General features: G+C 35.2%; 1 long non-coding RNA gene and 1 pseudogene across 1 annotated transcript; both read left to right on the top strand.

Moving 5' to 3' along the window:
- Positions 1–2,405: 2,405 nt before the first annotated feature.
- On the top strand, positions 2,406–3,552 carry LOC134807400 (uncharacterized; annotated as a pseudogene).
- Positions 3,553–31,057: 27,505 nt separating this feature from the next.
- LOC107967045 (uncharacterized) lies at positions 31,058–49,739 on the top strand. The gene is made up of 4 exons (XR_001707215.4): positions 31,058–31,186; positions 37,899–37,954; positions 40,166–40,238; positions 47,891–49,739. It is a non-coding gene; the product is annotated as an uncharacterized LOC107967045 (long non-coding RNA).
- Positions 49,740–72,089: the final 22,350 nt, after the last annotated feature.

Genomic DNA, 72,089 nt, shown 5'->3' on the forward strand with positions numbered 1-72,089 from the left:
TCAATGCTGTGGATCTTTCAAATAAACAACTTTCGGTTTAATTAATTCTTCCTATTGCTTTTCTCTTTTCCATTTGATTAATTCTCACTCTATTTCTTATTATTTATCTTTTCTGTTTAATTCTGGTTTACTGTGATTTTCCCGCAGTGTCTTAACATAAAAGTTAGATTAAGATATTTCTTCTTATATAATGTAATCCTTTTCATCTATAAATTTATATCTTATCACTGCTTTCATGGCAGCCCCAAAGTTTGGGGTTATTGTACCTCCATTTTTATTCATCTTGATATTTTCTCTAATTTTTGTTTTTTGTTGGCTTATTGGTTATTTAGTAGTGTTTTAATTTTCACATATTTGTGAATTTCCAAATTGTCTTCTTTGTTTATAATTTTGCTCCATTGTTGTTGAGTAAGCTATTTCATTCAATTATTTTAAATTTGTTAAAGTTTTTTGTTTTATATTTAATAGGGTTTCATGTGCATTTGAGAAAAAACTTCTATCTTATTACCGTTAGATTGAGTATCCTACGGATGTCTGTTAGGTATAGATGGTTTATAATTTGTTCTAGTCTCTTACTTCCTTGCTGATCTTCATAGTTGTTCAGTCTATTAATAAAATCATATTTTAATCTCCAATTATTTTCTATTTATTCAATTGTATTCAGTTTGTTTTATTTATTCTAGTGTTTTGTGTTTAGTTATATATACTTAAAAACTGTTACATTGTGTTAAAAATTGTCCTTTTAATTACTATAAAATGTTTTTCTTTATTTCTAACTACATTTGAATTTGTGTGTGTATTGGTCCATTTTCACGCTGCTGCTAAAGTCATACCTGAGACTGGGTTACAAAAGAAACAGGTTTAATGGACTTACAGTTCCAAGTGGCTAGGGAGGCCTCACAATCATGGCAGAAGACGAAAGCCACTTCTTAGATGGTGGTGGCAAGAGAGAGAATGAGAGAGACCGAAAGCAGAAACCCCTTATAAAACAATCAGCTCTCGTGAGAAATATTTACTACCACTAGAAGAGTATGGCAGAAACTGCCCCCATGGTTCAATTATCTCCCACTGTGTCCCTCCTACAACACATGGGAATTATGCGATACAACTCAAGATGAGATTAGAGTGGGGACACAGAGCCAAACCATAGCATTCTGCCCCTGGCCACTCCCAAATCTCATGCCCTCACATTTCAAAACCAATCATGTCTCCCAAAGTCTTAACTCATTTTGGCATTAACTCAAAAGTCCACAACCCAAAGTCTTATCTGAGACAGGGTATGTCCCTTCTGCCTCTGAGCCTGTAAAACGAAAAGCAAGTTAGTTACTTCCTAGATACAATGGGTGTACAGACATTGGGTAAATACAACTGCTCCAAATGGGAGAAATGGCCAAAACAAAGGGGCTACAGGCCTTGTGCAAATACAAAATCCAGCAGGGCCGTCAAATCTTAAAGCTCCAAAATGATCTCCTTTGACTCCATGTCTCACATCTGGGTCACGCTGATGCAAGAGGTAGGCTCCTGTGGCCTTGTGAAGCTCTGACCCTGTGACTTTGCAGGGTACAGCCCCATTCTTGGCTGCTTTTATGGGCTGGCATTGAGTGTCTGCAGCTTTTCCAGGCCCATGATGCAAGCTGTTGATGGATCTATCATTCTGGGGTCTGGAGGGCGGTGGCCCTCTTCTCACAGCTCCGCTAAGCAGCGCCTCAGTAGGGACTCTGTGTTGGGGTTTGGATCCCACATTTCCTTTTGGCGCTGCTCTAACAGAGGTTCTCCATGAGCACTCTGCCCCCATAGCAAATTTCTGCCTAGACATCTGGGCATTTCCATACATCTTCTGAAATCTAGGTGGAAGGTCCTAAACCTCAATTCTTGACGTTTGTGCTCCCTCAGGCTCAACACTAGATGGAAGCTGCCAAGGCTTCGGGCTTGCACCTTTTGAAGCCACAGCCCAAGCTGTATCTTGGCCCCTTTTAGTCATGGCTGGAGTGGTTTGGACACAGGGGACCAAGTCCCCATACTGCACATAGCAGAAGGATTGTCTGTCTCACAGCTTTGCCTAGTGATCCTATGTAAGTCAATACTAGTGGAAGGACAACATAGCACCCAACAGTTTATTAACTGGACTTTAGCACTCAACCCTGAGCACAAAGGCAATGTTGGGCACGCTGGTAAAGGACCACTAGAATCCAGCAGCCCAGACCCCTTTCTTTGCAGTCAAGAAAGGCGGGAAAAGGGGTGCAGGACTGCTACATTGGTGAGCATAACTAATCTGATAAGCGGAGGTCCATGGGTGGTTACGCACCGTGGAAAGGAATAAGCATTAGGACCAGAGAGGATGCTCTAGGACTAATGATCATTAGAAAATGACTAGGGGTGCTGGCATAATTATGTTCTTTTTTCAGATGGGAAACATTCCCCACAAGGCAAAAATGCCCCTAAGATGTATTCTGGAGAACTGGGACCAATTTGACCCTCAGATGCTATGAAAGAAATGACTTATACTCTTCTGCAGTCCCACCTGGCCACAATATCCTCTTCAAGCGGGAGAAACCTGGCCTCCTGAGGGAAGTATACATTATAACACCATCTTACAGCTAGACCTATTTTGTAGAAAGGAGGGCAAATGGAGTGAAGTGCCATATGTGCAAATTTTCTTTTCATTAAGAGACAACTCGCAATTATGTAAAAAGTGTAATTTATGCCCTACAGGAAGCCCTCAGAGTCTATACTTCCCTGCCCCGGTGTTCCCCCAGCTCCTTTCCCAACTAATAAGGACCCCCCTTCAACCCAAACAGTCCAAAAAGAGTTAGACAAAGGGGTAAAAAATGAACCCAAGAGTGCCAATATTCCCCGATTATTCCCCCTCCAAGCGGTGGGAGGAGGAGAATTTGGCCCAGTCAGAGTGCATGTACCTTTTTCCCTCTCAGACTTGAAGCAAATTAAAATAGACCTAGGTAAATTCTCAGATAACCTTGATGGCTATATTGATGTTTTACAAGGGTTAGGGCAATCCTTTGATCTGACATGGAGAGATATAATGTTACTGCTAAATCAGACACTAACCCCAAATGAGAGAAGTGCCGCCATAACTGCAGCCCGAGAGTTTGGTGATCTCTGGTATCTCAGTCAGGTCAATGATAGGATGACAACAGAGGAAGGAGAACAATTCCCCACAGGCCAGCAGGCAGTTCCCAGTGTAGATCCTCAATGGGATACAAAATCAGAACATGGAGATTGGTGCCACAAACATTTGCTAACTGGCATGCTAGAAGGACTAAGGAAAACTAGGAAGAAGCCTTTGAATTATTCAATGATGTCCACTCTAACACAGGGAAAGGAAGAAAATTCTACCGCCTTTCTGGAGACACTAAGGGAGGCATTGAGGAAGCATACCTGTCACCTGTCTCTATTGAAGGGCAACTAATCTTAAAAGATAAGTTTATCACTCAGTCAGCTGCAGACATTAGAAAAAAACTTCAAAACTCCACCTTAGGCCCAGAGCAAAACTTAGAAGCCCTATTGAACTTGGCAACCTCGGCTTTTTTATAATAGAGATCAGAAGGAGCAGGTGGAACAGGGCAAACGGGATTTAAAAAAAAAAAAAAAGGTCACCGCTTTAGTCATGGTCTTCAAGCAAGCAGACTTTGGAGGCTCTGGAAAAGGGAAAGGCTGCCCAAATTGAAGGCCTAATAGGGCTTGCTTCCAGTGCAGTCTACATGGACACTTCAAAAAAGATTGTCTGAATAGAAATAAGCCACCCCCTCATCCATGCCCCTTATGTGAAGGGAATCACTGGGAGGCCCACTTCCCCCAGGGAATGAAGGTCCTCTGAGTCAGAAGCCACTAACCTTTGAGATGATCCAGCAGCAGGACTGAGGGTGCCCAGGGCAAGCGCCAGCCCATGCCATCACCCTCAAAGAGCCCCGGGTATGCTTGACCATTGAAGGCCAGGAGGTTAACTGTCTCCTGGACACTGGCATGGCCTTCTCAGTCTTACTGACCTGTCCTGGACATCTGTCCTCCAGATCTGTCACTATCCGAGGGGTCCTAGGACAGGCAATCACTAGATACTTCTCCCAGACACTAAGTTGTGAGTGGGGAACTTTACTCTTTTCACATGCCTTTCTAATTATGCCTGAAAGCCCCACTCCTTTGTTAGGGAGAGACATGCTAGCAAAAGCAGGGGCCATTATACACTAGAATTAGGAGAAGGAAAAAGGGTAAATATATATACAGACTCCAAGTATGCTTACCTAGTCCTCCATGCCCACTCAGCAATATAGAGAGAAAGGGAATTCCTAACTTCTAAAGAGGTGGCAGTCTTACACTGCTGGGGTCATCAGAAAGGAAAGGAAAGGGAAATAGAAGGGAACCACCAAGCAGATATTGAAGACAAAAGAACTGTAAGGCAGGACGCTCCATTAGAAATGCTTACAGAAGGACCCCTAGTATGGTGTAATCCCCCCTGGGAAACCAAGCCCCAGTACTCAGCAAGAGAAATACAATGGGGAAACTCACGAGGACATAGTTTCCTCCCCTCAGGATGGCTAGCCCATTAAGAAGGAAAAATACTTTCGCCTGCAGCTAACCAACAGAAATTACTTAAAACCCTTCACCAAACCTTTCACTTAGGCATTGATAGCACCCATCAGATGGCCAAAACATTATTTACTGGACTAGGCCTTTTCAAAACTATCAAGCAGATAGTCAGGGCCTGTGAAGTGTGCCAAAGAAATAATCCCCTGCCTTATCGCCAAGCTCCTTCAGGAGAACAAAGAACAGGCCATTACCCAGAAGACTGGCAACTAGATTTTACCCACATGCCCAAATCTCAGGGATTTTAGTATCTACTAGTCTGGGTAGATACTTTCACTGGTTGGGCAGAGGCCTTCCCTTGTAGGACAGAAAAGGCCCAAGAGGTAATAAAGGCACTAATTCGTGAAATAATTCCCAGATTCGTACTTCCCCGAGGCTTACAGAGTGACAATGGCCCCACTTTCAAGGCTGCAGTAACCCAGGGAGTATCCCAGACATTAGGCATACAATATCACTTACACTGCGCCTGGAGGCCACAATCCTCAGGAAAAGTTGAGAAAATAAACCAAACACTCAAGCAACATCTAAAAATGCTAACCCAAGAAACCCACCTTGCATGGCCTGCTCTGTTGCCTATAGCCTTACTAAGAATCCAAAACTATCCCCATAAAGCAGGACTTAGCCCATACAAAATGCTGTATGGATGGCCCTTCCTAACCAATGACCTTGTGCTTGACCGAGAGACAGCCAACTTAGTTGCAGACATCACCTCCTTAGCCAAATATCAACAAGTTCTTAAAACATTGTAGGCAACTTGTCCCCGAGAGGAGGGAAAGGAATTATTCCACCCTGGTGACATATTGTATTAGTCAAGTCCCTTCCCTCTAATTCCCCATCCCTAGACACATCCTGGGAAGGACCCTATCCAGTCATTTTATCTACCCCAACTGTGGTTAAAGGGGCTGGAGTGGAGTCTTGGACACATCACACTTGAGTCAAACCCTGGATACCGCCAAAGGAGCCTGAAAATCCAGGAGACAACACTAGCTATTCCTATGAACCTCTAGAGGATCTGTGCCCGCTCTTCAAGCAACAACCATGAGGAAAGTAACTAGAATCATAGATCCCCATGGCCCTCTCTTGTCATATTTTTCTTTTTACTGTTCTCTTACCCCTTTCACTCTCACTGCACCTCCTCCATGCCACTGTACTACCAGTAGCTCCCCTTACCAAGAGCTTCTATGGAGAATGTGGCTTCCCAGAAATATTGATGCCCCATCGTATGGAGTTTTTCTAAAGGAAACCCCACTTTCACCGCCCACGCCCTTATGCCACGCAACAGCTATAACTCTGCCACTCTTTGCATGCATGCAAATACTTCTTATTGGACAGGAAAAAATAATTAATCTTAGTTGTGCTGGAGGGCTTGGAGCCAGTGTCTGTTGGACTTACTTCACCTATACCGGTATGACTGATGGGGGTTGAGTTCAAGATCAGGTAAGAGAAAAACACGTAGAGGAAGTAATCTCACCGTCTTGGGAACGGCCTGCCACCATCTTAGGAGCTCTAAGAACAAAGACCTGCCGGTAACATTGTAATTGATATAAATTGATTTAGGTCTGCCATTTCACATTTAATTTTCTATATGCTTCCTATCTGTTTATCTCTCTTTTCCTCTTTTACTGCTTTATTTGTATTAATATTTCTAATGTATTAAATTTTTTTGTATTACATTTGAGGTTTTTTGAATGCTTCCCATTGTGCTTATCATATGCTTCTTAGCTTTTTGGAATCTACCTCAGATTTATACTAAATATTAAAAGATGTAGAAATGTTACTCCTGTAGAGCTCTATTGTCTCTTACCTCCTTTTTTGGCAATTATTGTCATACATACTCAATAATACATTGTTGTGCATATTACTGTATATAATTTTATGTCATTTAAATAAATTGATGAGATAAAGCATGTTTAAATAGTGTAGTTTTTGCTTTATTATTAATTGGCACATAGTAATTAGACTTCATGGGGTACAGTGTAACATTTCAATACTGGTATATTTATACAGTGTGTAGTGATCAAATCAGGATAATTAGCATATCCATCACCTCGAACATTTATCATTTCTTTGTGTTAGAAATATTCTAAATCTGTACTTCTAGCTATTTGAAATACACAAAAGGTTATTGTTAGTTATATTCACCCTATAGTGCTATAGAACACCTAGAATGTAATCTTCCTATCTAGCTGTACTTTTTGTTGAACCAACCTTTGCTATCCCCCCTATAGTGTTTTGTATTGACCTTTGTTATTATTATTTCTGCTCCTTTATTCACTTCATCACATCAGGTAGAAATCTTCAGTTAGGTAATATTTTCTACATAATATGAAAAGAAAAGAATGAATATACTTTAGGAGAACGTGAAAGCAACAGGACAAGGTGGCAGAAAGATGCCAAGTAGACTTGGAGGAGCTCCAGCAAACAGGTGGCACTAAAGCACATCAGCCCTCATGAAGAGGTTTTCAGTTTATTCTACAGTTGCTACTCTTGCATCCAAAATGGTACCTATGGTGGTGCAACATTTTTGCATTCTAGTAAAAATTTTTATTTCAAGTTGTATGAGGACACATAAAACGATAAATATTTGAGGGGGTGTGCATCCTAAATACCCTGAATTATTACACATTGCATGTACGTATCAAAATATCACATGTACTCCATAAATATGTTTAATTATTATATATCAACTTTAAAAAATTAAAATAGCAGCGAAGCATTAGGACACTAGCAGAGGAAATACTAAACTGACCCACGAAGAAACTTTCACAGCTAAGGGCCCATGTGTGGACTCACAGAAAACAATTACTGCTGAACATATAACAAAAAATTACCTACAGATTAGGAATATACATGCCTCTAGTACAGAGTACACAAAGGCCACAAATGAGAAGCTACAACATGGAACTCATAGTTAACAAGGAAATCTGCAAAGGACTTCAGAGAACTATGTTAAACTGTTGAGAGGGAGAAATGGAGGAATTAAGCTTGCAATGCAAGAATGCAATAAAACAGTTTGAAGAAAAAAAACAGTCAAAGGGAGTGGGATAGAGAAGAAATGTGTGCAAAGAAATTTTTAAATAATGGTAAAGCTAAAACCACTACCTACTATTTAGTGTGTGTGTGTATATATATATATATATATAATTTAGTGTGTGTGAATATATATATAATCTGCTATAAACAGAATATATGCATATACATTTTATCTGCTATATACTGTTTATATATAGCAGATATAATTTCAGATAGATAGTATTTCAAATTTATCTGCAGAACTCCTCTCTAGAGACATGGCTGTGAGTAAATTCAGGGAGTCATAGCACAGCCTTGGAGCCTGTTCCTGTCTGGATTGGACCTACATTGACCGACTATTACAATAAAAGCCACAGTAAAATCCAGTAGCCTCTGGAAACCACTGAAGCAGGAGGTATTCTAGCACCAGCAAAGGAAACAGGAGACTTGTTAGATCCAGACACTATATTCCAGATATAGATTCCCCCAGTTTTCCCAAGGGCTTCTTAAACATTTCTTATAAACACTGTTTTTGTTAGAAGCACCAAATGTACCATAGACTGGATTTATTTTCTCCTCTTTTCATTTACTGATTGACCTACCTCTCTGAGATTCTCATTTAGCAATGGCTTTGCTTGTGAATGGGGCAGGTCTTTACCTAAATCAAATGCATTACAGCATTGCCATAGAAAAACATAAAATTGTATATAGCCAGAGGTAGAAAGGAAGGATCATCTATAATGGAGTTACAAAAAAATGACACCACTGCAGTAATGTCTAATATAAAATATCTTCTACATTTTGTAAAGAAGTAATAGCCAGCTTTGAACTGTGATTTTGACTAAACCGTCATTCAAGAACAAGAGCAATATGGAGACATTTCCAGGCAAATTAAACCAAGAACATTAAAAAAATTATGAGAGCCTGAGATATTGGAGAACTCAGGAGAGGGGTCCTATAATCTTGAGCTCGTTGAACAATGCAAATAAAGGAGGTAAGATAAATGAAGTCATACAGAATGTGATCTTTCAGTATTCACTTCTTTTTCACTCAGTGTAAGTCTCTGGAAATGCATCCAGATTGTTATTTTCAGATAGTTTTGTTCCTTTTTTATTGCTGAGTTGTTTTCCATGGTAGTATAAATGTACCACACTTCATTCATTCATTCATTCATTCATTCATCTGTTGAAGAACACCTGAGTAGTTTCCCCATTGGGACCATTACAAATAAAACTTCCTTAAACATTAATGTACAGTGTTTTGCATGAACATAAGTTTTTGTTTCTTTGGGATAATGCCCAGGAGTGCAATTGTTAGGTCATATGAAATTTAAACATCTAGATTGTTAAGAAGTGGCCAAAGCGATTTCCAGAGCAGATGTACCATTTTCCATTGCATGTCCCCAAACATCTCAGGATTGTATGAATAATCCAGGTTCTCTGCATCTTTTCCAGCATCTGGTATTGTCACTGTCCTTTTGTAAAAATGTTAGTCATTGTGATAGAGTAATGATATTATATTGTGCTTCTAATTTACATTTCCTAAATGGCTATTGGTTGTTTAATGCATGCTTTTGTCATCTGTATGTCTTTAGTGAAATATCTTTTCATATCTTTTGCCCATTTTCAAATTTATTTATTTTACTATTGAATTTTAAGTGTTATTTATATATTTCAGATTCTTTGCATTCTTTACGGATATGTGTTTCGCAAATACTTCTTATCACATTGTAGCTTGTCTTTTCATCCCCCAAAAGACTCTTTTGCAGACCTAAAGTTATTGTTTTATTTTGTTTTTAATTTTGATCAAGTCCAATTTATCAATATTTCCTTTTATGGATTGTGCTATGGTATCAAGTCTAAGAACTCTTTGCCTAGCCCTAGATTCCAGTTATTTTCTCCTGTGTGTTTTCTACCACTTTTATAGTTTCACTTTTCATTTAAATCAATGATCCATTTTGAGTTAACATTTCTATAAGATGAAAGCCTTAGGCCAAATCTTATCTATAAATGTCCAATTGCTCTAGCACTGTTTGTTTACAAGGCTGTCTTTCCTCCATTGAATTGCTTTTGCACCTTTGTTAAATATCAGGTGGACCTATTTGCAGAGGTCTGTTTCAATGTTCTGTATATTTTTTCATAGATCTCTGTGTACAAAAATCACACTTTTTATTTTTGTAGCTACATGAAAAGTATTGAAATCAGATAGCTGTTGCTTCCTTCCTATTTTATTCTTTGTTTCATAATTGTTTTAGCTATTTTAGTTTTTGCCTTTCCATAGAGATTTTAGAATAATCTTGTCTATATTTGTAAAATATGTTGCTGAGACTTTGATAGAAGTTGTGTTAATCATGTATATCAATCTGAAAAGAAGTGACATCTTTATTATGCTAACTTTCCCAATCTGTGAATATACCTCTTTTATTTACAACTTATATCTCTTTTGGTCGCATTTTGTAATTTTTAAATTATGTCTTTTGCATGTTTTGTTAGATTTATACCTAAATATTTCATTCTTATTAAGAAACTATAAGTGGTATTATATTTTAAATTTTTAGTGGCCATGTGTTTATTGCCAGTATTTAGAAAATAAATTGATTTTTGTAGGTTTAATTTGTATCCTGCAACCTTGCTAAACTCACTAGTACTGGGTGGTTTACTCTTGTGTTCTGTTTTACTATTTATGGATTTGCAGGGATTATCTATGTAGACAGTTTTGTCATCTGAAAATAAACATATTTTTTTCTCTTTCCAAACTGTATGCCATTTATTTCCTGTCTTACTGTACCGTCTAGAAATTCCAACACTATATTTAATAAGAAAGCTAAAGGCAGATATCCTAGCCTTATTTTTAATCATATAAGAAAAGCATTCAGTCTTTCATCATTCGGTATAATTTTAAATATCAGTGTTTAAGATACTCTTTTTCAAGATGAAAAAATCTTTTTAATTCCAGTTTTTCTGAAATATTTATGCTTGTGTGTTGAATTTTGAATACGCTTTTTTGCTTATATTGATATGATGATGAAACTTTTAGTTTGTCAGATTACACTGATTTTTTTGTTTGTTTGTTTGTTTTGAGGTGGAGTCTCCGTCTGTCGCCCAGGCTAGAGTGCAGTGGCGCCATCTTGGCTCACTGCAAGCTTCGCCTTGCGGGTTCACGCCATTCTCCTGCCTCCGCCTCCCGAGTAGCTGGGACTACAGGCACCCGCCACCATGCCCAGCTAATTTTTTGTATTTTTTCGTAGAGATGGGGTTTCACCGTGTTAGCCAGAGATCACACTGATTTTCAAATATTGAACCAGTCTTACATTCCTAAAATATACTTCAGTTGATAATGGCATATCATTATTATATTACTGAATTCTATTTCTTAATAGTTAAGGATTTTTTTCTCTATATTCATAAGTGATATTTGCTTATAGTTTTCTTTTAGTTTTGTCTTTGGTTTTGGTAATAGGTTACTATTAGCTTCAAAAAATGAATTAGAAGTTTTTTTGTGTATTCATTTTCTGGAAGTGATTGTGTAAAATCAATCTTAATTTGTCATTAAATGACAGGTAGAATTCTCAACTGATACCATCTCAGCTTAGAGGTTTCATTTTTGGTAGATTTTAAATTCTAAGTTCAATTTTTTAGAGTTTTAAGGCTACTGAATATCATGTTGGATGACTGTTTTTTTAAGAAATTGATTCATTTCATAAAGTTATCAAATTTATATGATTAAACTTGTTTGTAGTATTCCTTATTCTTTTGACATCTGCAGGGTCTGTATGACTTCCCTCATTTCATTAATTCGCACCTTCTTTCTTTTTAAATTAACAAGTCTAGTAAAAGTTTTGTCAATTATAAATAACTTTACAAATAACCAGATTTTTGTTTGAATAATTTTCTTTATTGCTTTTCTGTTTTCAAATTTATTAATTTCTGCTTTTATTTTTATAATTTCCTTCCTTTTGCTTACTTTGGATTTATTTTTTTTTTCTCTAGGTTTTTGAAGTTGGAGCCTAATTGATGTTTCAAGAGTTTTTCTCCTTTCTAAACATTTAGTGCCATAAATTTATTTATCAGAACTACTTTAGCTGTGTCCTGTAATTTTAAATATGCTGAATGTTAATTTTCCTTCAGTTAAATATAGCTTACACTTACTTTGAGACTTCCTGTTACCTCTCTGGATTACTTAGAAGTGTGTTGTTTAGTAACCAAGTTTTACAGGTTAAATTGTGGTCCCCCTAAGAAAAATATGTCCATGTTCTATTCTTTATCTGTTTATGTGAACTTTTTTGGAAGTAGGGTGTTTGCCGATCTAATCAAGTTAAGATGAAGGTGAGCCATAATCCATTATAACTGGTGTCCTTGTAAGGAGAGGAGTAGAGACAGATACAGACATCCAGAGATGGTTGCTATGTGGACAGGTGGGGAGAGTGAAATGTTGTTTCCAGGAGCCAAGGAATGCCAAGAATTCTAGGTAATCACTGGAAAGAAGTAAGGAAGTGTTTTTTCATAGAGACTTCAGAGGGAGCATGGCCCTACCAGCATCTTGATTTCAGACTTCTAGCTTCCGGAACTATGAGAAAACATTTCAATTGTTTTAATGATACCATAAGAAATAACATACAAAAAAATTATAAATGCTCTTTATTCCTCGTATATCCCTGGAACCCCAGACCAAAAATGCCTTACTCTCTAGAGTCTCATTATTTTTAGATAAGAACACAAGAGGATACTCTTTATAAATGAAGCCTTTCTCCTTCCTTCAGTAGAAATGTTCTATCATTAATTTAAAAACTAGCAAAAATTAATAAAGACTTTTTTCCATAATTTATTATCTGTCCTTTAATTGGAGTGCCTTCTAACTTTTCAAAAGAATTTTTGAAGCCAAGTTACATCACTCAGCTTTTATCAGTGCTCTACTTTTCTGGGAAAATGCTTTAAGGTCTAAATCGATAGATTCAGTAGCACACGTACAGCTCATCATGACCGTCATGCTGCTTGGCTGGATTCAGTCTATCTCTAGACTCAGCTCTCATCAAACTTAACTCACAATGGCATTCTAATTTGCTAATTATTCAGACCAATTTTCAAACCTTGTGATCATACTGATGCTATTTTTCTCATATCCTTTCCTTCATGGAGTGAAATCTTATGAAATGTTCCATGCCTAGCTAAAATGCTAACATTTTGTGAGATCTTTCCAAATTTCCAAGTACATATTAGAAGTTTCTTCTCCCAAGAGCACAATTTGTCAGTTTTATCACAGCAACTATTATGTCTACAGGCAAATCTATCTAACCCAATATATTGCAGTATATTTTTAGGTAGGATAATATCTAATATTTTTTCTTTTTCTTGTAGCAACTAACATAGTTGTTCGCATACAACTGTATGAAACAAACATTTTTCCACCAGGAAAAGGTGGTTTTATGTCACCAAATGATTCATTCAATCTGGAAAATGATACTTTGCTTCTGAAAGAAACTCCTAGAAGTTACTGTTTAGAAAATTTAATTCCAGTCTGATTTTCATGCCCAGGGTAATATAAAAATAGTCACTGTGGTCTACAATAAAAATATGTTTTACTTTTCTCCCTAATGGTATAGTTAGAGAATTATCCCCATGGTATTATTCAATTCTACCTGTGAGCGAGGTACTGTGCTGCGCTCTTTAGTTACAATATTATGAAGACAGATGTGGAGGGAAATGGACAAAGGAATGTTCATGACAATTTAAAAAGTGTTTAATGACAAATTTTTTTAAAGATCTCATTCATTTTAAGGACTGAAATTGATATGTATGTATCATAGTTCCTTTATCTATTCATCCATTAACAAACACAGTTTATTTCTCTATCTTAGCTAATTTGATTAACACTACAAGAACAAATGGTAGATGGCCTTGGGTGATTCCTGATGGAAAATGCTAAAGTTTATACTTGGTATTCCTATATCACCTGTTTTCATGGATGAGTCATTTATGATAATTAAAATAATAAGAATTGGAAAAACAGAAAACTAGAAATAAAGTAGACTTTAATATGAAATTGGGCCTATTTATTAAATATTTACCATGTCCAGACATCACACACAATCTAAAATAGAAGGAAATACTATTATCTGTGAAAACATGGATGAACCTAGAAGACATTATGCTAAGTGAAATAAGCCAGACACAGAAGGACAAATGCTACACGATTCCAGGTATAAGAGATATCTAAAATAGTGTAAATTACAGAAGAAAATGGAACGGTGGTTGCCAGGAGATAGGGGAGGAGAAAATGGCAATATGTTATTCAATTAATATGAAGTTGCAGTTATACAAGATGAATAAGTTTTAGATACCTGCTATATAATATAGTGCTTATAGTTAACAATAGAGTGTTGTGCATTTTAAAATGTGTTGAGGGAAGATCTCATGTTAAACATTGCTATAGTAAAAATACTAAAAACAAAGAAGCACAAGAAAATTTTTAGAGGTGATATATATGTTTGTTATCTTGATTGTGGTGATGATATCATGGATATATGCATTTATCCAATTTCATCAAATTGTATACATTAAATATGTGCAAGTTTTTATATATTAATCATACCACAATAAAGGTACGAGATATATATAAATATATAAATAAAAATATATAAATTATATATAAATATATATTATTTTATATGATATAAATATATTATATATAATATATTATATAAATATAAATCTTTATATATAAATATACATATTATATATAACTATATAATATACAAATACATATAATATATAAATATATATAAAATATATGTAAACATATATGAATATATATTATATATAAATATATCACACCTGGCTAATGTTTTGTATTTTTGTAGAAATGGGGTTTCACCATGTTGCCCAGCCTCGTCTCAAACTCCTGGATTCAAGCAATTCGCCCTCCTCGGCCTCCCAAAGTACTGGGATTACAAGCATGAGCAACTGTGCCCAGCCAATAATTATAAATAAGATTAATAAAATACAATTACAAATATTTAAGGCAGATAACATCATCCTCATTTTATAGAAAATGAAACTAAAGTAATAGTAATAACATCATCAAAAATCCCACTGAATACTAAAAAACACTTTTCAAGTACTTAGCCTCATTTTATTTGCAAGGTTACCTTAAAATGGTTAACCTACATGTTTTGAAGTCACAGAAGTATTTAGTATGTGACAGACTGAGATTCAAACTCAGATTGTTCTGACATACAAACCCTTACTTATAACCACTCTTCTGTAAACACATGAAGTTTTCCTGCATATTCCCGATTTTTTATCAACCAGATTGTAAAAATGTCTCTGTTCCACTAGAGAACAAGAGTTTAGGAATATGTAAATGAAAACTATCAAGGAAACAACCTTATCCTCATCTCTGAAAGTTTATCAACAACCCATTGCTCCAGGCTGCAGAGGATGAGCCAACACCCATCACTGAAGCCCAATTCCTGCTTTACAACATTTCTCTCTACTAAATCCTGGGCAGCAGGGAAAAATGCAATTGGCCTGAAAAGAGTAGAATTGGCCACAAAAATTCCCAAGTGGTGGGGTTACATGGAGAGGAAGAGAATTAGAGTTTCAGGATTCATTGTTTCAAACAAGTATCCCTGCTAGAAAAATGACAGAGGACAACTAAGACAACTGTTTAATCAAGAGAAACTGCGGATAACGTTTCGGCACAGGATGAATGTCAACACTGACAGTGAATGAATAAAGATGAGGTATTACAATGAATAAGAGGGAAAGCTTCCCACGTGCCTACTGTGAGAAGCCTCGAAATAAAATGCTGTCTTCTTCTATATGTGCACTTAAATTATTTCTAGTTGTCAGCAGTGGAAACTTAGAACATGAGAAATTCTCTCCTCCATTTCCCAGTCCAAGTATGCACATGTTTTGATTAAAAATAAACTTTTATTTTGTGCACCTACTCTGTGTCAAGCACTATGAGAGATGAATAGGTGGTAAAAAAATATAACAGGAACACATTTCTACTCACAAAACTACTAAACTGGCAGCCTGGACAGCTGAGAAAAGGATACAGTAAGTATAGGAAAAGTCACATAGATGATGAAATACAATCAGTGCTGTAATGAAGGTCTATATAAATCATCCACAAAACAAACAAGCAAGGAATTAGATGTCATTTTATTAAACTCAAAGTGTTCCCATCTTTATGGAATACTAATACTAACCTAGGCCTCAATGTACTTGGTTTCTTTTATTTTCATGTTTTCCTATTGCTGAGTAAGCTTAAAGCATTAAGTGGTTGGTTATCTGTTTCATGTATGTACATATGTTTTTCCCATAAGGGTCATAAACTAGAAAGAAAAAGGCAATGAGTTCATGTGAAATCAAAGTAAGTTAGGGGATGGGGGACATAAGTGTGATGGGCATCAATAAGCAGTGATTGGTTGATCAGGACCAGAGTGCCTTGGGCTCATTTGGATTGACTGTATTCCAGACAAAGGGTAGTCTGATTCATTTAAAAGTTGAGGGTAGAATTAGATATGGAGGATCGAGGTTCTGAGAAGTCTTTAACAAGCCAAAGAAAAGTGATTAAGTTCTGCAGTTCTGATGAATCACTGGTAAATGTGTCTTATCTTTCAATACAGATACTTGCATTTCAAAATTGGGATGGGACAAGTCAAGGAATAAAGCCCAAAAGTAGAAAGGTAGTGATAGAGGCAGGCAACAGCCAAATGCCTAGGCGGATAGGAAAGGGTCCCCAAAGAACCTCTGACCTGTCCAGGTCTTTGTCCACAGGGAGCTTGCCTAAACATGCCCATGGTGAAAAATTCTGTCCCTTAACACATGGGCAGCAATGGAAATAAATCAATGTGGAGTGGCTCAGACTAAGCCCACATGCACACTGGGGAACTGGGGTGCAGCCACCAGTAATTTGTGCCTTGTGCTCAGGAGGATCCTAGCCTCTTCAGCTCATGTGTGGGAGCCCGGGTATTCAATTGTGAGGTGGAAACCTGTTTGCAGGACCCCTCTCTTTGCTGAGAGCTTTCCTTTTGCTTAATAAATTTCACCTTCCTCACCCTGAAATGTGACTGTATGCCTAATTTTTCCCAATCATGAGACAAGAACCCAGATTTAGCTGAACTAAGGAGCAAAAAATCCTTCATCGGTAGGGTTACAGACACTGATTTAGGCAATGTTGGAAGATATTTTAAAAAATTCTTTACTTGTTTGTATCTCCTCTTTGCCTTCCATCAAACAGTGTTGGCTCATCTACCACACAAACTACACATTATCCTCTTTGCTTGGGCCATCCTCTTATGTGAAGAACTATGTGGTTCTAAGTCCTATTGTGATATGGAATGCTAGGGTGTAGCAATAGTTTTGAATTCAATACAGGTCTTAAAAGTACTTTTTTTTTCTTATTTATTTATTTATTCATTATTATTATACTTTAAGTTTTAGGGTACATGTGCACAACGTGCAGGTTAGTTACATATGTATACATGTGCCATGTTGGTGTGCTGCACCCATTAACTCATCATTTAGCATTAGGTATATCACCTAATGCTACCCCCCCCTCCCCCCACCCCACAAAAAAAAATTACTTTTCATTTGGTAATAGTCTTTTAATTTTCAAACTGTTTTTGAGATAGCCAACAGACGTAGCTATAAGAATCAAGGTGACATTATTTCACATCCTATTTTCCCTAAGTATGATGATATTATCTGTTCAGAAAACTTCCCCCTCACCCTACCTGCCCATTCCCCCACCACAACCAGTGAGAAAAAAGAAAAGAGAGCAACTCTGTCCCTGCACATTACTTGGGTCACCTCGGAAATGACTGTGGTCCCTGACAGGAAGAATTTTACCTTTAGAGAGTAATACCGTCTCTCAATATAATGGCTATAATTTCTGAAGAGGAAGGGGCAAGGCAGAAGAATGAACTTGGTTTTACATTTTGGGAATGGGATAATGTTTGGATTGCAAAACTCAGTTTCAGAAAGAAAGTGGATGATTCTCTAAGAATGGGTTCCTTAAAATATGCTCAGCAGATCTCAGGAGATCTCAGGAGAAGGGATCCTCAGAGTATTTGTTGAAGTCAAACTTTTAATCTCTACTGGGTACAAGGGGTATGGAAGATTTTGCTGCATGACAGGTACACTTTTAATAGGCAAGAATTCTAGTTTTTGAGAATCCAAGACACGTTCATGAGTATGAAAAAAGTTATGAGATATAGCAGGGACTCCTCTTAGAGGTAGACTGGGCCCAGCCAAGCATGGAAATAAAGGAAAATCTTGATTTCCTTCAAGAAAGATTTGAGGCACCTGTGTAGCTTTGAAAAGTAAATAAGAAGCCTGATAAGCAAGAAGGTAATAACCACTTAAAACAATTGCCAAGGAAGTTAGAGACACGAAGTGTTTGTTTCCTTGTAGAAACCAAAGATAACATCGTCACATATGTTCCTGAGTTTTCAGAGACCTGGGCCCCCTCCAAAAGGAAAATGCCATCTGCTGACCCAATGTTCTAAATTTCTTCCTGAGGGAGCTGGAGGAAGTCATATCCATAAGCCAGAACTTAACATTCTTTCTGCTGACTCCAAGTTTTTAGACAAAGCTTTACTTCCTTAACCAATTATCAATCAGAGAATCTTTATATCTTCCTATTACCTGTGAGGTTCTGCTTCAAGATGTCCCATATTTTTAGGTCAAACCCATACATAGCCTCCATGTATTGATTTATAACTTTGCCCATAACCTCTGCCTCCCATCCTTTAAAAATCTTTACATTTAAGCCAACGGGGGGCGGAGGGGGAGAGGTTAGAGTCTCAAGCATTAGCTACTCAATTCTTGCTCGATGCCTGCAAGACATGCCTCACTTTCTCTCAGTGCAAATCTCGATGACAGTGTGTGGTTTTGCTGCATTGAGCAGGCAGGCCCACATTAGGTTCAGTAGCAGTTATAGGTCCTCTCTCTAGGGGAAAAAAAAATGATGTGTTCCTATCTGTAGAAACTATCATGTAAGGATAAAAATGAATATGTAAATATTAACATTGGTTTAACAGTCACAATTTTAAGGTGTAGCTTTATGAGACACAGAAAGTTAAACTAGCTTGTTCTGCTCCAACACACAGTTGGAACAGAGAAGTGCCAGGATTCCACCTAAATCAATTTGGCTAAAGAGATCAAGCTCTCACTCCAATATAATCTATGGCCTTGTTAATAAAATATGCAGGTGGTAATATTTTTCTCAATATAAGGGAAGTGTTTATTATAATTTAGCTGTTTCACCATAGAAGGAACACTTCATTCAAAAGTAAACTCAACATTGGAAGCAGTTCAGTAAGAGTATGTTCTACAGAAGGAGTTGGCAAGCTTTCTCTGTAAAGAGATAGATAGTATTTATTTTATGTTTTACAGACTATCTCTGTCACAACAACTTCACTATGTAGTTACAGTGTAAAAGCAGCCATAGGCAAGCCATAAATGAATGAATGTGCCTATTTCAATGAAACTTTATTTATGGGCACTGAAATTTGAGTTTCATATAATTTTCATGCATCACAACATATCATTCTTCTGATTTCTTCAAACCATTTAAAAATATGAAAGCAATTTTTAGCTAGAGAGACATGCAAAAGTAGACAGCTAAATTTCTAGATTTGTGAATTGATGCTTTCATATTGTCACAGAACCTCTTCTAGAAGCTATGATTCTCATTTTATTTGAACCAAAAGTTAAAAAAAGGAAATTATAGTATGGAATCAGTGAGTAAAGAATTTCAAAACTGTTGTACTGTAAATCTATAAATAATTATATCAGTTGCCAATGAAATATGTTACACATTCTTTCAAAATGTATTCGCTAAAATACCTACTATGAGTCAGGGAATAAAATAGGAAGTTGACATCTGTTGGTAAGTTGAAAAAAATTCGTATTTTCTTGGACTGTAAAGTCTGGTGAGGGGTGTGTGTAGATGGGTACAGACACTAAACCGTGAAGACACACACAAAAAATTACACATAGTGTTAACTTCAACAAAGTAATACTACAAGTTTCAGTTAAGCCAGATAAATATGCTCTGGAGACCTGCTATGTAATATTGTACCAATGGTCGACAAAAATATATTATGTCCTTAAAAATTTGTCATGAGAGGAGATCTCATCTTAAACGTTCTTTCCACATTTAAAGAGAAGAAGAAAAGGCCAAAAAACATAGTGCGTTGGAAAGAGATTGTTCTCTCTGCCTTATGTTTGTTTGTTCATGTTGCCATTCTCAGGTGGCTATGTCAACGTCCATGGTGAGTGTGCTGATAAACCAGCTACTGGGAGAGAGGAAACACTTATCTGCAGTATTTGCAAATTTCCCTGATGTAAATATTCTAACTATAGCTGATTTAAAGCTTCCCAAATGACATCGCTACATGCAGGTTTGAGAAGCAACGTGCATAAATGGCTCTCAGCTGCGGTATGAAACCAGTTCTAACTTACGCAAGCTTTGTCTCAGCTAATCAATTATCTTGGACAATGGCTTTACTTGTCTGGATCACTATTTCCTTATTTGTTAAAAATAAAATGTTATAATAACCCAAGCCATATAATAATATGTCATGCATACCTGACAATTTTGTAGGAATAAAATGCATCTTATGTAAAAACACTTGGTAAAAGTTCTGTACAGTAATAGGGTTATTGTCATTAGTAATAATAGCAAAAACACTTTTAACTTGAGGAGTGGGGGCATCACATAATTCTGGGGTTGTGTTAGCTTTACTAGATATTGGTAATATAATCTTGGGGAATGCACATACATTTTCTTCCAAGTCTGAGTTTGGTTGGATGTTAAATAAGAAACATATAACACATAGGGTTGTGGTACATAAAGGATTTACTGTAGTGCCTGACACATGTGTGCTTAATAAATACTAGCTCTTATTTTTGTAATTTTCCATAAATAACATGCAAATATATCTGGAGTTTAGTTTCTTCATCAGAAAGAAATTAAGTAACCATGCACAGAGGTATTATAAAAAACACAAACACTCCGATAATTTGAAATTGCAATAGTAAAATGGGGAGCAATGAAGAGAATTGGAGTATATTGAGCTCATCTTATTGTGAAATCCAATACTCAAAGCCATTTAGTGTTATGACAACTCACAAGATAAATCCATTTTACAGATGGGAACACTAAGATTATGAAAGTTAGAACAACGCTCAAAGTCATATTTTGTAGGTGGCAAATCTGAGATTCAAAATTTGATTTTTCTTTCTTCAAGGCTTGTATCCATTCTCTATGAAATAAGACTATGTGTTTCTAGGTGGACAGATTCCTCCATTTAAATAATTGTTTCCCCACATGTCAGTTAAAGATTATGGAGCTGTTGTCATCCTGATACTTTTTATTCCTAGCCCTGATGATCATTATGTCTTAACATCCAATTTTTTTGCCCTCATTTCATGTGTCATTCGTTATTGATTGTCTTTTTTTTTTCAAAGCCATCCCAGGGTTTAGATAATCTATGAATACAAATTTGATGGTATATGTTGTGTTCTATTTACCCAGTCCTTAAACTATATCCTCGTGTTCTTGAATAATTATCTCCTGTCCAAGTAAGTCTAGAATCATCCCAGTGGTTTATGTTGTCAAAACTAAAAATTCATTTTAAAAGTATTACTTAATAAAAAATTATCTGACAATTTGTGTGTTCTACGCTTACTTAGTGTACACATACACAGGCATAGAGATAAAAATTTGGAAACAAACTACCAGAAATTCATACTATATATAAGAAAATGTAGGCATGGAAGTAGAAAAGGAGAGGAAAATAGATATGTACTTTAAAAACTGAACAAATGAAACACAGCATAGAGCAAATTTGTATTCATGGATTGTCTGAACACTGAGACAGCTGTTAAAAGACCATCAATAATAAATGACACATGGAATGAGGACAAAAATCAGATATTAAGAGATAATGATCGGGACTATGAATAAAAAGTATCAGGATGACAACAGCTCTACATTCTGTAACTGACGTGGGAGAACAATGACTCATACATTATACAGGTGTAAATTACGTAGAAGGAAGGGTAATGTAAAACACTGAGGAATTTTCATTCTACCTGCCTTTTTTGGACATATCAAAGGCTTTTGAAGACCTTTTTTTCTCTTCTTCTTTAAACAATTTCAAACATATAGAAGTAGTTACAAGAATCATACCAAGAAAGTGTTTTTTTTTTTAACGAATAGCTTAAGTGCTCTCATTACCCCAAAGACTTTAGTGGGGATTTCCTAGTAACAGTGACATTCCCTAAGAGAAATTTGATCGCTCTTTGCTTTAATATCTTATATGTCTTGAAGTTAAAGTTCCTCAGGGGCAGAGATATACATATTTTGCCCACTTATTTATTGATACGTTCAACAAATATTTATTTAGTGTGTGTATGTTGGGGTGGAAATCTGGGGTGCTGGTAATGCATGGTTATTTGATGTGAGTCCTGCTTACATGGCTGTGTGCAGTCGAAGAAGAATTATCAAGCTATATGCTTATTCCATATGGACTTTTCCATATGTATTTAAACACACACAAAATCTGAAAATGTGATGCAGCTACACCTAAAATAAAGCTTATGTGATAGCTGCCCAACAATGTGAATGTATTTAATGCCACTGAGCAATACACTTAAATGTGGCTGCAATGGTAAATTTTATGCTGTGTAAATTTTACAATAGAAAAAAGATAAATTTTATGAGTGTTGTACAAAAGAGAAAGTGAGAGAATAATTTCAGTTATTTCTGTGGGCTTATTGAAAGGATGTGCAGGCTTTTTGAAAGGATGTGTAATAAAGGATATACAGTAATAAATTCAGTTTCTTCCATAGAACTAAACGAGTTCTGTTCATAGGCTTGCCTGCTATTCTCAAATTCTGCATTATGTTTTATCTTAAAAGATAGTCATTTGGTTACTTGAAAAACATCTGGAATCATGAAGATCTGATACAATATATATGTAATATTTGGGGGGTCAAGGTATCTGTTATGTTTATCATACCTTTATTCACAATACCCCTAGATGGAAAGTGCCTCGTGTTATTTTCAAGCAAGGATTTGAGGATATTTCAAAGTTTCTTCAGCAGTTAAGAGTTTAATTATCCTCCTGAATGATACCTACAGAATTCATTGTTTACATGAATCTCCTGCCATTTTTAGATCCAATTTCTCTGGATTTTTCTGCCTTGTAAGACATGAGATTCTGGGCATGTTACTAAACTCTAGTTTCTTCATCCCTCAAAGGGGCAACAAATTTTACCTAATTTATAAAATTATTGTGAAAAGTAATGTAATGCAAGCAGAGTTACTGTATCTGGCATACAATACACATTCCATAATGCTTATTATTATTTATTAAATGTTTTCCATGTATTTTCTATATATCCATGATTGTACCAAATCATCAAGATACAGTGACAAAATAGTCATGGTTGTGGCCCAAACAGGGATTATAAACAGTAAGTTTTCTATTGTAATCTAGGAGAACTACAGGAACAATGCAAATATATAAGAAGGAAATTCAACTTCAAAGTGTGAAGGGGTGCTATCAATAAAATTTCTGTGAAGAAAGTTGGTTAAAAAGTATGAATACAAAGTAGTTAATTCTGAATTCATTGTTTTGCATTGAGAAATGCATGTTGATTACAACATGAATTTATATATCTCATAAATATATTGCCAATTATAACAATTATGAAAGTTTTACTCTTTAATTTATTACAAAGTTATTTTTTTCCTTAGAGATTTTGTATATTTGAATTATTTGCCATTTGGAAGAAAGTTCCAGTAGTCCTTCTACAATTCATTTTTTTCTTTCTCCTGCTTTCTTGTTTATCAACTATTTTACTGGGTTTTTGAAACCATTCTTTTAAACATGATGATTTCCCTGTTTCCCGTAAAAACATCATTATCTAAAACAGAAACCAGGACATGCGTTAGTGAAAAATATCCAATATTTTATGCAAGTATTAGCTATCCAGAAACTAATCTTAACGCATTTTTGCCTGAGGTTGCAATTTTTTGAATTTTTGCAGCCAGACCTTGGCAATGACCTTGAGTAGTAGGATATAAATAACTCCCACATGCTTAGCATTCCAATAATGGAACAATAAGCATAAATTGGTTTAAAGAAGCTGGTGTCAGCTATTAACTCCAGGTTGCTTAAACAGCAGCCACCTAGTACATCAGGTACTTTTATCTGTTCAAAGTCAGCCATCAGGACCAACTCGATTCAAATAAAATAATCGAATATTGTCTAAAAACTCACAACTCCCTTTCTCTCCAAAAAGTTTATCAAATCTCTTTCAACATCCAGAATTCTTTAGCCAAAGCATATTTCTTATTTCAATCTCCTTTAGTCGTTACTGTTACCATTCCTTTGTTACTTCTTATTTGTTTGCTCTTTGAAACATACCTCTCAGGCATGGCTACCTCTCTGTTTTTTCTATTTTTGTGGAATAGAATGTTAATAAATCTAATTTTTTAAAATGCACATGGTAAACTAAAATAAGAAAAGAACAAATTGATTTTTCTCTCTGGCCCCTTTGACCCAGATGTCTGTCCATGGTTTTTCGAGCCTAACTTAAAGAGCCCTGAGCAGCTACCTCCCCTCCACCTGTGGCTTATGGGAAATAAATGCTGGGCTGATACTGACATACCAGAGTTTTGAATTTTGCTCTGTTTTTCACCGAGGTTATGACCCATCACTCAGAAGCTGATAAAAATTCACCCATCCACTAAGCCAGACAAGTTAACATTAGGAGACATGTTTTTCTGCTACAAGTATGGTAATTGTGAAAAGCACCTGCTGAACAGCAGATCAAAAGCTGAGATACCAATAATTATTTTTTTTTTTGCCCAGATATTAAGTAGCTGCTTTATTATGAGAGTGTTTTTCTGCTCTGAAACTTTATACGTAGAAATTGTTATTATTTCAATAGGACTGTAAAGGTGATTTTATATACAGCCAATATTTTATATTTTTTCAGCATTACTGAGTAAAATGGACAAATAAAATTTATATATATTTGAGGTGTACAATGTGATGCATTGGTATACGTATATGTTGTGAAATGATTTCTACAATCAAGCTAGTTAACATATTTATCATTTCACGTAATTACCTTTTCTTATTCTTTGTTGTAAGAGTACTTAGAATCCACTCTCTTAGCAAATTTCAAGTATATAATGCATTACTATTAACTGTAGTCACCATGCTGTACATTGGGTCTTCAGAACTTATTCATCTTATAACTGACAGTTTGTACCTTTTGACAAGCATCTGCCCATTTCCCCCACCCTGGGCCCTGGTAACATTCTATGAGGTCTGACATAAAAACAGACACACAGGCCAACGGAACAAAATAGAAGACTCAGAAATAAACTCACATGTATATAATCAATTAATCTTTGACAAAGGCACCAAGAATATATAATGGGAAAAGAATAGTCTCTTTAACAAATTGTATTAGAAAAACTGAATATTCATATGCGAAAAAGTAAAACAGAATCCTTATGTCATACACAAAAATCAACTCAGCCAGGCTCAGTGGCTCACGCCTGTAATCTCAGCACTTTGGGAGGCCGAGGCGGGCGGATCACAAGGTCAGGAGATCAAGACCATCCTGGCTGACACGGTGAAACCCGTCTCTACTAAAAATACAAAAAATTAGCCAGGCATGGTGGCGGGCGTGCCTGTGGTCCCAGCTACTCGGGAGGCTGAGGCAGAAGAATGGTGTGAACCCAGAGGCGGAGCTTGCAGTGAGCTGAGATTGTGCCACTGCACTCCAGCCTGGGTGACAGAGTGAGACTCCGTCTCAAAAAAAAAAAAAAAAAAAATCAACTCAAATGGATCGAGACTGAAACCTGAAATCACAAAATTCCTAGAAGAAAATATGGGAGAAATGTTCCATGACAACTGTCTTGGCAATGAATTTTTAGATACAACATCAAAAGCACAGGCAACAAAATAAAAAATAAGTAGGACTACATCAAACTAAAAAGTTTCTACACAACAAAGGAATGAGGCAATACAAAAGGCAACCTAGAGAATGGGAGAAAATACTTGTAAACTATACATGCAATAAGGGGTTACTATTCAAAATATGTAAGAAACTTACACAACTCAGTAACACAAATAAAAACAAATAGCCTGATTTAAAAAATAAGCAAAGAGCCTGAATACACATATTCCAAAGAAGACATACAAATAGCCAACAGGTATATTAAAATGTGCTCATTATCACTGATCATCAGGTAAATGCAAATCCAATACAAGGTGAGCTATCACCTCATACCTGTTAGAATGGCTATTACCAAAATGTCAAAAGGTACCAAGTGTTGGTGAAGATGTGAATGAAAAAGGGAACACTGTTGGTGGGAACAACCATATAGGAACAACCATATGGAAAACAGTATAGAAGTTCTTTAAGAAATTAAAAAAAAAAAACTACCATATGATCCAGTAATCCCATTTCTGCGTATAAATCCAAAGGACATTAAATCCACATCCCAAAGAGATCTGCACTCCCTTGTCCATTGCAGCATTACTCATAATAGCCAAGATATGGCAACAACCTAAGTGTTGATGGATGAATAATACAGAAAATATGATACACGTGCATATATATGAATAATATTCAGCCAAAAAAAGAAGGAAATCCTGCCATTTGCAACAACACGCAGAAACATGAAGGACATTATGCCAAATGAAATAAGCCAGACAAAGAGACAAATACTACATGAGCACAATTACATGTAAAATCTATAAAAGTCTAACTCATAAAAGTAATTTTTATAAATAATCTAAAGCTACCTACAGCAGGATCTAAGTGTAGGAAGTCTTGATCAGAAAAAATTCATCAATAATTTCAATTGTATGTATTCTCAGGAGATAGGCAACAAATGCTATCTTCAGGAAGAAATCAAGAAAAAAAAATAAAAAACATTGCTGTGGGCTCAGGCTTCTGGAACCAGCCACAGTCTAAGGGATAAATCACCTTTATGGTCTGGAATGTGGTCATCATCACTCATATGTATCCCTCTTCAATTGTCCCTAATATTAATGGGTTAGGTACAAAGCCTGTGTCTCTAATAACAGTTACAGAATATTGTAAGAAATGCTCATAGGATTTTGAGGCCAGATTTCTCAAAGTTTAATTAATGTAAATAAAAACTACTGGAATATCTGCTGTAAACGCAGCATCCCAGACACCATTCTCAGATTGCTGATTCAGAGACAGAGTTTATGCTATGACCCATAAGACCTTGCAACTATCTAGTCTCCGCTTGTCTCTTCCACCTCAAGTTGCACCAGACACTCTCCTTCTCTTTCTGTACCAGCCACTCTCGTCTTTCTTTTTGCCCAAAATGCTATTGTATGTGCTGTTCTTTGTTTCTGAAAATACCTTACTTTTGTTTCTTGCTTTACCTAGCAAAGTTTTAATTCTATTCTATGTATTAGGTAAAACTTTGACTTCTAAGGGTAGTAGTCAGTGACCTTCTGGGATTAATTAAATATTTCAATTAGAGTTCTCACACCATGTAGCTTACTCTCTGTAGTAATCGTATGTATGTTTATATACTTAATATCTGACTTCTCTTTTAGAATGTAAGCTCCCTGAGAGAAAGAAGTTTATCTTCTCCGTGTTTTTTTAACCAGTGCCTACAAAAGAGCATAAAACATAGTAAATGTTCAATATATATTAGTGTGACAATTTTTATCATTTTCTTATAGACTCCCTGAGAGTAGTCTATAAATAAAACTGAGAAATATTGATGTCAGACAGTAGTTATCTACCTCACTCCTCAAAAAACAACCAACAAGGAAAAACCCACTATACGTTAGCAAATAATTCTCTTTCCTGAGCAAATTTAGACTCGTGGACAGTTATATAATACAAGTACAACATGTCTGACCTGAATATGTTACATAAAATAAATTTAGAAATTTGTCACCCAACATTCTGTATTATTCTGTATCATATGTTCTTGTTTTACAAGTCAAACAACACTATACACTGTTTCCCCTCCAGTTTATTTTTCATTGGATATTTTTATCAATCATCTCTTCATTTTACTTAAAAAACAAAGCTATTGTGATTTTTAATAGAATAATCCATGTGCTCTGGAATCTCCATATGACTTTAACGGTACTATCAGCATCTTCAGGGCTCCTCACATAAGCATCTTAACTGTGCCAAGATGAGACAGTATGTCAGCTTCCATAAGCAGTATTTTATTTATTTATAAATATTTACTCCCTAAACAAGACTTTATTCCTCTGTTATTACTGAATTACTAAAGAGGATCACTTGTTCAAAAGGCATAATATTTAATTGTTTTAGAAGGACTTTCAGTATTTGATAGTTTTATAGGTAGGGCATTTTATCAGCGTATAGAGACCAAGGAATATCTACAGCAAAACCTCAGACTCATCCAATGCTGGCTACATAATTCAGAGGACCTAGTACAAAATAAAAATGTGGGACCACTTTTCCACTGTTCAAAAAGCAGTGGAAAAGTGCCATTCGATCAGGAACTGCCTTTCTTCATGGTCTGTCTCTCAATGTATCATGGTGTTTTTATTTGCTATTTAATATTTCAAAAAGAATTAAATTGTAAATTATTAGCATAATTTTTTACCATTCATCTAAATTTTGCAGGGCCAGTTTTAAATGCCAATGCTCGGAATATTTAACCTGCATGTGGAATCAGTAAAACTACACAATTCCTATTTTGTGTCTTGCCAGGGGACAAGAACTGTCCAAAGCAACAAACACAGTCACACTCAGTTCAGACACTCAGACACCAGAGGGCTTTGCTCTGCCACAAGACTGAGGGCTCTGGGTCAACCATTCAGCCACCTGCCAGACTTTTTGTCATGTCCTGACTGGGGAAGCCATGTGTCTCTCTTATCAATGGACCCAATACCGTAACTCATGATAGGTGGGTATCCTTCAAAGTTTTTTATACCTCTGTGCCAGGAGATACTCAATACCTAAATCAGGGATGGAAGAGAAACTCACCACCACCAACAGGCAGCCTCAGGCTGGTCACCTACCATATATGCCTTGGTGCTTTCAACGCAGGGCAAAGATGTCCCTCTCCATGTCCAGCCTGAGATATGGTGTGACACAGGCATCAAACCTGACACCTCTCAAGTTTACTTCAAGGACCCTACTAGGAGCAGAAGGTGGCAGGGCTCACCTTGGCTCCGGGTGCTAAAGTGTGGGGCTGTGAGCAGCCCAGAACTCATTCAAACAGATACAGATGTAGGTAGAACAATATGGGAGCTCAATCTCCAAGCCTCCTATTCATGGTTCACTGACCTGTCAAATTTCACTTTCAAAACATAAATTCAAACAAATTACTAACAATTACAAAACGACAACTGCAGAGCATTAAAACCCCAAGTGCAAGGTCCTTAGGGTGAGTCACTGTGTAAACAACTGACAGTAAACCATCTCAACAAAACACAGCTATGAAGCCATCCCTGCCTCTTTCAGATGCTAAAGACTATATGTCACAAGATAACAGGAATGCAGAAACAGATCTTCAGGATAAAGTACAAATATTGTCATGACAAGACGATATATTGTGTTTTTCTTAGTAATGTTGCTGGCATGATACCATTCATCTGCATAGTTTTTACATTGTTTGGAAGGTGACTTAAACTGGGTAAAAAGAAATAAAAAGTTGAATATTGTTGTAACAGGAAAAAAGTTGGTGGTGATGGTCTGTAAAGGTCTTGGTTAATAATTTACTACTCAGAGGAAGATTGGAAATATCACAGAGCTTATTTTTCTATGTGGCTTTTGAATGCAAAAGGACAACAAAATTTTCAAAATTACTGGCATTCAACTTGGTGTCTGTCTTCTTTAAGCCACTCCTGGGTCCCAAAGAGGTACAATTATTATCACAGATCAGGATCTGTAAGACTATGATTATACAGTATCAGACTTGAAAATTCAGTTACACAAGCTTAAGGGGATCTAAAGAAGATCAGAGAGTTCTTAAATTACTCCCTACAATCTACAGTTCAAATATTTTTTTTAAAATGGCTTTGGTCATATTAGTGATCAGGAATAATTTTCCAGTTAATTGTGCAAGTGACATAGAGTTCAATAATGCTTCCACCTAAAATGAAAACATTTGGGACCAGCCTGGGGACTTTCTATGACGTAAGAAGAAGAAGAAGAAGAAGAAGCATTAGAAGAAAAAAAAAAAGTAGTTTAATTTCTCAACAATTGAAACAATTCTCAAAGAAAATCCTAATGTTACTTAAATATGCTATTCTAGTCACACTATAGAAAAATAAATGACCTCATGCTTACATCATTTTGATTTTTCTTTTATTTTTGGAGGACATTAATGTAATTTCATAGTCTATTATTTCCAAGTTCAATGTCAAGGACAGTGCCTCTATAAGGGAGAAATGTGTTCAAAGGCTCTGAAAAAGGATATAGACTTTTTTTTTTTTTTTAACTTGGAGGGGAGAAAGAAAGGATACAGAATTCTTGGACTTACATTTTTGGGATACTTATGTATTTATCAAAATGTTTCTAAGGAAAATTTACTTATTTTGAGCCACACACATAATCCCATGAGTTGTTGCCCTTAGTAGAAATATAATGGGAACATAACCGTCCTACCTGTTTTGGCCTACTTAATAAACCTCCACAGGAATATTTTTATGTTTAATATCTTTCTTATGTAAGTTTCAGCATGTCTTTTAAACTTAGAATACGCATTTAGAATTTGTTTTAACATAAAAAAGTTAGATGACTTCTTATTCTAAATAAAATGGATAAAAATATTTTGCCTTGATGTGTGTATACGTTTTATGTGCTTATGCATGCATTCACAGTTATGTGCATGAAATGTTCAGATATCAAATTTATCTTTTTTATTGGGTACAACATAAATGAAAGATTAAGCTCAAATTTTTATGACGATATGGAGAACATAATACAGATTTTTGTTTTGATATTAAAATATAAGACAATGTATAATTGCAATAGTTTGCTAATATTAAAAATTAAGAATTGATAATGATTAACTCCTCAATAATACATGGATGGCATACAAACACAGTGAGATTTAAGGAAAGCATATATCTCATGTTTTGGAAAATAAGAATATGTAATTTTAAACTGCAAGAGGCATTTATGTAAAATGACTATATTGAGTGCTTTTGGAGGAAATCTACTTGAATTTATTCAATAATCATCATTTCATAAATTAGAAGTGAACTTTATAATCATCTGAACAAATTCACATGCATTTCACATAAGAGAAGTGAAGTTAAAGAATTAAGTGGCTCATTTATTGGATCACTGTTCATTAGTAACATAGCAACAGAGATAACTCTGGTCTTCTAAATTCTAGATTCCAGGGATCTTTCTCTAACATAATATGTTTTTCAAATAACAATATCCCCATTTTTTTCTTCATCATAGTAAATGGAAACAGGGGCCGTTCAACCCAACATTTTTTTTTTTTTCAGGAAAGACATCTAAACTTTACTGAGTACCTGGTATGTTCATATTTTTTTCTGTTTAAACTTTTTAAAAAATTACAAATAATTGTAAATTCATATGCAGTTATAGAGTCCCATATACTGCAGAACAGTTTACTTCACTGATAACATCTTTTTAAACTGTAATACAATATTGCAGCCAACATATTAGCATTGATACAGTCAAGCTGGAGAACATTTCCATCACAAGATACCTCATATTGCCCTGATAAAGCCACATCCACCACCCTTTCCTACCTCATTCCTGACCTTTCGTCAACCTCAAAGATGTTCTTCACTTCAATAATTTTGTCATTTAAAAAATTCCGTATACATAAAGTATCTGGATTTTGGGGGTTGGCTTTTTTTCACTCAGCTTAATTCCTTGAAGTTTCATCCAGATTTTTACATGTTTAAATAGTTCATATATTTTACTGCTAAGCAGTATTTCATGGTGTGGATGTACTACAGTTTGTTTAACTATTTACCCATTGAAGGACATCTGTGTTATTTCCAGTTTATAGCTATTACAAATACATTTCCTACAAACAATTTCATGTTTGTGTTTGTGTAAACAGAAGTTTTAATTTTTCTCAAATAACCAAGAGTGAATTTCAAAGTAACACAGAAGCTCCATGCTTAGTTTTATAAGAAACTAGTAACTGCTATTTTCTAGTAGTTCTAAGAAACTGAAACTACTATTTTACATTTCCAGCAAAATGTATGAGGGATACACTTTCTCCATATTCTCACCAGCATTTGATATAATCACTATTTTTTTATTGGTGCATAACAGAATTTTTGGTATATGTTATAAGGCATTCACATAATTTGTAAAAAATCAACTCAGTGTACTTGGAATATCCATCACTTTAAATATTTGTCTTTCCTTATTCTGCTATGTGTGTGAGAGAGTCTTAATATAATTTTAACTTGATTTCCACTGATTGTAATATAATATATAGGTGTTTTGTATGTACACTATACATATATGTTATAAATATATAATGTGTATTATAGAGTGTGTATTGTATAGCTGGCATATATTATATAGCTGGTATAGTATATATTACATATATACTCAGACATGTATAAACATAACATGATATGTATATGTACATGTGTATAATGTATATTTTATAGTGTACTAGTTTTCTATTGCTACTGTAACAGGTGCCACAACATTAGTTTCTTAGAATAAAAAAATTTTAATTTTTTATTTGTATAAATTTAAGTGTTACAAGTGCAGTTTTGCTACATGGATACTTTCCACAATCATGAATTCTGAGCTTTTAGGGTATCCATCACCTGAATAATATACATTGCAACCGCCACCAATTTCTCATTCTTCTCCTTCCTCCCACCCTCTCACCCTTCTGAGTTGCCAATGTCAATTATTCCACACTCTATGCCCATGTGTACACATTATTTAGCTCCCACTTGTAAGTGAGAACATGTGATACTGGACTTTGTGTTTCTGAGTTATTTCATTTAAGATAATGGCCTCCAGTTTTATCTACATGGTTGCAAAAGACATGATTTCATTCATTTTTTATGGCTAAGTACTCTTTCATTGTACATATACACTACATTTTCTTTATCCAATCATCTATTGAAGGAACTTAGGTTTCTTCGCTATTGTGAATAGTGCTGTGATAAGCATACAAGTGCAGATATGTTTTTAATATAATGATTTAAAAAATTTCAGGTGGGCACGGTGGCTCATGCCCTGTAACCCCAGTACTTTGGGAGGCCGAGACGGGTGGATCATGAGGTCAGGAGTTCGAGACCAGCCTGACCAGCATGGTAGAACCCCATCTGTTCTAAAAATACAAAAATTATCCAGGCATGGTGGCGTGCACCTGTAATCCCAGCTACTAGGGAGGCTGAGGTAGGAGAATCGCTTGACCCTGGAAGCGGAGTTTGCAGCAAGCCAAGATCACGCCACTGCACTCCAGCCTGGGCAACCATCTCCAAAACATAAATAAATAAAAATAAAAATAAATAAAAAATATTTAGAGACAGGTTCTCATTATGTCACCCAGGCTACTCTTGAACTCCTGGTCTCAAGTTATCCTCCCACTGCGCCTCTCAAAGCACTGGGATTACAGGCATGAACCACCATGCCTGGCCTGATTTCTTTCCCTTTGGATAGATACCCAGTAGTGGCGTTACTGTAGCTAATGGTAATTCTATTTTTAGTTATTTTTAAAATCTCCATACTGTTTCCCATAGAGGTTGTGCTAATTTACACTCCTACCAACAGTGTATTAATGTTTCCTTTTCTCTGCATCCTTGCCAACATCTGATATTTTTGGACTTTTTAAATAATAGCCACTCTGACTGGTGGAAGATGATATCTCATTATGTGCATCCCTCTGATGATTGGTGATGTTGAACATTTTTCCATATGCTTATTGACCATTTGTGTGTCTTCTTTTGAAAACTGTCTTACATTTCTAGATATTAGCAGTCCTAGAATCAAGGTGTCAGCAGAACTGTTTTCTTCTGGAGAATCTGGGAAGAATCTCTTTCCTCTCTTATCCATCTTTTAAGGACCTCCCCACATGTCACCTTTCCCTTTTGCTATTGTCATCACATCACTGTCTCTCTGACATTGCCTGTAAGGTGTTCCTCTTTTAAGGACACTTGTGACCACATTGGCTCTACCTAGGTAATTCAGGACGGTTCCCTTCTCTCAAGAGTTTTACATAAGTTACATCTGCAAAGTACCTTTTACCCTGCAAGGTAACATTCACAGGCTCTGGAGGATAGGCCATGAACATCTTTGCTGGGACGTTATTCTACCTACCATATAAAGTACAATATATGTGACATATATTACATGTAATGCATTTTTATCTACAGACACAAATCCTTGTTACATAGAAACCTATGCACATTTACAGAATATTACCTGTCTTCTTCACTATTATATCCCCATCTCTAGAATAGTGCCACACTTACTCAAAGCTTAGCCCATTCAAATATTTGATAAAGGATGAATGATGCCATTTCTCTTCCATAACTGAGGGAAAACACTTGCTAGCAATCTTCCCTCACTAAAAAAGGGATTTTACAAAGCTTGCTTAGTGGCAAATAATAATTATGATTGGAACATTAATTATGATTAAATCTATTGCAAGCATCTGTCAGCTAAATGTAGGGGTGTGAAGAAAAATGTCTTGATTGTGCTTAGAGGTTTAGTTTACAAAGGAAAGGAGAGGTAACATGGAGGATTACTGCCATAGAATTAATTTCAATCACTGAGGAATAACGGTTGCAAAAGTAGACAGTAGTAGTGACTCTGGACCCACTGAGTGAGTGTTGTCATTGATGACAAGACAACACTGCTGGATTAGACATATCTCTTGGGTCTTAAGTACCTAAAATGTCATCAGAAGGGATGGAAGAGAATGAAAGAGATTTCTGACATTATTATTAAGATCTAACATTCTAGAGCCAATCATGCATTACACCTAAACAAAGAAGATAGGGATTGGGTAAACTGCCAAAGAACACAAAATTCATTGATGATAAAACCAGGATGTGAACTTGGGTAAGTATTAACCCCAAAATATATATTTCACTCTTCCTATAAATATTAACTCAAACAAATTTTATCCTATTAGAATACTTTTATAAGGTGACTTACATACAATTTTACTATTTACCATCTTTTTCGTGCGGTAAAAATGGTTTGGAAACATTGCTCTCTGCTATACTTCCCTGCATCGCAACCATAGTTCTCATCTATTTCTTAACAATTCACCTCTTATTGTACTTTCAAGTCACCCTCAAAACATGTACTCTCTCTTCTCACTAGATTGCCTTTTGCAAACTGAAGGGTATGATGCACATGATAAAAGGAAGACATTATAGGTACATTAGAAGAAAATATTTTTTTGAAAATCTGTTTCCAAGAAAGTCAGGGAGCCAACAGTTTTTGTCGCTCGCAGCGAAACAGATGTGTTATGAGCGAACAGATATTTTGGAAATCTGTTTCCAAGAAAGTCAGGGAGCGAACAGTTAGTGTCTAGCTACAGAAGGGCAAGTCTATAACACAAATTTTATTTAATAAGACTAGCAAAATCTGTGGTCATACAAGGTATGAAAGCAGTTTTATTATAAACTATTGATTGTTTATGTTTAGAGAGTGGTAATCTCAAGAAGCTATTGACCTGACCTTGTTTGCCTGCTTACAAATATTCATTTATTATTCACTTGGCCTGTGTAAGCTTTTAAAAAATTATTAGTATAACTTTATAAAGTAGATATCATAGTTTCAACAATACAGAGGTAGAAACACAAACCGAGTGGTTACTTGACTGGAACCTCATCATTCAGGTTTCCAGCTCAGAAGGCATCTCCTTGAAAATGTCTTTCCCAATTGTCTCATACATCAGTGCCAACACTTCCGTCAATCTCCCATGCAAGTCTTTTACTTTCTTTTTATAGTCTGCCTCTACCATAAGAATGCAAGCTTCTTGAGAATACAAAACGTATTTTTCTTGTTTACTTCTGTATCATCAGATTCAAGGACAATACTTGACACATAATATGCATTCAGTCATTATTTTCAAATGATCAAACAAATAGCTTGAACAACAGTTTACTCAAAGTCAAACAATAAGTAAGTAGCAGAACCAGGCTGCATATAAACTCAGTTCTTCTGGAGACAAAGCCCCCCATCTTTATTCTCTATATCATGACCTCCTAACTAACTCCAGGTTATGGGTCTTGCCTCATCCTAAATCATACTGTCCAAATATTAAATCGTTTTGTCTGTGTAGGACAAGCCCAGCCTTTCAGGTATGAGGAATTACTGCAAATTTTCATATTTAAAGTAGAGGCACATCATATGGGTAGATTGAGCTTGGGCAAGAAAGACAAGTTCTCTGTAAACCCTGTTAATTGCAACCCAGGTTAGACAGTACCAAACTAACAAGGGGACACATGCCTCTTCAGTGGCACACTAAACTATGATGATCCTTGAATCTCCTGGGATAGAGCTGGGTTCAACTAGTGGAAAACATGGCCTCCAACAAAAACTTAGGGAGGACTTTTGAGACTTTATTTGATACAAGCTTGACATCATCTTAAAGTTTATGATGTTCATAACATAGTTCACACAAGGACATCTTGAACTACTAAAGGTTTACACATTCTTGAACTGTTTAAACCTTTTTACAGTTCAAGAATGTATTGAATTTAAAATACTATTGACATGTTACAGTCTGCAGATAACATTTGGAAAACTGAATTTGTTCTGTCATACAAGCATGCATGCAAATATTTATTAAGGAACAATTATTTTCCAGGCAGTACTTCAGCTCTGGAAAAGATATACAGTAGGAAGTACCACATTTCAAAAGGAATATTGATTATTAACATGAAAGATGAATTTCATTGACCAAAACAATTTCCTGCTCCACAAGGGAAGAAACATACATATGTTTTGATTGCTGTTTTCACTTTTCAAAGTTTCAAGATAGAATATATATTTCTGATACATGATACACTGATTTTGACAATAATTAGCCTCACAACGCTATTAGGAAGACTGCCAAGTCTTTTTAGTACTCCAATTTGTTGACTTGAAATTCATTAATTAAGAGAAATGGGAAGATGAATCAGATTGCCCATATCTATTTTCTAGGTTCAGATCTTCCACTGAATTTACTGTTACTCATTCAACTTTAACAAAATCCCCTACTTCATGGACTACATGATTCCATCTGCATGACAACCTGATAATCCCTAACCTCTTTTTTCATATTATATTACTTCATACTCCAATTCACATCTGATCTTCCAAATATAATAATACATTTCCAGTTTGAGTTCCAAACCTCAAGGTCTTTCTTGTTTTCAATTTTCATTCCCACAGCCAATCAACACATTGCTATCGATTTGGAAATTGAGATGCTCTGACATCTCAGTTCCTTCTTTTTTCCAGCGTTCACTTTTAATGCCTTAATTATGTTTTTAGTCATACCATGCATTAAATTTTGCATACTCTCAATACATTCCCACATGAATGTTGAATTAGCTTTGTAGAACAGGTGTAAACATTTTCTTGTTTTACATCACCTCCAAGAAATAAAAGCTTTATTGTTACAAGGCTTTCAAGGTCCTTTGTGATCCAACCCATGGCTCCAACTTAACTCTGTAGTTCCATACTCTGTTCCTTTTCTGTGACTCCCCAACCTTGTAATCTGAGCTTTACCCCAACCATACACTCAAGGTTTTCCTTAATACAACATGTATTTTTACTTTCTTCCTACTTATTTCTCTTAATGTGACACACCATTCTTTCAAGTCACTTCAGACTCAATTTTACTACTCAAAACCAAGCCGTAATAGTGCTTTCCTGATGCAACTTAGCATGAACTGCATAGGAAGAGCACTTTCATGACACTCTGTACATTTGTCTATTATAACAGTTTCAATGCTTTATTATAAAGGTGACTTCCCTTTGTTTCTCTCACTAAGCCAAAAGGTCATTGAGGGTATATATGCCAGGTGTTATTTGTGATTCCACAAAAACATAAGAGAAAACCTAGGACACGTAAAACACTCAACAAATATCAAATGAGTAAATTAGATTATTCTCATTCTCATTCAAATATCCACCCTCTCCAGCAAATTAAAAATTTTAATTTAATATTTATTCAGAAAAGAAAATAAACACAGTGCTCATTCTCTGTGCTTAATATTCCCTTCTCAGCTTTATTCATGTTTCAAAGAGAAAGTCTCCATTGCGGGTACATTTTCACTACAGACGTAAGTATAAAGCAACTCTGAAACTTAACTTCGTAAGAGGCATATAATAGGCATGTGGTTTCATAAAAAGTTACCATTCCACAATAAGTCATTGCAAGAAAATAAAAGTAAAAAAAAGAAAATCTGGCTATAGGAAAGTGAGATGAATCAGATTAATGATAGAATCATATTATATGCCATAAAGGCTTTACTGTGTTATGAAATGTAAAGGGTAATTCAACATTGTAAATTGACAAGGATAAAATATCAAAGAAACTCAGAAAAGTTTTAATCTCTAAGTATAAATTTACTTTCATATAGGGAATTTCATGCATATATCTCCAAAGAGATATCTAAGTGACTAAGCTGTTTAGATGTCCTAGGCATATAGTGTTTGGATGTTGGAGGCAAGAAGCAGCTGCTCTATCAGTTTTGACAGGAGCATGATTTTTCACCCCTTCATATAAAAACATGGCCCTATTAGTCACCTGCATACAATTCCTCTTTTTCTCCATTAACAACAAATATATAAATACAAATACCTTAGGTAGTAAGGAAGGCTTTTCAAAATGTGTTCCCATCACCGTTGGGAGGAAACTCTCTAAGGCACTTCTATAGTCTTCTGATAGAGTCTGTTCACAAAGATATTACATAGCAAACAGCCTTGAAAACTAGAGATGGTGTTTCCCTCAAGGTCAGAATATAGACATGTTCCCTTTCCAGGATAATAAAGGTAATGCCTCTCTGTTGGCAAAAGTTTGGGAGATTTTCTTTTTGTTAGATTGGGGCTTTCCTGAGTTCAAGCTCCTCAGCTGTGTCATAGTTCTACTGTATGCATTATTCACCTGGGCCTGCTTCATATCATCTCTACGGGACTTGGGAATAAAGGAAATTGATAGGAACACGAAGCTCATACTGCATGCTGAGTTGTGAATATTAAGCTGCTGAAATCCATTGGCTCACTGTTTCCTTACTGGAAAAATACATGGAAGCTTCGGTGCTGATGTAGCAGCTGTAGTCAGCAAGGCTGCTTAAGAACTCTTGGACCACTAGATAACTTTTCCCCCCTGGATTCATTTCCTGATGATCTCTACCTCACAGTCTAATTTGAAGTTTTGGTAACATGCTGTGGTTATACACTTTTTTTCTGTTTCACCTGCTTAGCCTTGGTTAACTTCCCCAAAGAGTAAGTTTTATCATATGGTCTACTCCCAGTGAAGATTTTCCCTGACATTTCCAGACACCAGGATTTACTTAAGTCATCGGATTACATTGTCTCTTTTAGAAAATCTTCATTTTATATATTATTTTATTATTTGCATTTAGGTATCATGTATATATCAAAACTATTGAGCAACTGTTATGTGACAATCGTAATAGTCACTAGATAGAGATGGGTTGATAAAAAGTACAGATATGGTACATGATCTCTGGAATCTTACTATTTGGAAAGACAATTACAAGTGAGCAATGAAAATAACATTTATGATCAATTCATAAGGTAAATAAAGGAATGTATGTCAGGTAGACCAAACTGAGTATAAGGCCCACTCTTGAAAGTCTTCTCTGTGGAAAGGATGTTTCGTTTGAAGTCTGAAGAGAAAGTAACAGTAATTCATAGAAAGACCAGATAGACAGCCACTCACTGTAGCTCACTGTTTAACAAAGCATGGTATCTAGTTGAAACAGTAAGTATCTGATGAATTACTACTTCTCATAAAAAAAAAAGAAATTCTTCCATCTGCACCTATCTGATAGCAAACCACTTGTGGTGTCTGCTTACTAGACATAAAGAACATGAATCTCGCTCGCCTGCAAGATGGATCATCCATCTTGTCCTCTGTCTCATATGATTTTTTGAAAATTTTCCCACTGAGAAGTAGCTTTCTTCTGTCAATCTCTTGAGGAAAATTTATCAAAAACTACTGAATATAATTGAAATACAGTCACAGAAAGTGCGTGAGGAATTATCTAGCCTAGTGTCAAATGATTTTATTTGGTTACAACCTGGCCCATGCCTGAAATGTTTTAAAGTACCATTCAGTAAATCTAGAACCAAAAATATATATAATCTTCTAGAACAAAAAAATTTTATTATTCTCATTTGCAAAAATGACGTGGAAGACATGTTCATATTACTTGAAGATATTGTGCAGTGTATGAAGAGTAGTCATTTTGGAATATAATAAATAACCAGATAAACTGTAATGTAATCGTTAATTTCCTTTTCAGAACAATGGTTTTTACTGCATTTCAGTCTTCAATTAGACAAAGCTGTCATGTCTTAACTTTGCTGAAGACAAAGGTATGTACCATATGCTACAGAATTGAAAAATTACCCATCTCTCACTTCCTAGCTTTCTTCGGCAAGTCTAATTCATTAAATTTAAGGTAAATACAAGCACAGAAAAATGGCAGTATGTAAACGTTTTATTTCTCTAATTCAGCCAAAATTCTTCTTTTTTTTTATTTTGACACTATTTTCTCTAAATGTAACATGTTTTCCATAAATGAAATATCAAGCAAAAATGAAATGCCTGACTCTGTACTTCTGTATGTTTCTGAATTTTTCTGCTTTGTATAAGACACATCACTGAGGTCCAAATGACATCAACACATTCCCTTAGGGCAACACAGAAAAGGGAATACATTACAAAAAAGGCAATTTAAGTCTCAACTTCAAGCATCTTTTGATTTTATTAGCAGCAAGTCATTCAGTGGACACACCAGTGTCCAGCACTCTCTTGGTATTTGCCACCAGGAATTTGTTCCAAATATCAAAATCTGTGGATGCTCAAGTACCTCATATACAATGTCATAGTGTTTGCATATAATCTATGCATATTCTCTGTATACTTTAAATCATCTCTAGATTACTTATAATACCTAATACTATGTAAATGCTATATAAATTTACAATGTAAATGCTATGCTGTATTTTTTATTTGTATTATTTTTGTTGCCTTTTTATCCCAAATATTTTCCATCTGCAGTTGGTTGAATCCATGGATGTAGAACTCAAGAATACAAAGGGCTTACTGTATTGTGTATCATAAACAATGAGGCTAGGGAGCCATCTTCTAGTAAAGGGTTGCTCTGATAATGCGAGGTTTGCTAGAGACCAAAGATAAAGTAAGAATGGAGTCAAACTGATGAGACCATAGGTTTAATGTTTATTGTATGCTCTTTTTCTTCAGTTGTGCACTTATGTGCAAGACATTTCTGACTTACCCAGAAAATGCAACCCTTGGTTTGGACAGGACCTCCTATATTATGCTAAAAGGAATTACCTGAATATCTTCTCAGAACCCACAGGCACATGCTTTGATGGAAGGTTATTTTTTCCATGAATGGGAGGGTGGGGGAATGGTTTCAGGATGATTTAAGTGCATTACATTTATTGCACACTTTATGTTTATTATTACATTGTAATAGGTATTGATCCGAGAGTGAGATCTCCTCCCTGCTTGGCCACTGCCCAAGCCAGCAAGTTCCACCCAGCTAGGATGTGCGTGCACAGATGGGGTCACCAACTTGCTGTCCGGGTGCTTCCTGGGGAAACACCGGCTTGCACCTGCCCACAGAGTTCAGACAGAAATGGGACGCTGGGCTGTAAGCTCCAGCAGGCATTGCCCACCTGGCTTCCAGTGGTGAGGGTGGGTGAGGTCACCCACTCTGCTATCTGGGTGTTGCCTGGGACAACAGGAGGCTGTGGTTGCTGACTGAGTTTAGACAGAGTGCGACCACTGGGTCAGAATCTCCAGCAGTCACTGAACATCAGGCTACCAGTGGCAGGTGTGTGTGAGGTTACTCACCCTGCCATCTGGGTGTTTTCCAAGACTATAGGGGACCTGTGACCACTGGCTGGGTTCAGATAGAAGCTGGATGTTTGGGCCAAAAGCTGGCACTGAGCCTTGTCTAGTGAGGGGGTTGGAGCAATCTTAATGCTCCCAGTTATCGTGACTGTGGCCTCTACTGGGGCTATCATACTGGTGCTGGTCTGTTCTGGGGTCCAAGGTTTGCAGAAGTCCCCTTGGACTTGAGAGTTACCTCCAAAATATGTCCAAGGGGCTCTCTGCCTCAGTGTGGACATGCAGTGACAGAGTGTGAGGGAGGAGGAGGATTCTCTTTTTCCCAGTCTTGCACAGGTCACTGAGGAGACTGTGAATGCCCCTGAAGGCTCTCACTCATTCACCCTTTCCCATATTGAGGAGCTTCTCCTGGCTCCGTGTTTATCCCAGATAAGCCTTGGTGCCCTGCTTCACTCCTGCCTGCTGTCCATGTCCCCTTGTTGCCTGGATAGACGCTGATGTGGTTTCTTAGATGATCAGCGTTTAGGGTCTGTTTACTCTCCCCTTTGCTTCCTCTCTGTGAGAGCACATGAGCTGCTTTTAGTCTACCATCTTGACCCCACCCCCTCTTAAGAATATTTTTAATTACACACACACACACAGAATTAAATGAGATAAAAAAAAATACTGTAAATACTGCTACATTTTCTTCAAGTTCTATTTTTTGGGATTAAACATGACTAGATAATTCACATCTTTTAAAATATATTATAATTGGTTTAAAAACATTTTCTATTTCATTAACTATTCTTTAGCAGAATCTTCACATCTTAAAGGAGTCGCTGTCACAGAGATAAAGAATGTTAAGATGCTGAACAATAACCTAGACTTAAAGAGGTTCAATCACCATAATAAGTAAAACTGCAGATAATATAATGGTTTGTTCCAATAATTATAATTATCATTTGGATTTTATTTACTATGGGTTGTGTATGATGCTAGGGGCTTCACAAATTTATCTCTAATCTTCACAGAAAATCTACTGGCTAAGTGAATAAGAAATTTAAAAATCTGTTAATCAAGGCTCAGAAAATTTAAGTAATTTATCAACTATGAGCCAGTTGGTGATGGCAAAATAAGGTCCATAATTGTATTTCATCATTATTACACAGATTGTTGGGGATAGACAAATATATCAGCACAAATTGAATGCCATTTTGGAATACAGAACTCAGCATGTTCATCATCCTGTTTATAAGAAACAAATTTCTGCTTTTTATATAGGTTATATTACAGCACTTAGTTATTAAAAAAAACTTATATAAACTCATCTATTTCCTGGTTCTGTTTAATACTCAACCTACGACTGAAACTGATGTATTACTTTCTCTTCCCTATTTTGCCAACCTATTTGAAAATGCATGTTGAAATTTATTAAATAGCAATTTTGATTATTGTGGGCCAAGTGGAGATTGAACTGTCTGGAGACTGAAGACAAACCTGTATGTCCGTGACTTAGGAGAGTTGTTTTAACTTGCTCAAAGCTAATCTGCAAAAAGCAATAATCTCCTAGAAACTATCAGAGAAAATGTCCTGTAAAATAATTGGTTATGCCCTTGATAATTTGTATTGGGCAGTGTATATTGTGAAGCAAATAATAAAGATGATTTGTCAGACATACATACTAAATTCAAATGAAGGTGGTAAGAAATCCAATTCTATTTTCTTCCAAATTCCTAAAGCAAAACTCATGATTAAATCATTTTATTATTATCTAAGATAATTTTTGAATTTCTTTCAAAATACAGAAATGATAGTAAAGAAAATGTTTTCAGAAAAAAATTAACATTGGCTGTGAGAACTAAATATTGATGTCTATTTATAATTCTTTTATTTGAATTCATAGAATTGATTTTGTAATGAAATGATAAAAATAGAGATCATTAATATTGTCATTTTAAAGGGAAATTTATATTTTGTGATCTAATCATGAAAATATGATGTTTCCAATCTAAATTAAAGTATTAAAAACAAAAGTTTTACTCTTCTATTCTCATTATGAAATCAGTTTGGTTCAGAAAATACTGCTGAATAATCATTAATGTGCTCCCAAAATTGTAGCTATGAGAATAGTGTGAAAAATCTGATATATTTTAATATAAATCTCTCCTATTGAGAGTGCTGAGCTGTAACTACCAAAAGATATCTGAGATTTTTAGCAGAAGAAATCATTTTAGCTTTTTAGGTCAATAAAAAGTTAGAAGAGGGAGAGAAATTTCCCCAAAGGTAAAACTGAAAGCAAATGGACTCTTCTCTATTGAATATTCATTTATAATACTGGGGAAGAGAGTATTAAAATGTCTGAAGAAAACAATTATCCCGTCGGGCTCTTGGAGTCCAGTCTCCAGAGTTCGAGAGCAATAGTTCCTACTGCACTTCCCAGAGACGGTTTTCTGACAAAGACAACTTGACTCTAATTTTTATTCATATATTTAATAGATTTATTAGCCATCTATCAAATGTCATGTTCTATAACCAATAAAGTAAGAATTGAAAAGTAAAATCTAGGCCCTAGCCTCATGAAAGGCTCATAGTCCAATGGACAAGATAGCTATATAATACCAATCATGTGGAAGTGCTATCATATAAGATTATGAACAGAATATAAAAGACTGGCACAAAAAAAAGGAGTGAGTAGTTCTTCTGGTAGTAGAGAAAGCAAAGTGGCATGTGTCTAGCACACATTTATGACAGCTTCAGTTAGTCATCAGAGAGTTCTCTGAGTCAGACAGGCTATCACTGACAACCATACATCACTTGATTTCTTTCTGCATGGAAAAAATCTCTCTTCACTCTGAACCCAGGTAATTCTGCAGGAGTAATTAAATTTCTTGGATTTGTTCTTCAGACTGGAAAAATCCAATAGGTAGTTTTAAAATCATTTGGAAACTACTTTGGTGAGATAATCAAATTGTTTCACAGAAATAATCTCATCAATAGTCATGTAATCTCTTTGAGGTAGACTAAAAAAAAAAAATCCTATTTTAAAAGTAACAAGAAATTAAATGACCCACCTGGAGACACTCTGCCTGTGGAGTTAGCTCTGTGCACGAGCAACTGCCCAATGACTTCATGAGAGGGTGGAGTCTGAAGAACCCTCAGAGTTTACACCGGTTATATAATTTACACTTATTAGTATACAATGGGGCTAGGATAAATTTCAATAGAAAAGCTCTTTTTTTCAAGATAGTTTATTCTTATTTTCCTGTCACCTTCCTCACTTAACTGTCGGGTTCAGCAAACAAATATATCAAGATAACATTAAATACCAATAAAACAACCATAGAATCTGAAGAGAAATGTTCATGTTGAAATTTAGTTTTTATACTAATTTCATCCTCCACTACATTAAAATATAATGATATTAAAAATGTATTTCCTGGGGTAGTGGGGATACTCTGAGGGGCTTGCTACTGTGTGGGTAGAGGATAGCCATAGTACAGCCAGGGAAGCTGCCCAAGGAACAGAAGCTGAAGCTGTAGAATGATCATGGGCGAGAGGTTTTAGAATCTGCTCATGTTTGCCTAATACATGTAGCAGCCACAGCAAATGAAATTCTTTAAATCTTAGTATTAACAGGTATTGATTCATTTACCATTATTGATGAAAATCAGGTCAGCACAGAAGGTGGTGGATACATTACTTTTTCCTTCAAACGAGCAGTATCACAAGAACTGAGCTTGAGTTACCATGGAATTCTTATAATTAAAGATGCCTCTACAACCTTTGTGGAAAAGTCCAGAAAACCTTCCAAACAGTGATCTTTTGTTTTCCTGTATTTTCACCACTGTGGTTGCAATTTGGCTTCCTGAAAGTACATTACGATGCTTCCTGATGTCCTCAGGAATTCTCAAATCCCTCTTTTAAACTTTAAGACATATGGACCAGTTGGCCATAGAAGGATCATTTTAAAAGAATACACAATAATAGAATTTCACCCAGATAGTGTATTCAAGATCTGTGACTGGATAAATTGTTTTCTGAGCTGAGAGAATATTTCAGTCTTATATTTTAGATCATATGTTAAAAAAACCATAGCCATACCCCAAAGATTGTGATCATAGCTAAATATTTAGTACAGTAGAGTAGTAAAACAAATGGGTGAATATCTAAAATGTATGAAGTAAAAGAGCACTTCAGAGATTTGATTATACAAAAGATTCTAAATAATACAAATAGGACTTCAGAAGATGAAAAGAATTCTGAAGAAACTATTAAAATATGAACATGGCAATAAATAAATAAATAAATAAATATGAACATGGCAAGAAACTATTAAAATATGAACATGGCAATAAATACTACTTAGATACCAAACAATATTTAAGGTATATTTAATAATAATTTCTGAATAAATATCAGCAAACAGACTTCATCCTTTGGGGTTTTGGCTTATGCCTCAAAGGAATTTGTGGCCAAGGAAGGTCAAGGAAATTTACCTATTCAAGAACAATTTCTGACACAATTGCCAACTGGAAAAAATATATAAATACACAAAATATTTACTGTGTGAAAGCAAATGAATATGTTTCCCCTGTGAATAAATCATGCCAACAAAATGCTGCAGTCCATAGACCAGGTGACCAATGACATTGCAAAGAAAGAATTAAAATTACTCTGTAGCAATTCTTCATTTCTTAGAGTCTGAAGATGTGAATCCTTTACTGAAGAATATGGTTTGGATACAATTAACGGGAATAAAATCTTTTCCAGCATGGGCACTGCAGATAATGAAATAGTATTGTACTTAATATTATGGACTAGTGATAGATTTTATATGCAACAATATAGATGTCCATGGATATCTAACTATCAAGTTGAAGAAAATTTAGGAAAGTGAAAGTCTTGTTTTACTGGTTTCCTTCAGGAATATAGATTCTCTATTCACAGATTTTGTAAAAATGGAGCTGTTGAGAAACACACTATTGATTCCTGAGAGGAGTTGCTACTCAAAAGATTATCGAAATAGTCACTAAACAATTAGTAATTGTTAATAACATATTTATCTTGGCATGTCACAAACTTCAGCAACTTCTCAGTTGTGGAATAACAGTGTGTTAATGAATCAAACTGTAATTGCTCCAGGTAGTGCTCTAGTCTATAAAATTCTGCTAAGAGAGAGCTGTTAAATTATTTCCTTATTAACATTTTTCTCACTTGTAAAAATAAAATCTATTTCAGATGATTCTGTTATCTAGTAATACTGAAAGGACTGGCACTGTCCTGTCATTTTTAATTATGTCTCTATCAATATTTTGGGTGAAAACCTGAAGCCTGCTTTCCCAGGAAGGAAATTCAATTGTGGGGCAAAAAAAAAAAAAAAAAACATTTTTCCCCCCATTTAATCACTATGTATTTGCTTGAGTTCCTGGATCTGATCATCACTAGATTTCCATCTTATACTTCTGCCTGTTTCTTCAAAGTGTCCTTGGCTAGTTCCTCCTCATATCCTTGATATCTAAAATTTGGAGTGGCCCAGAGCTTAATTCCTGGACACTTTTCTCTCTTTTAGGTACATTAATACCTTTGATGGTATAATCCAACTGCTTGGAGTATCACCCTTAAGCTAATAAATGCAGATGTGTACTTTAAGCCCATTCCTCCTCCCTGGATTCTACACATGCTATACAACTACCTAGTTTTCGTGATTTTGTACTGTGTCAACTTGGCTAAGCTGGGATATGATTTCCCATAATTCTCTTCCCCGTGCACTGCCAAGTTATGGTTGATCACACAAAAAAATTGAGATTCGGAAACAAAGCAGGGGTCGTTAAGCAGGGAATGTTGATGCAGGGTGCCAGAGGCTGCTGCAGTTCACACACATTTTCACTAATCTGCTGGCTCACCTTGCTAATGAGGAAGGTCACAGTATTCAGTCTCTCTGGCTGCCATTGCATGTTCTCTTTCAGCTTCTCTGGTTTAGGGCCAAGTACACTGTGTATCTGTGGCAAAACAATTCGGCTTCTTCAGCAGGCCAGTCCTTATCATTGAGTGTAGAGGGAATAAGAGAAAAAGTTTCACTTTGCCATGGTAGGTTATTCTGTATTGTTTTTGTGGATTCATTTTCTATTGCTAACTCTGTGTTCACTGTCTTTCTTCTTTCCAGCTGCCAGTCCTGCTGTCTAAGAGTGATTTCAAGATCACCACCAGATGCAAACATAATAGCCTTCCAAAGAAATCTTCACCAGTTCCAACGATTTTGGAAGGTCTAATCTGTAATAAGCCCCTTCTACCATATCCTTCCTAGTGGTCCTGCTTCCTTGATTAAATCCTAATGGATGTGCTACATGTTACTCGATGCCTACTTGGCCTCTCAAATGTAGCACATTCACAACTGAATTCCTGATATTACTTCTACCACAAACTTGCTCTTCTCATGTTCTCCAGCACATTAAAAGCAACGTTTTTCTTCCTTTTATTCAAACCAAACATCTTGGAGTCATCCTTGATGCCTCTCTTTCACCCGCATTCATATTATTTATTTTAGTAACATCTTTAAAATATATTATTCCATCCTCTACCTGGCACTTTACTCTGGCCTAAGTAAGTCATGTCTCACTGGCATAATTACATTAGTTTTGCTATGTGTCTTCTTGTTTCTGATCCTGCTCCTAAATCTATTACCCATTCACCTGACAGACTGAGTCTGTTACAAAATAAATAAGGTAATGTCACTTCTTTGTTCAGGAATTTTCAAGGTTTTCAATCTCAGTTGGAGTAAAAGGTTAAGTTCTCATGCTGATTCAAAAGACCCTACTTCATCTGGTGCCACCATTATCTTTTCTTATTGTCTCTCCTCCTCTTCCTCCTCCTTCTCTCTCTCTCTCTCTCTCTCTCTCTCTCTCTGTCTCTCTCTCTCTCTCTCTCTCTCTCTGTCTCTCTCTCTCTGGATCACCTGTTCTATCAACATTGACCTCCTCCTCAAACCAGGGATTCTCCTGCCTCCAGATGTTCATGCTTGCTTTTTCCTCTGCTAGATGTGCTTTTCTACAGGAAATCACATGACTTGTCTTTCCCCTTCTTCCAGACTTGTTTTTTTAATCCTTCCAGACTTGTTTTTTTAATCCTTCCAGAAAACCAGCTTTAAAATGACAACCCTACTCATTCACAAAATATCTTCCTTTCTTGCTACAGACTTTTGTCCTTAGCACTTAGTTCTCATTATAATACTATATATATGTTTTATTTATTTATTTTTGTATGTCATCTACTAGACTATTAATTTGATTAGGGTAATTATATTGGCTGTTCTATCCAACAGATCCAATAGTGTAACCCAAATCCACGGTGCCATGTCTTGCAAATGGCAGGCTCTTAATAAATATTTGTTGGATAAGGGAAGGAATGCCAATGTGAAAATTAATACAGTGGCTAAAATCAAAAGGAGTAAAACCTTAGAAATTTCATATGGTTCAGTGTGACAGATAAAATGGCATAGGTCTAGTACAGGAACTAGGCTACAATAGCAGCCATTAGTTCAGGACCTAATGAATGTAACATGAGTGGCCTAATGAAATTAACCCTCCCAAATCAAGTCTCTCCTCAGGCCTCTCTATTCCCTGAGACACAACAATATTGAAATCTGGGAAACTAAGAATTGTACAGTGTCTTCCAAGTGTTCAAGTGAAAGGAAGAGTCACATTTGTCTCACCTTAAATCAAAAGCTAGAAATGGGCTGAGCATGGTGGTCCATACCTGTAATTACAGCATTTTGGGATACTAAAGCAGGAGTATCACTTGAGGCCAAAAGTTTGATATCAGCCTGGGCAATATAGCCAGACTCTGTCTTTAGAAAACAAACAAAAAATAGCTGGCATGGTGATGCACGCCTTTCATCCTAGCTACTCTAGAGTCTGAGGTTGGAGGATCACTTGACCACAGGAGGTCAAGGCTGCAGTGAGCCAAGACTTTGCCACTGCACTCTGGCCTGGGTGAAAAAGCAAGACACTGTCTCTAAATAAATAATAATTAAATAAAAAAGTAAATTTTTAAAAAGCTAGAAATGATTAAGATATGTTAAAAGTTAAGATTGGCTGAAAACTAGACCTCTTGCACCAAACAGTTAGCAAAGTTATAAATGCAAAATAAAAGTTTTTGATGGAAATTAAATGTATAATTTCAATAAACACATGAATGCTAAGAAAGCCAGACAGCTTACACCAATATGGGGAAAGTTTGAGTGGTGTACATAGAAGATTAAACCATCTACAACCTTCCATTAAGCCAAAGCGTAATCCAAACCAAGGCCCTAACTCTTGTCAATTCTAAGGAGGCTGAGAAAGGTGAGGAAGCTACAGAAGATATGAAAGCTAGCAGAGATAGGCTCATAAAGTTTAAGAAAATAGGCCATCTCCATGACATAAAAGTGCAAGGTGAAGCATCAAGTGCTGATGTAGAAACTGCAGCAAGTTATCCAGAAGAACTTGCTAAAATAATAACGAAAGCAGCTATGCCTAGCAGATTTTCAGTGTAAATGAAACAGCCTTTTATTGGAAGAAGATGTCATCTAGGACTTTCATAGCTACAGAGAAAAATCCAATGTCCGGCTTCAAATCTTCAAAGGACTGGCTAACTCACTTATTAGGGGCTAAGGCACCTGATTACTTTAAGTTAAGCCAATGCTCGCTTGTCATTTCAGAAATCTTAGGGCCCTTAAGAATTATGCTAAATCTGCCCTGCTCGTGCTCTAGAAATGAAACAACAAAGCCTGGATAATTGCATGTCTGTTTATAGCATGGTTTACTCCATATTTTAAGCCCAGTATTGAGACCTACTGCTCAAAAAAGATTTGTTTTTAAATTTTACTGCTAATTGGCAATGCACCTGGTCACCCAAGAGTTCTGACAGAGATATACAAGGAGATTAATGTCGTTTTCTTGCTCCTAAAACAACATCCATTCTACTGCCTATGGATCAAGGAGTAATTTTGGCTTTCAAGTCTTATTATTTAAGAAATACATTTCATAAAACTGTAGTTTCCATAGATAGTGATTCCACTGATGGATCTGGGCAAAGTAAGCTAAAAACCTTCTAGAAAGGATTCACCATTCCAAACTTTATTAAGAACATTCCTGATTCATGAGAGACGGTCAAAATATCAACATTAGCAGGGGTTTGGAAGAAATTGATTCCAACCCTTGTGGATGACTTTGCAGGGTTCAAGATTTCAGTAACTTCAGGAGGAAGTTACTGCAATGTGGTAGAAATAGCAAAAGAATTATAACTGAAAGTGAGCCTGAAGATGTGATTGAAATGCTGCAATATCATGATAAAATTTTAATGAATGAGAAGTTGTTTCTTACGAATGAGCAGAGAAAGTTGTTTCTTGAGATAGAAGTTATTCTTTGTGAAGATGTAGTGAAAGCTGTTGAAATGACAACAAAGGCTTTAGAATATTACATAAACTTAGTTGGTAAAGCAGTGGTAGGATTCGAGAGGATTGACTTTGTATTAGTCTGTTCTTGCACTGCTATAAAGAGATACCTGAGGCTGGGTACTTTATAAAGGAAAGAGTTTCATTGGCTCATGGTCCCACAGGCTGTACAGGAGGCATAGTGGCTTCTGCTTCTGAGGAGGCCTTAGGAAGTTTCCAGTCATGGCGAAAGGCAAAGATGAGCAAGTCATCTGTCATGACTGGAACAGGAGGAAAGTTGGGAGAGATGCCACACACTTTTAAACAATCAGATCTTATGACAACTCTCTCATTATCACCAGAACGGCACCCTGGGAAAAATCTACCCGTCTGTTCCAATCACCTCTCACCAGGCCCCACCTCCAACTTTGGGAATTAAAACTGAACATGAGATTTGGGTTGGGGACATTCAAAAAGCTTTGCTGTTTGCTATCAAACAGCATCATGTGCAACAGAGAAATATTTTGTGAAAGAAGAGTAAATAAATGCAGAAAACTTAATTGTGGTCTTACTTTAAGAAATAGCCACAGCCACCTCAACCTTCAGCAACAACCACCTTGATCAGTCAGCAGCCGTCAATATCAAGCCAAGACTCTCTAGCAGCAAAAAGATTATGCCTCACTGAAGGCTTAGATGATCTTCAGCTTTTCTAGCAATAGTTGAGGTATATAAATTTCTTAGGCATAATGTTAATGCACACTTAACATTACGGAGTCAAGTGTTAGCAACGTAACTTTTCTGCTATTAGTCTGTTCTCATACTACTATAAAGAAATACCTGTGAGGTATGTCTTTACCTTAGCAACTCTGTGAAATCAGCTTTTCGTATCTCCCTTGTTTACTCCATAATGGTCTATAGTATGGTGTAAATATAATTTTTATATGCACTGGGAAACAAAAAAAAATGTGTGACTTACCATATTGCAATAGTCAATTCATTCTGGTGGTCTGGAACCAAACTCACCATATCTCCTAAGTATGCCTGTGTCGAAGCCAGTTCTCATTTTTCCTTTGTAATTCACTGTGAAGTAATTGTCTACTGAGCAAATGTTACTATTTTATATTAAACAAAATTCTACAGCTTGTCTCTTCCATGAGTAAAAAGAAATGTAAAGAAGTTATCTCTTTTGGCCTTCAGTGTACAATGATTATTATAATGTCTTATTCTCAGAAAAAATATTTGAACAATAACAGACTAATACTCAACCTACATCTTTTTCATTATTTATTTTTAGCCCACCTTAATAATAGAATGTTGCTATTGTTGATGAAAAAAGCCAAACTCAGAAAATATTTGAAAAGGTTTATGCTGAGCCAAATTTGAGGATCATGGCCCTTGACACAGACTCAGGAGGTCCTGAGAACATGTGCCCAAGGTGGTTGGGCTACAGTTTGGTTTTATAAATTTTAGAGAGACAGAAATTACAGGCAAAGACATAAATCCATGCGTATAAAATATACATTGGTTTGGTCAGGAAAGGTGGGACATCTTGAGTAGTGGGGCTCCCAGCCAGGTCATGAGTGAATTAAAATATTTTCTGATTGACAATTGGTTGAAAGAGTTAAGCTATGCCTGAAGAATTGAAGTCAGTATAAATACTTGAGTTAAGATAAGGCAAGTTCTGGAAGCCAAGATTCTTGTTATTTAGATGAAGCCTCCAGGTAACAGGCTTTAGATCAAATAGATGATTAATATCTCTTATCAGGCCTAAAAATGTGTCAGACTCTCTGGAAAAGGAAGTTCTGGATAGAATATTAAATTGATAAGGAATGAAGATTCTCTACAGAGTGTAAACTTCTTCCTCAAGGGACAGCTTTGCAGGGCCATTTCAAAATATGCAAAATAAAATATATCTGAGGATAAAATATTCAGATTTCCTTCAGGGCTACCATCTGTCATGTGATACTATACTAAACTCAGGTTGGAATTTGCTATCATCTTATTGCTACAAAGAGTCTGTTTTGTCAGTCTTATGATCTCTATTTTAATGTTAATACTGGCCAGCTGTGCCTAAATTCCAAAAGGAGGAGAGTATAAGAGGCTATATACAACCTCTCTTCCTGTCATGACCTGAACTAGTTTTTGGGTTTTCTTTCAGATCCCCTTGGCCAATAGGGAGGATCCATTCAGTCAGCTGGGGGGCTTAGAATTTTATTTTTGTTTTACAGCATTATATCCAGTCTATGTCTACTAGGGGAGAAAAAGCCTTCAAGTAAGATAAAAATAAGACAAAACAAAACATCCACTCCACTTAATGAGGTATCAGACAGGAGGAAAAGTATCCTTGTAATTTGGGGAGGCACTTCTAGATGGGAGGTTAAACTGATAATGGAAAAGAGATGCTAACTGAATGAGCAGCTAAAAAAAAAAGCAACATATTGATTTCCTCTGATGTGGTCAGACAAGTGTTTATTTTTGTTTTATTTTTCCTTAGCAACTCTGTGTGGTCGGCTTTTTCTATCACCATTGTTTACTTGAATAAATTAAATATAATAAAGTTATACAAGCTAGAATGCATTATTTAATTATACTTACCTGGTCTCAAAAATAATTTAATAATTTTAAGATCTTACAACTAATAAGCAAATTTGGAACATGTATCTGTCTGATGTCAAGCTTTTGCCCTGTCAACAAAATTATCCCATGATTCCTTAGGCAGATGAATGTATTAATAACTAGACAAATTGTTTTTATGAATTCTTTTTTTCTCTACCTAAAATAGTTTAAGGTTATTGGATTGAATTAAGATTAGGATACTAAAGCTGATTTTATCTATCCTCCAAGAGTAATTTAAATTTATATAGGTCATTAAAAAGTTGTTTTCACATCTAAGAAAAGTCATCACAATTCTAAGATGACTCAAGTACTTCTTTAAAAACTCTTGACTTCATAAGGAAACATGTCTCCTCAGCATTATAATTCCTTCAGTGGTCATTTTTGTAGCTTGTACACTGGAGACTGTTTCATTAATACTTTGGTGAGAATTTTTCTTTTCTTTTCTTTTCTTTTCTTTCTTTTTGCTAGACAGAGGACAGAGTCTTGCTCTGTAGCCCAAGCTGGAGTGCAGGGGTGCAATCTCGGCTCACTGCAACCTCCACCTTCTGGGTCCCAGGTCAAGCAATTATCCTGCCTCAGCCTCACGAGTAGCTGGGATTACAGGTGCGTGCCACCATGCCCAGCTAATTTTTGTATTTTTAGGAGAGACGGGGTTTCACTATGTTGACCAGGCTGGCCTTGAACTCCTGACCTCGTGATCCGCCCGCCTCAGCCTCCCAAAGTGCTGGGATTACAGGCGTAAGCCACTGCGCCCAGCCTTAATGAGAATTTTACACCTGACTTGGTTCAGCCACTCCCAATGAAACCAACTTTGCAAAAATAACTAAAACAATTATTGCAGTGAAAGACACCTTACCTAAATGACTCCATCTTGCTTCTAACCTGCAAGCTGTCCTCCTTCATTCCTGAGCTTAGGCTGAACTAACTTTAGGAGAACATAGTTAATAGTTGTGCTTTGAAACAAAGATGATAACTGCCCTTTCCCAAAACAAACCCTCTTCGTATGTAGGGACTAGACTGCCTTTGCAGGACTAACAAATTAGCCACAAGATTAGAACTTCCGGTTTAGGAGTCATGCAGCTGGAGGTTGCAAGATTCTAAACCTCCCCAAATTGCTCCTGGGGATAACATCACTATTGTAAAACGTAAGATCAGTGCTTGAGATATTTTGCAGACCCTGCACTGAATGGATCAGCTGGCACAACCCAGATTGATAAACTGGCTTATCTGGTCTTGTGTTCCCCACTCAGGAAGCAATGAAGCACAAAAGGACAGCTTTGACTCCTTAAGATTACATCTTTGAGACAACCAATGAGAACTCCTGACTCACTGGCCCCCTACCCACCAAATTATTCTTAAAAACTCCGATCTCCGAAGTCTCATAGAGACTGATTTGAGTAATAATAGAACTCCAGTCTCCCGCATAGCCGGCTCTGCATGAATTACTTTTTCTCTATTGCAATTCTCCTGTCCTGATAAATCGACTTTTTCTAGACAACAGGAAAGGTAAACTCATTGGACGTTTACACAAAGATATTGCAAAGTCAAATCTGAAAGAAAGTCATCTTCTCTCAAGTTTTAGCTACCATGTTCCAAGGTTGTCAGGCATTTAAAAAAAATTAAATGTCTTTCTTTACACTTACAAGTTCATATTCTTGCTTTGTATCTATGTTTTAAAAATAAACCAAAGCTTCAAATTCCTTCTTTAAATTTAAAATAGAGAGTCTGTTAGAATCTTCCTGTCAACTGGAGTCTTCTAAATATGAGAATATTTATCATATGGAAAATTATCGGTACAATTATAGCTACTCCTAACATATTAAATATGACTTTGACTATCAACACACCGAATATAGGCTTTTATATGCTAAAAGGTTCTAATGCATCGGTTATATAATAGCTGTAAAAATAGAACGTACTACTCTAACACGTGTCCATCTCATAAGATAAAACATTACTCTTAAGTTTAGCATTCACTGTTGATTAGTGTTATAGCTGTGGATATTTGGCAAAATAGTGGTTTAAGAATATAGACTTTCAGGCCAGGTATGGTGGCTCACACTTGTAATCTCAGCACTTTGGGAGGCCGAGGTGGGTGGATCACGAGGTCAGGAGTTTGAGACCAGCCTGACCAACATGGTGAAACTCTGTCTCTACTAAAAATGCAAAAATCAGCAGGGTGTGGTGGTGCACTCCTGTAATCCCAGCTACTCAGGAGGCTGAGGCAGGAGAATCGCTTGAACCCGGGAAGCGGAGGTTGCTGTGAGCCGAGATCACACCACTGCGCTCCAGTCTGGGTGACAGATCAAGACCCCAACTCAAAAAAATTTATATTATATATATTTTATATAATATATATATAATATATATTATATACGATATATATTTTATTTATCATATATACGTATATATTATATACAATACATATTTTATAATATATATTATATATACGATACATATTTTATAATATATATTATATATACGATACATATTTTATAATATATTATATATGATATATATTTTATAATATATATTATATATATGATATATGTTTTATATTATATATGATATATATTTTATAATATATATTATATATTTTATAATATATATTATATATTTTATAATATAGAAATATAAATGTAATATAAATATTATAAAATATATTATTATATATTATAAAATATATTATACATAATTATAATATACTTGATAATATATTATATTTTTATAATATATAATATACAATATATTATGTATTATATTTCTATGATATATATTATTTATATAAATATATATTATATTATTTATATAGAATGTATATTATATATGTATATATTTATATGTTATGTATATAATACATATTTTTATATATTTATATATTATGTATATAATATATATTTTATATATTTATATATTATGTATATATTTTTTATATATTTATATATTATACTTTTTATATATTTTATATTTTTATTATATATAAAATGATATATATTTATATATATTATATATTTATTATATATATTTATATTATATATTATATATACATATATATTTATTATAGATATCTATTACATATTATATATAATAGATATCTATTACATATTATATATAATAGATATCTATTACATATTATATATAATAGATATCTATTACATATTATATATAATAGATATCTATTACATATTATATATAATAGATATCTATTACATATTATATATAATAGATATCTATTATATATTATATATAATAGATATCTATTATATAATGTACTATATATTTATTATATATTATATATAATAGATATCTATTATATATTATATATAATAGATATCTATTATATAATATACTATATATTTATTATATATTATATACTATATATTTATTATATATTATATACTATATATTTATTACATATTATATACTATATATTTATGATATATTATATACTATATATTTATTATATATTGTATATAATATATATTTATTATATATTAAATAAATATATATTATATATTATTAAATTATATATAATTATTATCTATAAAAAATTTTATATATTTATATATTATTATTATTTATACATATTATAATATATATAGAGAGAGAGACAGACAGACAGACAGAGACACTTTCAAATTCTCATTGTATGGTAGTAAAAACTGACCTGTGTGATAAAATGAGGTAAATTTCAAGCTGCTTCATGGACCACTTTTGCCAGCATCTGTTATTTTCTGTCTTTGTGATAATAGCCATTTCAACTGCATATGATGATATCTCATTTTGGCTTTCATTTGCATTTCTCTGATGATTACTGATGTCGAGGATTGTTTTGTGTACTTATTAGCTATTTGTATGTCTTTTTTTTTTGAGAAATGTCTATCTGGATCCTTTTTCCTTTTTTTAATCAGATTATTTGTTTCCTTGCTATTGAGTTGTGTTTATTTTATATATTTTATGTTAAACCCTTATCAGATGTATGTTTTACAAATATTATCAAATATTTATAGGTTGTCTCTCTTCACTGTGTTCATTCTGCTGTGCAGCTTTTTAGTATGATATAATCCCATTTGTCTATTTTTGCTTTTTTGTCCCAACAGCATTTATTGAAGAGACTGTGTTTTCATTGTGTATTCTTGACATCTTTGTTGAAAAATCAGTTGATCATAAATGCACTGATTTATTCCTGAGACTCTAATTCTGTTCCATTGGTTTATGTGTTTGTTTTTATGCTGTTACTATGTTGTTCTGATTATTACGCTTTTTAAATGTATTATAATTTCAGGTTTTTTGATGGCTTTAGCTTTGTTCTTTTTGCTCAAGATTGCTTTGGCTATTTAGGTTCTTTGGAGATCCCCCTAATAATTTTTTGATATTTTAAAATTTGTATGAAAAAAGTCATTGGAATTTTGAAAGGAATTGCATTGCAGTTGAATATCATTTTAGGTAGTATGAACATCTTAACAATATTAATTCTTCCAATCTGCGAGGATATCTTTCCATTTATTTGTGCCTTCTTCCATTTGTTTCATCAATGGTTCAAAGTTTTATATGTACGGGTCTTTCACCTCCTTGGTTAAATATATTCTAAGGTTTTTTTCTGTAGCTATTGTAAACATGATTGTTTTCATGATTTCATTTTTGGATAGTTCACTGTTAGTATATAGAAATGCTAATTATATTTATATGTTGATTTTGTATCCTTCAACTTTACTTCTCTTTTAGTTCTAATCATTTTTTGGTGGAGTCCATATATGGGTGTGTGTGTGTGTGTGTATATGTGTGTGTGTGTGTGTGTGATTATGTCATCTGCAAATTGAGACAATTTAACTTCTTCCATTACAGTTTGGATATCTTTATTTCTCTTGCCTAATTGCTCCATCTGAGACTTCATATAGTACTTTGTTGATTAGAAGTGGCAAAAGGGAATCCTGGTTTTTACCCTGATCTTAGAGGAAAAAAATTCAAATTTTTATCTTTGAATATCTTAGCTGTGGGTTTGTCATATGGCCTTTAATTGTGTTGAGGTACATTCCTTCTATACATTATTTGTTGAGAGTGTTTAATCACGACAGAATGTTGAATTTTGTTAATAACAGATGCAGAAAAAATATTTAACAAAATGTTAGTTCATTTTGTTAATATGATCACATTTATTGATGTATAAAACCTGAATCATTTAAAAATCAATAAATGTGACAGACCATATGAATCATCTTTGCAGTTCTGGAATAACTTCCACTTGATCCTGGTGAGTGATCCATTTAATGTGCTCTTGAATTCAATTTGCTGGAATTTTGTTGAGAATTTTTCACACCCATGTGTATGAAGGATATTGGCCTATAATTTTCTTTTCTTGTAGTGTTCTTGTCTGGCTTTTGATTTCAGGATAATACTGGCCCTATAAAATAAGCTTTAAAATGCTTATTCTTTTCCAGTTTTTGGAAGAGTTTGAGAAGGATTTGTATTAGCTTTATTGTTTAAATGTTCAGTAGAATTCAGCAGTGAAGCTATCAGGTCCTGGGCTTGTCTTTGATGGGAGACCTTTTATTACTGATTCAATCACCTTAACCATTATTAGTATGTTTATATTTCCTATTCCTTCATGATTTATTCTTGGTAGTTTTTTAGGTGTCTAAGAATGTATCCATTTATTCTTCTAGGTTTCTCAATTTGTTGGCCTGTAATTGTCCATAGTAGTCTCTTATGACCATTTGTATTTCTTTTATATGAGTTGTAATGTCTCCTGTTGCATATCTGATTTTATTTGAGTATTCTTTTTGATTAGGCAGATGGAGGTTTGTTAATTTTATCTTTTCAAAAAACAAACTCAGTTTTGTTGACCATTTTTAGTGTTTTTCTAGTATATTATTCTTTTTCCAGGTCCTTAAGGTATAAAATTAGGTTATTTGTAACATTTTCTTTCATTTTTGATATAGTCATTTATTGCTATAAACTTCACTTTTATAACTACTTTTGTTGCTTGCTATAATAAATTTTGGTATGTTTTGTTTTACTTTAATTTTTCTCAATATTTCTTTTAAATTCTTGATTTCTTTTTTGACCCATTCATTTTTCAGGAGTATGTTTAATTTGTATGTTTTGTACGTTTTCTGAAATCCTCCTGTTACAGATTTCTACTTTCATATCATCATGGTCAGAAAAGATACTTTATCTCAATCTTCTTAAACATGTTAAAACTATTTTTGTAGCACAATCCCATTTGCGCTTGAGAAAAACATGCATTTTATAGCTGTTGAGTAAAATATTCTGTATGCCTCTTAGGTCTGTTTGATCTGAAGTGTAGTTTAAGTTGAATATTTCCTCATTGATTTTCTATCTGGATAATCTTTCTATTGCTAAAGGTAAGTTGTTGTGTTCCCTACTAGTATTAATTATTGTGTCAAAAGCCTATCTCTCTATTCATATCTATTAATATTTGCTTTATATATTTAGGTGCTTCAATGCTGGATGCATATTTTTAATTGTTATATCCTCTTGATGAACTTTCTCATTACGTGACTGTCTCTTTTTACAATTTTTGACTTACAGTATAATTTTTCTGATATAAAGATAGCTATCTCTCCTCTACTTTGGTTTCTAATTGTATGGAATATATTTTCCCATCCCTTAACTTTCAGTCTATGTGTGTTTTTAAAGATGATGTGACCCTCTTATAGATTTCTAGTTGGATCCTGTTTTTAATGCATTCATTCACTCTATGTCTTTTGATTGAACAATTAAGTCTATTTATATTTAAGGTAATTTTTGCTAGGTAAGCACTTACCTTTGCCATTTTAATTACTGTCTGGTTGTTTTGTAGGTTCTTTGTTCCTTTATCTCTCTCTTACTTTCTTCCTGTGTGATCAAATAATTTTCTCCAGTAGCATGCTTTGATTCCTTACTTTTAATCTTTATGTGCCCACTATATGTCCTTGCTTTGTGGTTACCATATGGCTTAAATCAGACATTGTAGAGCTATTTCAGTAATTTGAGGATCCAGCATCCCAACTTTTGGGAAAGTGTTCCCCCAAAGTATTTCTGATGTGACTTAAGTTTCATGTGATTTATGTACTTTTATTTCTGTTCTCGCCTCAGCTAAACCTTGTAGGGCCACCACTGTGGCCACTTGGTTTTACAGTCCATTGCCAGCATCAACTGTGAAAGGATCCATAACTACAATGAGCCAGGATGTTATGTCCCTAGGAGAAGAAGCAGCCTTAAACCATTATTTACACTAAATTGGGATATAAATATTCCAGATCACTCACATCTTGGTGGCTTTTTTTTTCTGTTGTAGAATTAAGCTTCATTTGCTTTCATTGTTTACATAAACACATGTCATTTATTGGTTATTATTCTTTCCTTATCTCATTTTGGAGTTTTCTCTGCCTCCCTTATACTACTTGCACTCAAAGCTTTCTCAGTGTCTGTTTCTGGGAGAACCCTAAATAAGATACATATTTGGCTAGGTGATCTCAATGGCCATATCCAGAACTCTTTGTAATTGGCCTAAATATCTCAAGATAATATGTCTGATAACCACAGGCTGTAAGTTTTTATCAGTCTGTCTGACTTAAAATAATCATCTACAAATGTTTTTCTGCATTAAATTAATTTTCCTAGAGAACTATACCAATAGATGTTTGAAAACAAAAAGTAATGAAGCCTGTAATCTTCATATTTGGAAAAGACAATGGAAATTTAGAATTTAACCAAGCATCCTAGTTGTGTGTCCGCTGCCTTCTTGATTGGCCAACTGCTGCTTTTTGTCTCCTCCATGGCACTTGCCTTCAGTAACTTAACCTCTCAGTACTGTTCTCTGTCCTCTTCTTTTAGTTTGAACAATACTTATAAAATATTAATTCCTTAAATTCTTGAGTTTCACCTGCAATGCTGATAATGAAAAGCTCTCTACCTTTAATAATACTGTCAATTTTAAGATTTTGCTTAACACTGATAAAAATTTTATATATATTTTCATTTCATATTTATGTAAAAAATGTTATTGTATTTCATTTTGCATATTAGGTAACAGGCTCAAATTAATTAAGTAGCATTTCCTCAAATCACCTGGCCATAAGTGATAGAGTCAGGTTTCAAACTGAAGCATATATAATTCTAAAACCTAGAGTATTTATTATATTACACCTCTTCTCCCTAAAAGTGAATATGCTCATGCACATATAAACAGAGTTAAGAACAACATGTAACACTTCATTGTAAGTACCTGTATCTTTGTAAGTTTTTATGAGTACACCCACTGAAGGAATGTCCCAGTTTTCTCTGTCAAAAATTCATTTTTTATGAATTATGTTTAAATGGGCCACTTATTTAACTTCTGTAGATCTCAAAACAATAAAACAAAATGGAGGGTAAAATATTACCCAATTAATGCTATTGTTCTAAAGATCCAATGAAATAGTAAACCTAAAGGACTTGACATGGTTACTAAAGCACAATATATCATCCAAACTAGAAAAGTTTATTTACAATGTGAATAAAATATTTTTTAATGGTAAAATCACAGAGGCTTTGAAAAGACAGGGAGAGTGAGCTATAAAGTTAGGTAATTCTATTTCTAGAATATGGAATAATAATCTCCTATTTTCCTTGTTTAAGAAAATTTAAACTTTCTTGGAGATATTTTCAGAAATTCTTTCATGAATGCCTTTGATGGATAGGTCATATGCTGATTCTGTGGGAACAACATTCCCTTGGGATACACAAGCCCTCAGAGAATAGTGTATTATAAATAAATTGAAATGTTTGAGCCAATTAAAGTTAGAAACAAATAGTATTCATGACGTTGCATGAAACAAAGGAGTGTTTTTAAGGCTAGATCTACTCCATACTTTTGCTAAAAATCATTTTGGTTCTAGTGGCAAATGCAGAAAGAATTATTAACAGTTCTTTGGTGATGCATTTGACACTGAAACCATAACCATAGAAAAGTGTAAATAAGGTAAAAATATCCACTTACAAAATTGTTCTTCCAGGGTAGAGTTTGGGGAAGTATTTAAGAAAATCAAACTTGACCTCAAATAGAAAATGGTTTAGAGAAGGCATTGCATTTTTTATCTTATGCTTTGGAAACATCACAACTGTGCCGTTCATAAATTTACTTACATTTTGCATCTGTCTAAAATTTCAGAGCTCTGTCCTGTCAGATTCTACTCATTCTCCCAAGATGAACACTGAATTGGGGATAACTATCATCTGGAAAGCAAATGACACATTACTTTTCCCAGAGTCACTGCTAGATTGAAGGTGAATGTAACATGGGTAGGTTGAACAGGCAAGCATTTCATCTCCGACTATTCAGTGCCCGTGATTGAATTGTTGTCTTTCATCTCATCCATTCGGCATATTTTGATTGTAAAATAAGGTCACAGATCTGGTTGTTTTTTTTTTTTTTTTGTAACTCAACTGAATTAAGTTAGTGTGTTGCGAATATCGCAGTGTAGTACAATGTGATCTCAGGTCAAGAACCCCAGCTCTGTTTATTATATAAGAGAGGAGGATGCTTCCAAGCTCCTTCACAAAGATTCCCTAAGAAATACTTGCTGGGAAGTCTGCAATGTGGAGAGAGTTTCCAGTCTTATTACTCTCAGAGCTTTAAGTGTGTATATGGAGAAGAATGGATGAGTAAAGTTAAGAGTTGTTCTCTCATTCCTAGATAACCACACTAAGCAAATAATTTACTTCCTTCTACTAGAAAAGAGGAGGGGGTGGGATAGGGAGAGAATAAGGTATGGAGAAGTAAAACAAAAAGGAAGAGATAGGGTGCTCTGAGGTAGAATCAAGGCATCCCAAAGCTGCATAAATCCCCTCCTCAATTCCATGGTTTCTAGCATTGTTGTATATTAGCTAAATTAATTAGACACTGAGAGATTAATTATCAAAGGAACAATGAACAGCAATGACCAGACCATATAGAAATATAGAACACTGACCTACAACCTGCAGCAGGAAACAACCCAAAAAGCCAAACCACAACCTTTGAAGAAATCTACCCCAAATGAACAAAACTTAGTAACTGTCAACTTCCCTAATTTTTTCCCCTGCTACTAACTTAGAACTAAGCAAATATGCTCCCCTAAACAAGTATATATCATTGCTGCATCCAGTTAGCCAGGCTCCCAATTTCACCATGCAAAAAACCTCTCATGGGTGCATACATGAAGCCTTCCTTTTTTTCCACTATAAACTTTTGCAATTCCCCTGCCTGCCTTTGAGCTTCTGCTGAGTGATGGTGGCTGACACCTTTGCTAATCAAACTCTGAATAAATATCCTTTGCTATCATTTACTCCTACATTTGGGAGGTATCTATTTCTGCAACTTTCATTTGGGTGATATTCATTTCATTTGTATAGTACCTTTGCTGAAAAGTGTCCTTGATCATAGCTATCAACACAATTTTACCAGGGACTAAGCTTCACTGTAAAAGAACATGAAATTTTATTAATTCTTTTGGAAACAAACAAAAACAAAGTTTTGCAAAGTTTTACTTTGGGATTTGATGTCCAACTGCCAGTTACCACGATAATTCTTTAATACTCAAGACCTGTCTGGAAGATAAATATTACTTACAGCATTTTATGGAACTGAGGAATGCTAAGTAACTTTACTATGATTGGCTTATGTTTTAGAAAGTTGATATTTGGCAGAGCTAATATTTGAACACACTTCTAATTGACTCAAGAGAGCCCAGGGTTAAATTACTTAAGAAGGCAATATAGCACAGTGATTAGGAGATAAATTCTGCAGGCCTGGATTGAATTTACTAGCTGTAGATACTTGCACAAGTCAATCCCCCTCTTTTCACCTCAGTTTTCTTATCTGTAAAGTGAGAATAAAATAATTTCTACCATATAGGAATGTTGTGCTAATTAACTTATCATATTTAAAGCACTTAGAATAGTGTGAGAATGTAGAAACTACTCAGTATTGGCAACTGTGAAGAAGAGGGAGGAGAAATCTGAAGAGGAGAGTGAGTAGAGGCACAGGAAATAATATTCTGCTTTTATTGTCTTCTCGTGGGTTAAGTTTTTACCTCTTGGTACTAGGTGTACCTTAAACACATAAAAAAAATGAATAGCATTTTTTAAACATCTGAGAAACAAGGTTATATTCATGGTGGGAAAGCTAGAGGCATTCTAATAATCCTTACTTTTGATTTGTGTTTTATGCACTGGTCCTAATGCTTCCACTATCCTTGATTACTGTAATCAGCTTCTTTCCTATGGAACAAGTGTTGTAAGGTCTATTACAAAAGCTGAAGATGCATCTTCTTCAACTCTCTTCCAGATCTAGGGAATTTCTTTATTTTTTCCTAGGGGAGTGCTGATGGGATTTGGGACATTACCCAGCACAGGTACAATAGTTCTTCATATTCTTAAACAGTTCGTTAAAAGGGTAAAAGAAAGGCTGTGCTTTTTATCCTCGTTTTCCAAACTGATTCCCCCATATGTATTCTGCTACCTTGCACACCAGCTAGGTGAAAATTTAGAGGCATATACTCTAACACGCTGTTGTGGTTCAGATTCTGTGAAAATTAAATTACATTTCTTAATTTGGAGTAAGAATATTTGAGCTTCAAAGAAATAATCAAAGAAAATAATTTGATTTTTCAAAATGTATTTCAAAACCCCTCTGTACTTCAGAGTATCAGTGTGAAGAAACAATAACAAAAATATTCTTTATATTGTTATTTCGTGTCATATTTAGGAAATCTGCCATTTTATCTTCCTGTTTGTTTTAATATCATGTCAGAAAACCCTCAGAGGTTTTCCTTCTCAAGTAACGAAAGCTTTAAAATGTCTTTAAAGAAACAAATGAAAAATGTATAATTCAGAAGCATGCTTTAATTATTAATCCAAAACCCTCCTAGTGTCTTGCCAGCAGATGTTTTAAGAGAACTTAGTCAATAAATTTGCTCATAATACCACGTGTTTCATAGATTTTCTGTGATAAGTTCTGACAACAGTTTTTACCTTGGCAACTGAAAATTAGAACAGTAGTGAACAATTATTTCTATCTCAAGTGATCAAAATTGAAGTAAACTATGAGTAGACAGGAAGCCACCTCACTGTATATAGAGGCTTCCTGGAAAAGGGAAGGAATTAGAGAATTAAGTTTTGGTAATGCTGCTTGCTTGCTTTGTGACTTTAAAGGAAATATTTAAACTTCCCCCATTTTAAATGAGAAAAAGTAATAATTAACTTGAAATATTGTTTTTATAATTATAGGATATAAAGAACACATCATACTCATATGGTATATGCCAAACATGTCATCTAAGCACATTACAGCCATTCTCATATTATCATCTTCATTATCAACTTTGATTCTTAGAATGTCCATCTGCCTTGGGTGGACACATCTAATTATAACTACTAAGACAAGTCTGATTCTAGCGTGAAAGGAAAATAAAATCTTGGGATCCCAAGCTCACTATGCCTAAAGGAAAAGTTAAGCCTGTAAACTGAGGCACACACCCAAAAAACTTGCCTTTCTTTTTGTTCTCAAACAGATATCTCCCCAGGTAGACTCCCTCACCCTGACAATGTAAATTACCAGTTTATCTAGCCGGGTGTGGTGGCTCACGCCTGTAATCGCAGCACTTTGGGAGGCTGAGGCAGGCGGATCACAAAGTCAGGAGTTCAAGACCAGCCTGGCCAACATGGTGAAACCCCATATCTACAAAAAATACAAAAATTAGCTGGGTGTGGTGGCACGTGCCTGTAGTCCCAGCTACTTGGGAGGCTCAGGCAGGAGAATTGCTTGAACCTGGGAGGTGGAGGTTGCAGTGAGCCAATACCATGCCATTGCACTGCAGCCTGGGCAACAGAGTGAGACTCCGTCTCAAAATAAATAAATAAATAACAAGTTTATCTTCATGGCTATGAGACAAGAGGAGACTAGAAATCATCCCACTGTCCACCCCAAGATGAATAAGATGAATACATATTTGCTTTCTTCCTCTACTCTGTTTACATTATCTTAGGTGAAATGCAGATTTAGAGAGCACAAGATGAACACATAATTGACTGTTCCTCTACCCCCTCCTCTTCACATGCAACATGTGGATTCAGGGAATGCTGACCAAAGCCTCAAAAGAATGTAATCACTTGCCTCATTTGTCTACCCCTACTTGCTTTTTTTTTCCTACTTCCCCTCCTTCCCACATGCATTTTTCCCTTTATATAGAAAAGCCCTCAAAACCCTCTTTGAGAAAGGGTGGGCTATGCATTCTATGTGGGTTGCGTCTTCTTTTTTTACTGGACACAACCTCAACCTTGGCCAAATAAACCTCTAAACTGATTGAGACCTGTTTCAGACACTCTCCTTTTGGTTTATCCTAGTTAACTGTAGAATTAGAAATCTCTGTAAAAAGAAATTTACTTTTGTAATTTGCATTACAGAAATCTACTCAGAGAAGAGGAGTTAACATTTATCAAGGCGTCTTTGTCAGGAAGTATCATGAGGAGGTGTTATGATGTATTTTGGGAGTCTTTAGCTCTCTCAATAGTCCAATGTCAGTCAACTCCAAAGGAAATATACAATCAAAGGTGATAAAAGAAAAACTTCAGCCGAATTTAAAGGAGTTTAATTGAGCAATGAACGATTTGCAAATCAGGCAGCCCCCAGAATCACAACAGATTCATGGAGACTCCAGTGCAGCCACGTGTTGGAAGAAGATTTACAGAGAAAAAAAGGGGAAATGATGTACAAAAATCGGCGGTGAGTTACAGCAACAGCTGGATTGGTTACAGGTTGGTGTTTGCCTTATTTGAACACAGTTTTAACACTTAGCAGTCTGTGAGTGGTTGAAGTATGGCAGCTGGGAGTGGCCAAGACTCAGTTATTGTTACAGGCACATACTCCTAAGTTAGGTTTTCAATCTTGTCTACTAAGCTAGGTTACAGTTCATCCACATGGACTCAAATATAGAAATACGGAGTCCTTCTCAGGCCATATTTAGTTTGCTTTAACAAGGGTCTAACAGCAATTCTAACAAAACAATGAACAGTCCATCTTCCAATCAGATTGATTTTGACACATCTCACACATTTAGAAATTTAGAGTTCATCATGCCAGGTACTAGATATCCATCCACATTATTTAATTTAATCCTCACAACACTCCCATAAGTAGATAATACTCTATAGAAGAGAAAATTACATTTGAAGTTAATAAATAGCTGTCTAAGAGCTATGAAACTAAAATGGGTTAGACAATGACAACTGATTAAACCAATGAAGTTAAGTGTTATAGTTTGAATGTGTTCCCCAAAAGTTTTTGTGTTAGAAATTTGTTTGTTCTTCTGGCGTTGTTAAGACATGGGATCTTTTTCATGAGACACTGACTCATGAAATCTCCACCTTCATGAATAAATTAATTCAGGAGTGAGTTAGTTATCTTGAGAGTTTGGCTCTTTTTTCCTCTCTATCTCCTGCTCTTGCTTTCACCTTTCACCCCTCAGCCATGGGATGACCCTTGTCTGATGCTAGTACCTTGCTGTTAGACTTCTCAGCTTCCAGAATTGTGAACCAAATAAACTATCATTTATAATTAACTCAGTCTGAGGTATTCTATTATAGCAGAAGATGGACAAAGACAATAAGCAAAAACTGTGTTTTAGTTGTAGAGCTATGTGCATGGTACAATTATAATAGAATAATATTAGATTTTCAGTGAGACCACCAGAAATTCTCAACAATGAATTTTAGATCACAGGCTACAATGAAAGTTTACTCGAGCCAATATAAAAACTCAGAATCCTTCAGTAACTTGTGTTCCATTATGCGTATGTGCTGGGCACTGCTAAGTGTTTCAAAGATATTAATTTACTTTTCACACTGAGTGAAACTAGGAGTATTGTCATCTCCCACTTTATTCATGAGTAAATTGAAGCAGAGAAAGAAACTTGCCCAAGGGAACGCAGCTAGTGAGAGATGGAGCTCGATTTGAAAACAGATGACTGAATTCCTCCTGCAACCCTATCTACCATGCAGTGTTACCTCCACATCTCCCTGCTGCACAGAACAATAGTTTGCCTTAGGGGATGAGACATGAATATGGGGATAATTTCAGCTATTTAGTGAGTGGTACTTAATACATCCACACAATTTATTAATTTGAGCTTTCCTAGATAGGTACTTAGGACAAACAAAAACTTCCCATCCAAAATACGATATATAAGGAACAATACTTCCTTGCAAGAGCTGTTCTTCTATAAGAATAGAAGAGATCTGAACTTCTATAATAGTTAATCAATGACTCAAGTTTAGCCAATTTGAACATCAGCAAATCCAACCCATCACATCTAACCAATGCCCTGGTCACTGATATTCCAGTTAGGACTTACTGATGTTGTCCTACTGCAATAGATTTGGCATTATTTTCCTCTTTTTTCCTTCACAGCACATAAAGAAATGGACATGCATATACATACGTTAACATATAATGTTATTCCAAAATTAAATTATTATAGTTTATGTTACCTTTTATAAACAATTGATTTTTAAAATCATTTTTAGAAGTAAATTATTAATGGTCAATGGTTGTGTTGAAATAAAAAAAAATGTATCTTATTTTTGATCTAGGTTCCTGGCTTCGAAAACCTCTGGAAATTTCTTATATTTTTCTTAATGATAAGTGTCTTTTGTTAAAGGAGCCCCTTTTGACCACAAATGAAATAATACTAATTAGGGGACTCAAGAGGGGCCCTTAGATCATTTTACAGGATGGGCTGGCCACACCAGAAAAACTAAGTACATGACTGAAGGGTTGGAACTTTTAGCCTTAACCTCACTTCCGTCCACACCTCTGAGAAGGGAGAGGAATGAAAACTGAGCTCAATCACTTGACGAATCACATAGTAAGAACTCAGTAAAACTCTGGCCATCCAAAGCTCAAAGAGCTTTCCTGTTGGTGAGCATATCAATGTGCAGAGAAGGTGATACACTGATTCCATGGGGAGAGGGCACAGAAGCTCATCTGGCACCCTCTCAGACCTTAGCCTGTATGTCTCTTCAGTTTGGCTATTTCTTAGTTTTATCCTTTATAACAAAACTGGAATTGTCAGCATAGAGTTCTGCGAGTCATTCTAACATATTATTGAAATTGATGGTGTCATGAGAATTTCTGAATTTATAGCTGGTTGGTCAGAAATGTGGGTGCCCTTAAGACTTGCAACTGGCCCCTGAAGTGAGGGTAGTCTTATAGAGGACTGAGCTCTTAAACCTGTGGAGTCTGATGCTAATTCTGGGTAGTGTCAGAATTGAATTAAATAACAGGACACTCATTGTCAGAACCTTGTCAAAGCATTGGTCAATAATGAAATAATATGATACTCATGACAGACCCTCCCAAAATAAGTTTGAACATGAGAAAATGTGACAAAAGGAGAATATTTGAATTAGGTTACTCAAAAAGACAAATCAAGGTGACTGGAAGAATGCATTTGCTTATGATTAAAACTCTTTTACACCTAAGAAACGTGACTCTACTTAGTCATGAATTTTATTCACCAGACTCGACTCAAAATGAATTGTGATTGTTTCCAAAATAAAACTTGTACTTTAAATATAAAAGTGTGCTATGTTTGAGAAAATTCCAAACGTTTTAGAAAATTCAAAATAATTTCTAAGGGAAAGGAGTTTAGGAACAAAAATGAATCTCCTGAGTACCTCAAAGCCAGCAGAAAATGCATCATGGATCATTAACTACTCACAGATAATGAGAACAAAGCCACAGTCACTGCATTCAAGTGCTCTTTGCAGCTACTAGGGTCGTGCTGGCACATGCATGGCATATGGAGAGGTTGTACCTCTTAGTGGAGGTAATGGAGGTGAAGGGTTGACAATGAGTTCATTTAATCTCAATATAATCGAGTTCACTGCACTTTAAAAAAATCTGTTTCCAATCTTAAGGTCCTAAATCTAAATTACCCAAACAAGTGTACAAGTAGAGGAGAGAAATGGCAGCTTACTCCGATGCTGAGAAAGCAACACCTTGTAAGTCTGGAAAGCACTCAGGCCATAGAAGAAGATGTGGTTACAAGTCACTACCACTTATTAGTAGTAAGATTTGTGCGGTCACTAAAATTGTAAAACCTCCAGTTTCTAATTGATGGGCATAGTGGATCATGCCTACAATCCCAACACTTTGGAAGGCTGAGGCAGGGGGATTGCTTGAGCCCATGAGTTTGAGACTAACCTAGGCAACAGAGTGAGACTTCATCTCTACAAAAGAAATAAAAAAATTAGCCAGGCATGGCGGTGCACTCTTGTAGTCCCAGCTACTCAGGAGGCTGAGGCTGAAGAAACGCTCGAGCCCAGGAAGTTGAGGCTGTAGTGAACCGTAATTATGCCACTGCACTCCAGCTTGGGCAACAGAGCAAGACCCTGTCTCAAAAAAAAGTTAATTGATAAAATGAGGGTAGAAATTATACTTCACATGGTTTCAGGAGAATCAAGTGTAAGAAGCTCATAAAAGTGCTCTGTGATATGCAAAGCTCTCTATACAATTTTGACATTTGTTATTTTTTTAATCCTCTTAATCACAAAATATTTTATGCTGTACCTATCAGATAGAATCAGGTAATAATAAACTTTCCAAGTCGAAAATAAGTGTATTACTGACTTTGTATCAATTTTCAGGGAAAAAAATGTAAAAAAAAAAAAAAAAAAACCCAGAGATGAGGACAAAAATACTGCACCCATCTCTGAAAATCTGACATCACTTTTATATAATAAGAGAAAATATTAATAGTAAAACTATTTTAATCATTAAAAATAGTAAACATATTGATAGTAAAAAAGTAATACCATCTTATTCAAAATTGCAGTTTTTAAAATGTGAATGTTATCTGTGTCACTATATTTGCACCACATCAGTGATCCAGAATAAAAATTTATAAATAGCTATAAAGAAACACTTTGGAGAATAAATTAGGTTAGGAATTCAAAGAAATATATTTCATCACTACCTTTGAGGTTAGTTTTGATAACATTTAATTTTTCTCTACCCAATTATTCAACTAAAATATTAGATAATCATCTATGGTCAAATAATCTCAGACCCATTAAATCTTTAAAATTCTGTGATTTTTAGAATTTGTTTCTACAATCTAGATAATCACGAGGCTAATATATTTGACATATGTATTCTGTTTTATTAGCATATAACATTTTATATCACTTTAACTCAAAAGCTGCATTCACGTCCATTTGATCCTTGAAATCAAGCTATTTTATTCCAAAATGATATCTATCTGAATTTGTATGAGCATTTAGTTCAAGAAAGTAGAACAAAATGGCCAGGAAT

Source organism: Pan troglodytes, chromosome 9 (genome assembly GCF_028858775.2).
Source record: "Pan troglodytes isolate AG18354 chromosome 9, NHGRI_mPanTro3-v2.0_pri, whole genome shotgun sequence".
Lineage (NCBI taxonomy): Eukaryota > Metazoa > Chordata > Mammalia > Primates > Hominidae > Pan > Pan troglodytes.